The sequence below is a fragment of the Limanda limanda genome, chromosome 20 (genome assembly GCF_963576545.1).
Source record: "Limanda limanda chromosome 20, fLimLim1.1, whole genome shotgun sequence".
NCBI lineage: Eukaryota > Metazoa > Chordata > Actinopteri > Pleuronectiformes > Pleuronectidae > Limanda > Limanda limanda.
The window spans coordinates 19,214,694-19,286,782 of NC_083655.1; the positions used below are offsets into that span (position 1 = coordinate 19,214,694).

Sequence of the window (72,089 nt, forward strand, 5' to 3'; positions counted from 1 at the left end):
TGAGCCCTGTGGGGCCATTTGGTAATCCATCAATGACCTTAATGGTTCTGCGCATTGACCTTTTTGCTAAGTCAGTGGTTCCAACTCTCAGAGAGCCCAAGAGATGCCTGTTTTGGTTGTGAACCAAATGGAAAGAGTGAGGTGTTCTTCAATAGCGGAATAGGCAGTTAGATAACGGGTTATATGTGTTGTGGTTATTGGCTCTCTGAAATGTAGCTAAATTGCAGGTTGGATATTTTGTATGGTCGTTGATTATTTTTTAGTGTAGTGTGGGTGGGAAAACGGGTTGGGATGATGAAACAGTGATTTCTGTACAGTTCTGAGTGTGAAATGCTGAAATGACGATAGACGTAGTTAGAGGACATAAGCCTAAAATAATTAGTATATGTATGTTTTCCTATATGCCTGAATTGGCCAATATCCATATACCCTATAATGGACAACCTTTATTCATTCTCTATATAGTGCATGAGGATTAATTTACCTTTTGGACATAGCTACGGAGTGCTCTTAAGGACTTTGGTTTAAGCCCTGAGATGTTGTTTTTACCCTTCTCCCGACTGTCTTTGACAGCCTTGGTAGACAGTGATAGACAGATGGTTCATCCAATCACCTGTCAAGTATGTTTTGAAAGTGCCTGCCTTTTTCCCAAACCAAGCCTTCCCAGATGGTTCTGTAGACAAAAAAACATCTGCCGTGTCAGCTGAAGTTCCAAAACAAATCCTAGGGAAAATGGGAAAAAATCTATTCCGAATCATCTCGGTGGTTTCATGAGAATATTGCTGGTAGTTGTTGAGAGTCAGCAGCTTCCTCTGGTCCCAAGTGTTGGATAGAGAACCAACTCTCTTTCATAGCCACGCTTAATCCAAATTTTAAAGACACTGCATTTCACAAATTTAGCGGAAACGATACAAAGTCTCAGCAGTATTTTCAGCTGTATCAGCAGCTTCACTTTACAAATACTGACACAAACCTCCAAACTCCCACACAGAGCTATTTTTACCTCCATGTTAACGTAACCCTTCAGTGGCAAATTAGTGTCAGCTACTAATGACAGCATGGAGATGTCGTACTCGGTGGAATCGTGTGTGGCTACTTATATAGTTGGAGGCCAGTGGCAGACATTAATCAATAAGGCATTAATATTATAGCTTTGTGTGGTAGCCGTGCACATCATCCATCACTGTGACTTCTCTTTTCTCCAGCGCACAGTCTTATCTTCCCAGAGTGGGAGACTGAAAACCTTCTAAGGAAAATGTGCATGTGTGTGTGTGTGTGTGTGCAAGGTGCGCCTGGAGCGACAGGAGAAAACGACAAGAAAGTAGATAGAGTTAATTCCTTGGAGGTTTTGAATTGATGCTGACTGCAGGAAATGAAATGCATTTGAAACTCGTGCGCTGGTGAGGAGCTAGCTCGGGGCCGTCAGGCAGACGGGCACATGTGGACACACACACACATGCACACGCACACACACACAAACACACACCTACTGCAAAACACCTCACATTTAAGTACAGACACACACACACATACACAGACCCCACACAGATATCGTATATCTTCAAACTTGTACTTCTGTTTTTCCTTTCTCACTGAAGGCACAGTGAGATGAAACATTTTCCCAAAAAGCTTTCATCATCGTGTGAGTGTGTGTGCAGGGTAAGGAGGGGGGCTCTCTATTAAAAACTCAGAAAGGTCCTCTCTGGCACCCTGTTAGTGGAGTTGCATGGCCGACCCTTCTAGCAGCTTCACAGAGAGTTTGTGATCTCTGGAGAATCCCCTTCCTCGTGGTGCCGCCTTAATGATATGGGTCAGCTCCTGGCGGGGTATATGAGCACGGTGGTTAGGAGGACTCTACCCAGCCACGTAGCCATTCTGCTTCCTGTTTCGACTGGCATATACATGACCGGTGTACTTAAGTGGTGATATGCATTTTCAGTTATGTTTATATGGATGGAGATAACTTCTGTTACTGTTGCTTACAAAGAGAACTGATACAAATGCCTTGTCATCCAAAACATCAAACGCAGAGAGGACCCCCTTCACAGGAGTGGCCAGTTGGAGCAAGCCCGAGTCTGGGAGATGTTGATGGACAAATCACATTAATTTGACTGTATGGCCTGTGAATGGTATTGTCTTTTCCTAACTTAATATTATTGGACATTTTCATGAATTTTCCCAGTACATTGAATTGTGTAGGAGATATTTTTAATTTTGTAGGTTTACAATGCTATCCATGACTGGGTTTATTAGTTTTATTAATTTGATTCCAGTCGTTTAATTTTTTATTCCTACAAGTCTTTACAATATAATTGACTTCTACAGCTCTCACCAAAAAAATATTTAAACCATGTTAAACCTTCACATTGTCTATAGTTTTATCATTGTCAAATAGTTTTGGTAGCTTATGTTTGTGGATAAATACTCTATGTGCCCGTGTTATGGTCGGGTTTTAAAGGGATGTGCACATAATGCATTAATCATTATAATCTAATAACTTGAGATTGTATTAGTTAATAGTTTAGCAGTCAGAGAACCTAGCTGTGGGCTAAATGAGTCATCACACCACTGCATAGGCCGACTGGGCTTGTTATTTCTGTACCAGCTGTAGTTGGTCAATAAAAATCTGTAATTAGAAGTCAATAGATGTGGAAGCTCAGAGTCGGGTTGGTCCAGTCCACTCAACAATGGCAGTATTCCCATTTGCACATCTGGGTACACTAAATCCCTGCGACAAAAGACTGTGATAACAGTAATTGCAATTCCAAACACAATTATAGCCCTCATTTATCTCATTTTCCTGTGAGTTGTTTGTGCTCATTATGTTCACGGGCTCGCAGAGTAACAGGGAGCAGATGTAAATTGAAAGCCGGCGTGCAGCTATGTGCACGCTGTTGTCGCCGCAGATTCATGTTGATGGCTTCCCACCTGTGCGAGACTCCCCGAGGGTCAGGCACTAACAAGACTCCACATCATGGTCACCCATCCGAGGCACAAACCCCTAATGTGGGATGGAAATATTTTAGTTGCCTTTAAATAGGCTATTAGAGGCCTGCTGTTATAGATGGGAGGTGAGAGGAAAACTGGAAAGAGCGGAGACGGCGAAAAGTGGCGGAAAACAAAAGGGAGGGCCTCAGACAATATTTCAAATCGGTTCATACTTTGGCAGAAAACAGATTATAAGCTCTGACGGGATTCAACCTGGGTTCCTTCCATCAGTATGATAATAAAGTGTATTTGGAGGTTGCATCATCTGCTCGAAAGAACTGCAAACACAGCTGCAGACAGGGTGCGACTGTACAAATGCTTGTGAGAGAGACAGACAGGGGAGGGGCTCTGCTGGGGAATGTCAGCAGCGATATCAAGCATAGGGCAGTGTGTGGCTGGCAAACGGTGCAGGCTTCATGGAGTGGACACCCGTAGAAACCTCCAAGATGTTGGCACCATAGACCAGAGAGCACAGAACACTAATTGAACAGAGCTGGTACAAATAAATCCATAATCATTGATACAGGGTACATAATGTGAAGACAGATTACATTTCAAATAGATAAAATAATTCAAAACTTAATGGTTAGAACATAATTAATTGTTCAATAATAGAAATGCCGGCATTAAAGCATTAACTCTTTGATACACAAGCTATGCAAACCCCCTCTAAGGCACAACATGGGTCAAAAATGACCCGTATTGACTTACAATGTTATTTCATGCACGGCTGAGTGTTTCTTTGCTATATTTTGGAAATCGAATTATTACATCATTTATTATTCAAAGTATTCATTAAATATCTTGTTTTTGATTACCACAAATCATTATTTTCATTTTATCTTTCATAATTTATGAACTAAAATAGTTTTTGTATTTTTAAATCAGGTTTACACACATGGGTCAAAAATTACGGATGGAGTTTAAATTGTAAATATCTTTGCAGTACATTTATTTCATCATTCAGAATTTCAGGAATTCCTCAATTAACTTGTTTTTGATCATCACAAATTCTTATTTTCATTTGTCCTTTTCTACTTTTTTAATAAAAAACATTTTTGTATCACTACCCTTCCATGGGTCAAAAATGACCCGTATTCATTTCACATGTTATTTCATGCATGGCTGTGCTTCTTTGCTATATCTTTTAAAATCTATTCATTTAATCATTTAATATTTCAAAGTATTCATTAAAATATCTTGTTTTTGATTACCACAAATCATTATTTTCATTTTCTCTGTCTTAATTTTTGAACTGAATTACCTCATCACGTTTACACACATGGGTCAAAAATGATCCATGTATGCAAGTCTGAATTTGATAGGAACCTTTGATTTGTAAATGTTTGTAGTTAGGAACATGTTTACTGTGGACAACTTTTCACATGCCACACTTGTCAAAACTACATGTCAGAACTGAATCATGTTGACCTAGCTATCATTAGCTAGAATTTACCTAGCTTACATAAGCTAACATTAGCTAGCTAAAAGAGAATATGTTAACAGCTAGCTAATAATATTGGACATATTTATCTTTCCCACCAGTAGAGGGAAATAATGTTAAATATTATGTGCAGTTTTCTTTTCACAAGATATCAAATATTTTCTTAGGTAAAACAATTGTAAAATAAGACTTACATGAATCAGATGTGCAAAAGCAGCACGTTTAGTTCTGACAATTAGTTCTGACAAGTGTGGCATGTGAAAAGTTGTCCACAGTAAACATGTTCCTAACTACAAACATTTACAAATCAAAGGTTCCTATCAAATTCACACTTGCATACATGGGTCATTTTTGACCCATGTGTGTAAACTTGATGTAGTAATACAAAAACCATTTTAGTTCAAAAATTAAGACAGAGAAAATGAAAATAATGATTTGTGGTAATCAAAAACAAGATATTTTAATTAATACTTTGTTATATTAAATGATTAAATAAATAGATTTTAAAATATATAGCAAGAATGTGTAATGATCAAAAACAAGTTAATTGAGGAATTCCTGGAATTCTGAATGATGAAATAAATTTATTGCAAAGATATTTACAATTAAAACTCCATCGGGTCACTTTTGACTCATGTTGTGTATCAAAGGGTTAAACAGTTGACTAATAAGAATTTGACAAATTTATCTGTTAAATATTTCCAAACCAGTAGACGAGCTGTCCATTATGCTGAGGACCGAGGTAGACCTGGTCTGTGTATAAGGGTTAATTATTGTGATGCACACTTAACATACAAACAGTTTACTCTCACGAGAGTTCGATCGTCGCGGTCTGCTTGTCTGCTGGTAGCTGCACGACCATCACAGGAACACGCACAGCTAAAGCTGCATGTCATGCCAAAGTGCCTGACTGGCAACGATAGTGAAAAACTTTTTTTTTTTGGATGGTCCACCGGGTCACTGAAGCAGTGAGATTTCTCCCGGTTCTGCTGATGGCCGAACAGGTCAATGTGTGAGTGAAAGAGAGAGCGAGCACAACAACAAGGCAAAGAGCTCTGCCCACAGCTCTAAAAGAAAGTAACAGCACCAAACAACCAGTCAAAATCTTATTAAGAGAAGTGTAAAATAATTTCTAAATTCTGATTATTACGAAAGGACGATCATAAGAAGCTGTGGGTTACGAGTTCGAGCGGGTACCTCTATTTTCAGTAACCATGGTCAAGATACTGAACCCAAGCCTGCCCCTGACATCTGTGCCATTAGTTTGTGAGTAATGAATGATAGAGACAGTGCTGCACATAGATGCACAGTATGAACGTGTGTGTGTGTAAATGGCTGAATAGCAAAAACTGACTGTACTGTAAAGCACCTTGAGTGGTCATCAAGACCATGCTCCTCTACAGTCCAGGACATTCATTGGAGAAACTGGTGGTCTATTAGTTCCAGGAAAATAAATATTAAAACAAACATTTCTAATCAATATCAAACACATTTTACTGATGCTACAGGACACAGAATCGTATCATCTTGACAGGGATTTATATTGTACCATAAAAGGCAATGACAACAAAAGAGTGCTTCTTCCCTTCATTCGCAAGAGCTGTTGGAAATGTGTGTTGAAATTTCTCGGTAGATCTGTCGTTTCATTGTCCATTGAACTCTTTGGTGAGGTCCATCTCAACTGCGAGCTGACTCTGACCTTTTCCTGTGCTCTGTCTGTCTTCACTGAACACATTCGGCAATGTTGGGAAGGTATTTTCACATGTTACTGTTGATGCTGCAAACGTTTCTGTCACAGTTGGAGTATCTGACACATATTTTTTTTATAAATGTCTTGTTTGAATCTGCCATGGCACAGAAAACTCACAAAGGCTTAAAGTCTGTCACAGCTAAGACCAGCAGTGGTCTCAGTCTCAAAGCCAAGAAATGTTCACTCTCCAGGTGTCGGGTGCACAGGGCCTCTACCTGTTGACAACTTCTTTCACTAAATCTTGCTGACATTTCTTGCTGTCATTTCTCCCGCTACAGCATCTAGGGTGCGGAAATACAAACTAGACTGTTGTTTTCTCTCTTACTTTTTCTGACCAACTGTTGCATCCACCACATTGTCTCTGGAGTGACTAATTTCCCCTTCATTTTTATTGTGGCACTGCAGGACGTAAGGTAGTCTGTCTGTCTCTTTGGTGACTAACTCCCAAAGTGCGTCTCACATGTCAGTTTCTCCACACACACCAAGTCACTTTTGACCTGTATGACACCAGTGTGGAGGTAAGTGGTTTCTGCTCGTAGTTGAGTGTTCGGGGGGAGGGGGTTCCGATAACTTCAACATTTGATGTACTATAAAACCAGTGAAATGGAAGCTGAAGGCTGGGTAATGGCCCTAAAAAGCTCCATGGCCTCCATTTGCACCTATATAGAGGTGGCTTATATCTAAAGAATCTGGTGGGAAATGTTACTGAAAGATTTTCATGATCACTGTGGCCATGTGGCCTCTCCGCTGTTGGTGAAACAAATATTTCAACTACTTTCCAATGAAGAATACAGCCTAAGTAGTTTGGTTGATGCCCTTCTGTAAAGAGTTAGGACTGCATACGCTAGATTCACGTTTACTCTGGCTCTCAAACTTTATTTGTAATAGATACATTTGAGTTTGGCCAATTATGTTCAAACATTTATCTATTTTAAAATTCCAGAAATCTGTCTGTCTGTATGTGGCTCGCTAGCTGGAGAACCACTCATCTTATCGGATTCGTAATTGTGACATGTGTATTATTAAGGGTGCAAGGATGTGATAGTATTGAATAAATTTGAACAGGCACCCAGCTGTCTGTAGCCAAGGCAGCATAAGTGAGGTCGGGGTTCAGGTAAAAGCACTTTGACCACAACAGCATTCACCAAACTTTGAATAATCCATTGAACGGCTCTTTGTGCAGCAGTAGTGGCACAGCTTCAGCGTTCTGTGGAGTCCTGCAGCCAGTTTTTACTTTCGGCAGCGCAATTACTGGAGATCACTTTTGCTTTTTTCAGGAGAAAAAGCTGCATCCAGAATAACCACATGCCAAATAAACAGCCCATTTTGGACAGGCAGTGGTCACTGCACTGTTGTTTATTAAAAAACAGTTATTAAAACAGTTTATTAAAAGCAGTCCAGCAAAGCTGCTCAGAGGCCGACTCCAAACAGCTAACCTGCACAGGTTCTCATTTTAAATTACTAAGCAAGAGTTCCCACTCACTGAGGTTTAAATGATGACACATTTATTATTTAAATTTCAACTGAGGGTGCAAAATATAAGCCTGAGGGTGCAGTGCACGTGTTTGCACTTTCGCAGAACCTGACAACCGAAAAGGGATCTCACAAGCAAGTGCTTCATCAGATATTCTTGCTGGAACCCACACACATGTAGGCCAAAGGACAGAATTTGTTGCTGAGCAGAGGGAAGCACTGGCACATGTTGTCACAGCACTAAAAGGCAGGGGGTGGTCATGGTCTGACCCAGAGGCCAGACTAGCAAGGTCTCCTGGATGCCCTGTGTCCCCAGCTTAGACAGGCTGCAGATGGGACTGGCAGCTCTCCAGGTAAGCGTCATCTGTCACATCAGCACATGGCAGATGCAATGAACCACAGCTCAGCACTTGCCCCTTCCTCTCAAAACACATCACCCGTGGGTCGGTCACTGTGGTTGAGGGCTGACCTTTCCACCACGGGTCCAACCACGAGTATGACAGCTGTGCTGCAGGAGGCTGTGGTGCAGGTAATCCAGTTTGGTTTGGTTTTGTTTTTATTTTAAAGGATAAAGGGTTTTTGTACATAAAGGACTGATGAATTATACAATTCAAGCAACTTAGTTGGAGCTTTTGGTTTCCTTTTCTTTTCCTGCAGTTGATGAATTGTTGGCTCTTGGCTTGGCTTACACCACTTACATATTTTTAATTACCATCCCTTTTGGTACACTGTGTCTTTGTTGTATTTTTCTTATTGTTGTGAGGTGTAAATGTGTCTTTTGTTTTCCCTTGTAGGTTTTGGTCATGGAACCATTGTACATTTGTCTATGGACATATTTTACATCTTACATATCAGGAGAGAGGCCTGACAGCACAAAAACAGCGGAAGTGTTTAGAGCTGTTATGCTGTCACATTGCATTTTCAATATTAAACAGAAAGGTTGTTTAAAGATGTCACAACTCCAGCAACACTGTCAGTATCAAGAACAACTTTATTGTTATACTGTCAACGGTTCGGCTTGTGACCTTCATCACCGAGCACAGAAGCTTTATAGAGAAATTATGTTGCTTGTCTGGTGCAATTAAAAACAATGTCACATTTCATTTCTATTTTATAAACAAAAAGTGATTATGTCCAAAACAAAGCGGTGGCGATGTTGATTTACTCAGCATTTTGGATTTTTTAATTTTAAAAGCTTATTTCCAGATGGGGTTATTTGGCAAAGCATGGCAGTGCTAACTTTGGTTAAGCCTGGTGGGCTCTCACTGAGTGGATGGCAGGTGAATGGCAGAGAATTGGAAGACAGATACATAGATCAACAAACCAGAAGGGCAAACGATGATTAGGCAGGTAAGAGAAAGACGAATGGTTCCTCCAGGCAGACACAGCACTGAGACAGAGAAAAATAACTATAGCCGATACATATATAATATTTATAAATATTAATTAAAAACATCCTAAAGAGGTGACCAATAAGTTTCATTTCAGTCTTATTCTGAATGACTCCCACTATCTATATGTCAATTCAAGTAATTTTAATGTTGATATTTTGAGAAAATGTAATGCAATGTCAGCTACTATGTCATTATAGCATCCATAACTTGCATAACTTTAAGTATTATTAAAACCAGATTCATAAAACCTTGGATCTTCGACCCCTGAAACATAATCACTTCCTCTTTGAGTCCAGGTGACAACTGATCAAAAGTCTTAGAAAGTCCCCCAAGCAGTCTTGCAATATCACATTCAAGAGGCCTAAAACATTTTTGAGCCCAAAATGACCTTGACCTTTGACCACTGAAATTTAATCAGTTAATCAGTGAGTCCAAGTGATTTTTGCCAGATTTAGGAAAATTCCCTATATGGTCAGTCCTATTATGGCACATTCACAGTAACATAAGGTCACTGTTACTTTGATCTTTGACCTCCAGTCAGAAAACTTTGTGTGACCATTTGAACCAAATTTTAAGACATTCCCTCAAGCTCACTCCCTATCCCTGCCGATGTTTCAGAGACACTGCATTCACAAGGCAAACAATTTGCTTTGTGAGGTAATAGTGACTTGACCTTTGATCACCAAATTCTATTCAAGTCATCCTTACGTCTAACGTGAATGCTTGTGCTACACGTAATGCAATTCTCTTTGGGCATTCCTGATGTATTAAGTAAAAAAAGAATGCAAGGTTGTGTAACCTTGGCCTTTTGACCTCTTTGATTCTAAATGAATGTTTCTCCCAAGTTGAAGACATTCCCAAAAGCAGATCTTAGCTCAATAAAAACATGAACATCCTTTGTGAGGCCACCCTGACCTTGACCTTTGGTTTCCAAAGTCAAGGGATTTAATCCCAGAGTTCAGGGGATTGTTCTTGCCAAATGTGAAAGGATTCTTTGATGATGTTTCACAGATATCACCCTACATGGCAAAAAACTATCCTTTGTGAGGTTAGGGTTACCATCTTAATCAGATCAATCTTGAGTCAAAGTGAATATTTGTATACAATTTGAGGAAATTTCCTCTAGGCGTGCGTTAGATATTGTATGTGTAAATGTCAATGCCACCATCAGTAGCTACGTATTTAATTGGTACCTGCTGTGCCATGCTGAAGGACTGATGGAATAAGTCATCCAAAATGAAACTCTAATGTTTTGGCACTGGGTCATAAATGGAAACCCTGCAGTGTGCATCCCACTTGCTTGGATACAAGTGGAGTGGAGTTGTTCAGGGGTCAAATAAATAAAACAGGGGCCACATGCTACAGTACATGTTTGCAATCAGTGGGGACCCCAGGGACCCATGTCGCTCTGCTTTGACAGTGCTCTGCTGGCTGTGAGTACTGGCCGTGTTTATTTGCAACGCTGTTTGGAATTGCATGTATGTTAACTTATCAACAGCACTCTGAGATATTCTGACCACTTGGGACTGGGTGTATGGGACTGAGCCTGATACATGAAACAAAACCACTGCTGTGACCGCTGCAGGGATGGATATGTGCCATTAATATCCTGGAGGGCCTGTTCTATTTTATGTTTTCATTTAATTCCATCTCAAATTAATGAAAAACAAATAAAGGGATGCTTATGGTGTTGCTCTCCACATGCAGCTCACCTGAGTCTGAAGATATATTTCATGACTAGCCATTGCACAACATGGTGATTTTCTTCACAATAGATCAGAGCAGCTTGACACTTATTTAAAAACAGTCAAATGCTTCTAACTCTGCAACGTCCATGGCTTAATTTACCTACTAGAGGCTCTCTATTAACCCCCATTTGCAAATTGCCATGCTCTTTTTGCAGTGTGTACAGTTTTTCTATAATAGAACACAACATGTTCCAGATTTGCTGGAAGGTTATTTTACACACATAAGTATAAAACATGCAAGAGGTGTGTGCATTGGCCTTGCTGTTAAGATGCATTACCACAACTTCATTGTGGCCGGGGTGCTTTGTTGCATTTTATATCCTATGCCCCCCCGCTACGTGCCATGTTTCCTGTCTTTATCTCTACTTTCACTATCAATAAAGACAAAAGCAATTGCAGTAAAACTTGGCTACCGTACAAATGGAAATTACGTCTTTAAACTAGATTCATGCTCTGCGAGGCAATGTCTCCAAGTGTCCCTTAGGATTTACAAGTAACAGTAGCTTGCCTAAAATGACAGGGAAGTAGTACGACAGAAGCACAGAAGCTTCAGCTTTAGTCGTTGGTCAGTGTCTTCAATGGAAACTGTCGCTGAAATCACTTATGTCTTTGTCATCACTTATGCTTTAGCCCGACTATTAAATACATAGTCTTTAGTTACATGCAGAGAATGACAGAAAACAAACAGAAAGCCTTAAGGACGGTGCAGGCGGCAGGTCTGTGCATAATGTACAAGTGAGATGTAATTGATGGAGAAGCTCCACTCTTCAGGCTGTTATCATGTCATGCACTGAGTTTTTTTTGACAACCCACAACTAATGGAACTCTGACCTGCTTCAAAGGACCAGGATTGACTGATAGCAGAGTACATCAATGGTTCATTTAGAATGATTAACTCAAAAAGCAGGTTTAGTGTTCATTTGTTCTTTACCACGATAGCTCTGCCTGCATATGTCAAATTGAGCTTCCATCCATCCATTTATTACAGTCACCTGTACAGCTTATCCTTTGTGGGTTGCAGGGGGAGCTAGAGCCAATCCCAGCTGTCATTGGGTTTTCATTTTGCGGCTCCATTTCATTTTCTATGGGGAAAAAAACAAGGACCAGAAAAGTAATATTGATCTAACCTGCTGGGAATAGTCAGATAGCAGGTAAATTTGAGTGTAGGAACAGAAAACAACGAGAGAGAATTTTGGTAGTTCTTAACTGTGAAACCTAGCAGTTAGAATTTCTTCATAAAAATGGGTGTCAGTCGATCCGAACCCCCTACCAAACAATAATTAAAAGTTAATACTACAGCAGTTAAAATCAACAAATAAATAATTCAAATCCAATTGTTATCTACCATAGAATAAAATGAATAACCTTCAAACATATGGCTTTTTTTCAGACATGGTACATTTGCAGTACAATAATTACTGCAAACACAATGGACGTTAATTATTTATATGTCAGGTGAAAGATTTTCATGGTCTCCTTTTTCTTCCTGCTCAAGTACAAACATCCACACACTCAATTTTCCTCTCAATGTTTCGTACACAGTAGCCCACATATTTTCTCTCCGCTCCTTTTTTTGAAAAAGCGTCGAGTGAATCAGAAATAAAACCCTGGCTTGTATAAAGAAATGACTGCAGGGCAATATTTGATCAAGTCAGACAGCTCCATGCCTCGCTAATATTCAAAGGATTCTCTTGCTGCAGAAATGTGAATATGTAATGTATTCCCTGGTAACAAAACAGTACAACAGGGGATACACAAAGGGAGCTGAGAGGCAGTGCGGCGCAGGCAGCTACCACCCGCAAGCAAAAAGGAATAATACACCTTTGATGTTAGCATCATGGTTTGTCTGCAGCGTTATGAATAAGAAGGATCAAATCAGGTGTTATTTTGTTCAGTTCACAGACAGAGGACAATGTAGCCACAGGCCAATAGCCTCCTCAGCTCTTTTCTCTTATTCTTTTTAGCTGAGTTGTCAACTCACACTGCTACTGCACAGTCATACAATACTGCCTACTCCAGAGAGGATTTCAAGTGGTGATCAGCAAAGATTTTATTAAAACCAGAAACAATGGTTTATAATGATTTGACATAATGCAAATTCACAGAAGCACATGAACTCTGTCGTTTCTTAGAAGAATGTAGTGTGTTTAAATGATTAGCTTTGTCTTATGTTGACTCAAGACGACAGACTCAAGACAAATATGAGAGTTCCATCTGTGATATTTGACTTTCAAAGTCTGGATTTGTTTTTTCAGCAAGCCACTGTCTTTGGACATATTCTATATTTGCTTTTCTGTCAATCAAGTCAACAAATTTGCCGTAGGTCTAATTGATTTTCTTTCTCAAAAATATAACTGCGTTCTCAACAATACAGTCACGGTACAGATCCGAGGAAATAAAAATCATTAAGGCTAATTTAATATTGTATTGTATATTGTTGTGATTGTATAGTTTTAGAATTTGCTTGTTGAATTTTGAAGGGTGGGGTTTTATCTTGTTTTGGCACAAATAAAATCAAAAGCTTAGAATATTGTGATTTATTGACTTAGGTGAGTTTGGTTTTAACTTATTTTTTACACATAATTTCCAAACACATGACTTGAATTGCGTCATTTAAAGAACAACAAACAAACAATGAGCTGTCTTGTTCAAGTGAATAACAAGTCTGTCAGTATGTCACAGATATAATTAAGTAAAAAATATCTACATCGAAAACATTCTGTCCTCACGTTGTTAATTGCAAACCATTTCAACATGGTTTTATTTAGATGCATTTATAGTCAGATGTCTTTTCATCCGACTGCATAAGGATAAACATGACAAAGCAATGAAGTTGTTGTTCACTGCAGTTCTGTGCAATATATTTATTTTGAGTTCAGGCTGAAGCAAAATGTCACACAGCTTAAGAGGAGACAAAGAGTCAGGACTACATCCAACATGTTATGATTATAAAACCTTCAGGTGAATTCCATTGTGTTCCTTTATTTCCATATGCTCCCACATTTCTACTTTTTAGTCGTCAGTTTTAGTCAAAAGCAAACAGACCCTTTTTTAATTCAGGAGTCGTATCCACTTTGACAGCAAATGAATCTTAAAAAGGTCACCTGTTTGGAAGCTTATAGAACAGAAATCTTGAGAAAACAAAATACTCGCCTTAGAAACATAAAGTACTTGGACTTCAGTGATGACATTTGGGCCATGCACACAAACATCACAGGCAGCTTTATATAGTTGTATTTCATATGAAAACGTATGATAACGTGATCTGTTTCATTAATATATATTAGATAGGTCATTATCTACTCACCACTATGCCGTTGGAGGGCTGGGTGAAGTCTTGAAGTCCACAATACACTTTCGGAGTTTCAGGGGTAAACAGTGTTGCAGCCAAATTCCAACCAATTAAAGCTACTGGCGACCAGTTAATGTAAACGTAAAAAACACCAAAATGCGTCCATACTGCTCAAGTGATGTCATCCAAGTGTTTGTAAGCCCGACATTCATATTCAACTCGAAACAGTGTCATTTACACCATGTTTTTTATTATTAGAATGGGGAGAAACAGCCTGTTTTCACTGTTTCCCCAAATCAGAGATTGTATGTAGTTACCCACAAGGAGCATGACATGTCATGTGACCATTGTCTTTACATCCCAAATGTCTCGTCCTTGTCTGCCTGATCCATTGGGGTCAGTCACTACCCAGCCTGTAGCCTCAGTGGCTGCTCCAAGTTTCCGGCCTGGTGGGGATCTTTTCAATGTGCTGCGAATGTCACCTGTTGCTTAAGGGTCCACTGACAGGAATTTATGTACCAACGGCACTTCTTGCCGGGCAGCCTGCCTTAATCTGTCACAACAAGTTATAATCCAAACATGTCGGCCTTACTTACCACTTTTACCTCGTCAGGCAGTTGTCAAAACAACGAGGACATTCATTAGGATATAACTGCTGTTGTCTGGTTAAGTTACACAACCATTTTTATGAATATAAAGTGGAAACCAAAATGATCACGATAAGCGGTTGATTGCTATAAACAAATTGCGAAGCTTCGGTTTGATAGACCCGGAACTTGAGGGAAAGGTGAAATCGCGCACTCACACACATGCACACACACACATGCGCTACAGTTTAATATTGATTATTTTGTTGAAACTTTTCTAAAGTAAAAATGTATTCCTCATCACTATAAACAAATTATATTAACAGCATTTTATTGGGAACAGTGGATCACAATGTCCATGATCAATACAAGCGGTTTCCACTGTATACAAATATTTAGTAAGAGATTATTGGGATTATGTAGTCATGCAGCCTTGTTGATTCAACAACATGCCAGGGTGTAAACTGTAATCTGGCCTGCTCATGACTGGAGGGTAACATCCACCAGCTGGACAATAAATCCAGGAGACGAAAAAGTTAATCTGTATCTTTGTGTCAGTGTCAGTCATCCCTGGCTCTATCCCCCTCCCACTAATCACAGGCCTTGGTCTCAGACTCTGCCACCACTCCTCCGTGGCTGGCATGGGTGAGTGTAAGCCGGCACCTGTGGAGCATCATGTGCAGTCAGATAATGTGCGCTGGTCACGGCCCCAAAAGTCATAGGGACAAGTTCTGAAGGTCTCATTCATCTCAACCTGCTCTGAAAGTGCTCCAGTTGACTGTAATCTCCTCTAGAAGAATCCACATTGGAACAATTCTTGAGCATTCCGAGTCCACCTAATCTAGTTTCAACCATCTTTCCAATACAAAAAATTATTGTGGCACCCGTTCTCTGCAATATAAGTCATTTTAGAAGACTCTTCACAGGATTGGCTGCAGTCTGCTTTTATTGCCAATTCTAACCTATTTTGGAGTTGTTTTACTCTTTTCAAGAGGTTGGGGTTTCTGTATCCACCACATCAAATACATAGTAAATACATGCACAATACATGTGACTCACACATGGCCATAAATAAGTTTTTACCCTGGATGTAAAGGCTCTTGGGAGACTAAAAACATTACTGTTTCTGATCATGAATACATATATTCTGAATGTGAAATAGCATTAGCAATATCCGGCCCCATTCTCATTCCTTGAGCTGTAACACTTTGATGAACAAGGTCTCTCAACGCTGTTTTATAAGCCCACTCCCGTCCCTGTCTGCTAACTGTCTGTGCGTCTATATTGAATAACATGGCTTTGCTTCAAGTCAGGGCCAAGCCTACACAAAGAAAGCAGACTAGAATAAACCATGGTATTCATAGCTGTAAATTGCAATGCACGCGTCTAGGCGAGCAGAGCGGAAAGGAAATAAGTTATAAGGCTTCTCTTAGACAAAAGAATCCAAAAGCAAAATACCCTTAGTGTTAGAACTTCAATATTTTCTTTTCTCTGTAAATGCAAAACCAATTCTGCCATTTGGGGCTTCTCTGTTGAAACATATTATTCCTGATGCAAAGAGTCACTGCAGTCCTTGTTATCTTTTAGAGATACAGGGACTATTTTTACATAATTTTATCTTCTATTGCCTCGACTGTTGCAGCAGTCCCTTCCCTTGTCTCAATCAAAAAATCTATTGAAAGGCTCCAGACTGTACAGACCTCAGCTGCCAGGCTTTAAACAAAACCCAAGATAAGTGGCGACATTCCGCCCAGTTTAGCCTCCTTACTCTCCCAGTATCTTTGAGAATTCATTTTGAGATCTTACTATTGACTTTTAAAGCTTTTCATTGCCGTGCTCTCTGCCTGACCTCTTTAATGCATATAAATCTGTTTGTATCTTGAGATCCTGGGGAAGAGGCTTTTTTAGTTGTTCCTGAGGCGAGGCTGAAAACTGGAGGTGACAGACCATCTGCAGTGAGAGCCCTGAAGCTATTTGAAGAAGCTGCCTGATGGAAATCAGGTCAGCAGACTCCATAACCTCTTCTCCATCTTTTCTTCAAAACATACTTTAACCCTTATTGCCTGATTGCCTGAAATTAATTCAGGCAATAAGGGGTTAATTGCGTAACTTTCCCTTGATTTTTATTGACTGCCTCCATGCAACATGTAATTGGGGTCATTCATTAGTCGAGAAATTGTTTTAATCATCTGCGTTCCTGGAAATTGTGGAAATAACTTTTTTATGGAGATTTAGCAAATTGCTTTATAAATATAGATTATTATTTTCATTGTTATTCATCAATATTGGAAATAACCCGGACAGGCTGTATGTGAGTACGCAAATGTCTGAGTCAGTTGCTGCACATATCCTGCCAGTAACCTTTAACAACTCAAGATATATCGGAGTGAGCCCATGTGAGAACACAGCAGGAAATTATCCAGAGGATTCACCTCTAGCAAGTGGGTGCGTAGTAAAGAAAACGAAAACAACAAAAAGAAGACAAACATCTAAAAGAGGTACCATACACGTACAAGACACAGACAAAGATATCAATAAAAAAAATTATAAAAGAAATTTGAGAGTTTTTGGTGATAATGGTTGATGACATGTTGAATTCATATTTTATGTCCTGCATCCTATTGCTTCGTCACGCTGGAGTATCTCGTGCTGCTTTCTTTATCTGTAAAAAGGCAAACTTAGCTATACGGACAATTCCAGGAAGAAAGCCTGTTTTACCTCATATGCTCTTTAAATAAGTTATTGACTGGCATAATATCCCTTCACATTTATAGTTGAATTTTCCCCATGTTGGTAAGATAGTGGGTTGGTGCAGATATTTATGTGCAGGGTGTTGTTAACTAATCTAAGATCTGTGCCTACCGGCGACCAGAGTCAATCCTGTGTTTCCATCTACGGCTGCGGTCAGGCTCGGGGCAACAGAATAGACATAATCAAAGAACCTCCAATCTGACAAAGTGATACTAGATAAAAATGTTATAGCATCATTGACGTGCAGCAGCCAGTTCTTTTTAACACACACACTATTCTCGAGTGACCTTTATCTGCAGGAGACACTGGGCATGTTATAGCAGGAAAGGACAGGTGTATTTGATAACAAATTATTAACAACTGGAATTGATGTAGGGCTCCTGTATTGTGAATCATGGCTCACTGCTATGACTAAGTGCAACAACTGATGGGACACATCCATTGTTAATGAAATATGTTTCACCTGCACTTCCCTGCTCAGACAAGTTCAAATGTCTGCTGAGAAAATGCCTCTTCAGAATGAAAGACACGTCCACTGACAGAAGATATGGATTAGGATGGGATGGAAGGGCCTAAGTGGAGGCAGAAAACTATAAATACAGACCAAAAGGAATCAAAGCAAAACTGATGGCATCCTCATAAAAGAAGCTTTAAAGTGACTTTGGAATGGGATGTTTGCTTGGCCTGTGGTACACCTTCTTTCTGAAACTTTAAGTACAGTTCAGCAGAACCCTGAAGCCGTGCCACCGCTGCTACACTGAGAGTATTCAAAGTTCTGTGAAGGTCCACTCAGTACGCACCACAAGCTGGAGACACGATGAGTCCACGCCGCCGCTGCCACGGAGTGCTGGTCGTCTGTTTAGTCCAAGTTTATTCGTATCGAACATATTATCTGTCCAAATTCAACACTGCTCTTCCTTGGGCCCTTGGACAACACACATGACAAGTGTGACCAGATAAGATGAAATGGTTCTAGAGATACGCGAGCCACTTGCTGACAAATAAACACAACAACCTGTAGTTCAGCATGGCAGTATGTGGACTGGATAAACAAACCAATGTGGATATTATTGCTTGATTTGGTCCATTTTCAAGGTCGGCTGCGGACAATTCTCTTTGTCCTGAATCCTCATTTTGCGTTACGTGTCATCTCCGTTTGAATGATGTGAAATTCAGCAGAGACCGACAGTTAGAGTTTGAAATGTTGATTAAAATGTGCTAACAAACCAATTCAGCATGACAGTAATGTCCGGCTTGCAAATTGATCTAGTGCCTGCAGTAACCCACAGTGCAGCAATTCATCTTGCCTATGAAATAACCATCACAGCCATATTAGACCTAATGGAAACACAACACTGTCCATGTGCCATCAGCATGCTCTTGTTTCAAAATATAGGAAGCATGAAAAGAAGGAAGGATGGAAAGTGTGATTGAGTGAGTGCCTTATGGAAAGACAGAGAAATATAGAGGGAGTTAACTCAGACGCTGGCCTTCCAGTGCTCTTACATCATCTTTTAATGAGGGCCCTCATAATCTTCAATGGCTGCTGCACAAGATGGAACTGAGTGGCATTCAAAGGGAATACTGTTAACTCTTCCTGACACCAGTGCCAGCGGGGAGAACACTGGGAAGACTTGGACGAGATAGATTAAGAGATGAATGGATGCAAAAGTGCATGGCTGGATTAGCGGAGGATGAAGGGAACAAATGCTCGGCCGGTTGAAGCACTGGTGAGAAGCTGTATGTGAAGGAGTCTGAGCACAATCATTGTGGAAGGATTACTGAGTGACTCATATTTCTGCAGCCTCAAATGCTCGTCAGATGTTAATATTTGTTTCTTGTTATGGATGGAAATTAGTGCTAGACCGTAAATCTCCAATAACTTGATGCAGTCTCATCGAACATTCATCTATTGTTAACAATTGACATCAAGACTTTCCATCGGTTTCTTTAACATTTGAATATGAGCATATATCAAACAGTAGCCGTTGCTGTTTCTATTCAAAACGAACCCAAAGCATGACTTTATTTAATTGCTTATCGCTCTCTCCGTCTTTGTTTTTCCTCCTGCATCTGTCCAGAACCATGCAGGTTCTTCGCAGTGTTGTATGGAACTTTAAACCATCCACGATCTCAACGATTTACAACTCATCACACTCTGTAAAATGTCATCATTGGTCATTTGTGAGTAGAAAAAGATTCATGTTTGTTGAAGTCTGGGTTTGTCTCCAATTTTCTATTGACATTCAGTTTATTTTAACCAAGCCTGTGAATGCCCCCTGAATACAAGCTTCCCTTTGCTTCAAGCTAAGGATCTCAAACCATAACCAATTCATTTTGTGCCTGAATCTGACTTGACGTGAACCATAGCAGTGACTTACTAAAGTGATTCATTCCTTTCCGACCTCACTAATCCGTATCTGTGTGAGTAGACTACATGTTAGGAAAAACTAAAAAAAAAATATTTGGGTCTTTTCAGAAGGCATTGACAGATGATATGCACCATTTGTCTTTGCATTCCTACAATGATCTGTTGAGGAATTGGAATCGAAGTGTAGGTTGATATAAATGAACTGTAGACCGTGTCTCTAATCTTAATTAGTTGAATAAATTAGGCCAGACTATGGTTTCATTTTCTGACTTAATAGTGATGCCATGGTGATGTCATGCCATCAATCCATCATCTATATTGCTTATCCTTTAAGGGTCAGGGGACATCTGGAGCCAGTCACTTCTACCACATGATAGTCCCTTTAAGAAGCATAGATACCTTCATGACATCACTTATCATATGGCATCTATGTCATATGATAATTAATTACATAGTAATGTAACGTTAGTAATGTTATAATCAATATACACTTCAGGGTCTTTCACTTATGGGGAGATATTTTGGAAAATGTATCTTTTGGACCATATTTCTTTGTTGATCATCACCTTTGACCTTTCTGTTCTACCAAAACTCTCGTTAAGAGATACGCTACCAAGTTTGATGAAATACACACACACACACACACACACACACAAACATTTGAATAGTCTGAGCAACAATCATCCAAACTAATGAGAAATCTGATGTGAAATTGCTGAGCACATTTATTAATGTACCCAGAGCATGAATGTGTTCCATTCTGAGTCCTCGGCCTGCTTTCCTCTTGTTCCATCAGCATGTTAAACTTTCAAATTTGCACGCAAGGTATTTGTGCCCCAGCCTCAGGACACAATTTACATTTTTAACTCTACAAACCAGAGGTGTGGACTCGAGTCACATGACTTGGACTCGAGTCAGACTCGAGTCATGAATTTGATGACTTTTGACTCGACTTGACAAAATGTAAAGAGACTTGCAACTCGACTTGGACTTGGACATCAATGACTCGTGACTTCACTTGGACTTGAGCCTTTTGACTTGATAAGACTTGCTCCTTTCCCCAAAACCCAAAGATTAAAAAGTATGTTATTAAGGAACGCTCTGTATCTTTCATTGTGTATGTGTGCGTCAGGGGTGTAAAGTAACGAAAGGCAAGGCAATTCTCACCGCAGTGGTAGATGCTGCATAGAGTGGATGACGTTCCCTAACGTGCACATTCAACATATGAAAACTGATCGTAAAGTTCACTGTTCGCGAAAAATATGCGCGACAGGCACAACACTGCACAGGGATCCACTGCGGAGGGGCTGCAGAGCCGCGGGTTGCAGACCCCTGGCTGCGGCGAAACAGCGATTCGTTTACTGCTCCGCCGTTAAAGAGATGCGGACGTCAAAACATTAGTTCGGCTATAATATTAGATCCGCCTCGCATTTCCTCCTCCCGGTCGCCAGCCTGTTATGCCTCCGCGCCGCACCGGTGGGGTGCACCATACAGAGAATCACTGCGCTACACAGGGGCGGCCCTAGCATATTAGGGGCTCTACGCAAGAGCCCCCCCCCTCAACAAAAAAAAGTTGAAAAACGGAATTGCAACTTTCAGACGGTATTTTGCCCTGTAAGACTGCATTTCATTTCAAATAAACACAACAACGATCACAATGACATGGTGCAATCATTCGTTTTAGACAGCGTCTCTCCTCAGTAGAAGGAAAACATTACGTAACGTTTCAGCTTGACCTCAGATAATATGAACGTGTTTACCGTTCAAATTCATTATTTGTCATTAAGTTGCGTTTAGTTCAACGTTCTCATAAAAATGAACAAGTTCATGGACAACACTGCCTGAAACTCAATAGCCTACTGGCCTACCTGCCTCGGCCGCCTGCGGGTGACTCTTCAGCTGTGCTGGATTGCTGTTCACTGCAAAGTGAACCCGGATGAGTTCTACTCCCCTTGAAAATCAGCTGCTGCTCAAACTCAACAAGATGTTTGTAGACTAGTGCTCGAAAGGTGGACCAAAGTTTAACCAAAATTTTAAATATACAGTGGGACAGCGGCATTTTAACTTTTTATTTTAGCTGTCATGTGGTTCATGTCTTGACATGTCCTCCCAAAAGTTCTTAAATGTTGTGTTGACATGTTAAATGTTTAATGTTTGACATGTTTAATGTCATTGCACTTAAATTTGTAAAGATCTCCTTTAATTAAAAATAACTGTTTTTGGATTGGATTTATGAGCCGTTGTCCTTTTTTGCACTGCATAGGAGCGGCTCCCGCAAGTTTTAATAAATAAATAAAGATTTAAAAGCATACATGATCTGTATATATATTATTACTCTGTGATCAAAAGGACTTGAAAGGACTCGAAACTCAAACTGCAGGACTTGGACTTGACTTGAGACTTGTCAGTCTTGACTTTGGACTTGACTCGGGACTTGCCTGTCTTGACTTGGGACTTGACTCGGGACTTGAGGGCAAAGACTTGAGACTTACTTGGGACTTGCAAAAAAATGACTTGGTCCCACCTCTGCTACAAACACAATCAGCATTTTATTCACTCTGCCCAACATAGTATTGTGGGGTGTAATGATGGTTGCTGCCTCTAGGGGCTGCTAGCAGGACTTAGTGTAAGTAGACTTTGGGTCTTGTGGCTCGTGAAGATCAAACAGTGCCCCCCCCCAGATATTTTCTGGCCAATCTCTAGTATGGTTAACTAGGAGGCAAAGTGTAGGCCGGCGTCTTTCTATTCTCAGCATATCCTCAAGCAATCCAAGTCCACAGACCTGAACTCCATGGCAAACTGAAAATGAAAACTTCTCTTTATTTAGCAACTTAAAAATGACAGATTGCTTAAGCACTTTGGACAAATGAAAGATATATGAGGTTAATGTTTCCTAAAAGTGTAAGGATTTTAAAAACGTTTTTTTTTTTTAATCTTTAACAAATCCTGCTTAATTTCATCTCATTATGTATTTGGTTGCATCTCTATATTTACCCTGTCATCTCTGGGTTTGCACACCTATTAAACACAGACTAATCGCACAGCAGCAGCTATAACAACTAGATACTGAGGCCAGTGTCAAAATGCTTGCTATAATTGCCTCTATATGGCACCAGGAGGAGAGACCTGAAAAGCACAAACAAAAACAAAGGACCCACCCGCATCTTCGCAACATTATAAATGCTATAGAAATTGTGGTAAACGCCTTAAATGAAGAATCATACTTTTGTATAAAATACACTAAAGGTGTGTTGGAACTAAGCTAACCTCTCTCTCATCCAGGTTGAGCCTCTGGAGAAGATGTTTAAATCCCCAAAATGTGTGTGCACCTTCAGATGGGCTTGTGGACCCACACACGATGACAGTGGTGGAGTGAGGAGAATGGTCGAATATTATGGGGTTTCGTTTACTTGCATTGCTTGAGTGAGTGCTGTGAGGGATCCTGCAGCTAAACTCGAGTTAGTGCGATATGATAATTCAAAAACAGTATAACACCCACTGGTTTTGATCTTCAGTGCGAAAAGGTATCATCAGCAACCATTCCCAGGTCAAATGATTCTGCAGCACCAGCTCTGAGCAGCAGCGATGGTAACATGACAGCAGGTGGAAATTATAATTTTCCGCCTTTTCCAGCTGGACTGGTTGGGGTCCTACTATCAACAAGAGCTCTCATGGAAGCAGAGCAGGTTTGCCTTCTCTGTTGGCAACTCAAGCAGCACTTGAGTTGAGAATTTTATGAGAATTAAGAAACCCTGTCTCCTGATGTGTTTGTGATGTAAAATGTGATTCAACATGTATTAAAAGAAAAATTGTTTAAAATAAACATTTAGGTGATAAGTCTGTTTTGCAAAAGATACTTTTACTTTCAGTAATTCAGGTTTGAGACCATGGTTGTGAGAATGAACTGCAGGAGCTCAGCCCCCATAGACAATACTTGGAAATAAGGGGATTGTGTTGTCGTTGTCACAGTTGAAATCTAATGTTGCATGCCACACACTGGACCAAAGAGTCTCACAAATACACTAACCTGAAATGATCTGTTTACGAAAAGTCATGTCATCCCCATTGGGGAGTCAGCAGGAAGTGAGTGGGTTCAGCAAGAGCAGGACTTTAATGTACATGCTCTATCAGCACAGCCTGAGGAAGCCGGGCAAATATTTTGACACGTGAGCTGAACAAGCCATTTTAACTGGAATGAATAAGATGCCATTCCCGAAACACAGCATACAGTTCTAAATGGTGAATGGTCTGTATTTATATAGTGCCTTCGGGTCTTGATGTCCATTCAAAGATATTTACAGCACAGTTTATTGCCATACACCCATTCACACACACATTCATACAATTGGCAGCACTTTTTTCCAACAGCAAGCACTCAATCATAATTTTTTCTGGCCAGAAGATTTAAAATAAATATTTTTTTTGTATTTATGAAGTGTCTTGTTGACCAGATCAAATTGTCTTGCAGGCTCAATAGCATATGTAGGGTAAACAAATATAGGTCCCAGCACAGATCGCTGTTCAGACCGTCAACTGCGTATGTGCAACTGGATGTGCCTGTGACCCACAAGTCAAGTGGGGGTTGAAAGCTTCATGACTTCAGTAATAAGTGGATCTGCCACATCCTGACTGATGCTTAGCTGGGCATATCAGTTTCCATCAACAACTGACAGCGGAGTGAGTGAACTGGCTACAGTTTGAATTGAGAATGAACAAACAGACGATGGAGGACTGACACTCAACAAACATCTGACCGTCACAGAGGAGGCCATAAACAGTGTTGCCTTTCCCAGAGATGGAGCCTGTTGTGTATTTGCTGGCTGCAGCTGCTGTGGACTTTATGTTGCTTATACATTTTTTTATTTTGCGCTGCTTTAATCTACTGTGGCACACCACACTATGTACAGTTTATAACTTAATATTGCTCATATACTTTTGATTATCAAGTCTGAGTCAAATGCACAGTTGCAAAATGAATGGAGCGTAAATATCTTCTTGATTTTGATAACACATCATTATTAGCAGCATATATATTACTTTTTTTTTACTTCTGCCCATCCCCCCTTAAAGAATTTAATACAGTAACGTTCACTCAGTGCATTTTCACTGTCTGAGCACATTTTTAGTAATTTTTAATTTCTTTTATGCCCTGCCCTCATACTCACTGAATAAAATCGAGAGGTTAAAATAAGGCTTCCTTTTGACAAAAGAGGCAAATGATTAAAATACCTTGGTTGTATCAGCATGATATCTCAACAAATATTTCCATAAGAAAAATGTCTTAAACCCTTTGAGTATTAGCAAGGTCCAGCATTTTGCCTTTAATACATTATATCCTCTGGTATTGATCCTGTAAAACAACTTGAGCTCCTTGACCTCATTTCACAAACAGATGCTGTGACATTGTGCCGGCAAATTAAAATTCAAATCAATCTCCCCTGTGTAAAAAGAGCGGAGAGAAGGGGCAAGGGAGAAAGAAAGAAAGATAGAGAGAGAGAGGGGGAGAGAGAGGGAGGGAGAGGAGGATGGGAGGATGCAGGGAGACCTTAAATAAAAGGTGTCATCTTGCCTGGCGGAATTTTAATGAAGTGAATTCATAGTCTCTTCCAGCAGAGAGAGGAGCAAATAGGAGCTGCAATTTATCAGAAAACGAGAGTCAGAAGTCCCCAGTTGAAGCAAGAAGCCTCTCATCAATGCATTTAAAAACGACAGCAGTAGTTGTGAGAGGAAGTTTTCTCAAAGTTTAAATACAAAAATTGAAATGACACTGGGGTGTGGTGTAGAAGTCGTGTCACGGATCTATGTTGGCAAACTGGGTCCCTGTACCTGTGACTGCAATTAAAATATTCAAGTTTTGCAAATGTGGGATATGAAAATATTCTGTGTTTTTGCAGGCATATCCAAATGTTGGGTGAGTAGACCTTGCTATTTTGAACTATATGAGAGCATCACAAAACAATATATATATATATATATATATATATATAGTTTTGTATTGTTATATATATATACATAACAGTATGCCTGCAGATATTTTAATGCTCCAATTTTGAAAGCTTCACACGAAGATATTTCAGTAGTGTAGCTTAATTTAGCTGGACCAATTACTAAATCCCATTGATTGGTGCATGTGAAGCGTGATGTGTCTTATTCCTCTTAGTCATGTGCTGGCGCTGTTTCACTGGATGACATGTTACTATGTTACAAGGAAGTTTACTTTGCCACCCACACATCATCAAGCTACCAAAAAGACTCTGTAAATGTATTAATACCTGAGTGAAAATATTCCCCCAAAACTCAAAATCCCATCCAGTTTGAGTAAGATGAAACAAAATCCCTGTTTGTGGTTTCCATCAGAGTAAATATAATATTTTACCTGCGTATTTAAAGCAGATATTGCTTAGTGGAAGAATCCACACTGATAAATGTAATGGACCTTGAACAGAGCCTTGGATATCCCACAGCTGTTATTGTTAATTCAATAGATGTACAACATGCATTAAACCTGCTAGATGTGAGCAAACTCAATGCACTACAGGAGCAGTGATGCCAATACTCTGCTCCAGAGAATTCAGCAGGATGCTCTGTACTATTTCAACCCAGTCTCATCAGGAAACGTTCAGTGGGAACGTTGGTCCACTTGGACAAACGTTTCCATCTCACAATCTGGCCTATCAGATTGTGAGATGGAAACGTTTGGTCCGCCCATTGTTTTGCATTGACGTGTTTTCACGTCACGTGACTCCCGAGTTCCCGTCTCCGGAAAGGAAAACATGGCGGACAGTCCTTGTTTTTTCAGATAAAAACATGATTTTGTAACTTAGTCTGGGCATAAAAATACATTCTGACACCATTTCTAGCGAGAAATGTGGTCTTTGCTTCCACAGTCTTCAGCCAGTTTGTGCTTATGATATATATTTTAATAGTTATCACGAATGTTTTTATCGTTGCTATGGTGGTTGCTATGACGCTGCCATGCACACAACGTCGTAGCGTGCTGTTTAAATCACCGTCCCTGCGTGGTGTCGTTCAGTGATTGTGTATGTTATTCATGTTAAATAATATTAATATTTGAGGCTAGATTACACCTCTAATGCGAAGGATCTTGCGAGTCTGTTCAGAGGCGGACATGAGTGTGACACCGGACCGAGATCGCGAACGGACCGGAACTGACGTGTGGCTGGCGTAAAAAAAGGTTTTGTAAACATTCTGTCCATTTAACTTAGCGCTGTCATAAACACGGACCATTTGGAAGACAACGATGTCATCTTCCTTCTGTCAGGTAAGTAGTTTATTGTTTTTAAAGATCTATTACGATCTAGGTTTACAGTCTGAGTGCTGAGACAGCGGATGCGGAGTCCGTCGATAAACACAATGGATGCATTTCTTCAGCTAATATGCCATTGTTAGCCACATGCTTCAGCCCACGGTAGCATGTGATTACCTGGGAGGTGAAAACATGGTTTTTGAAACCAGTTCAAGACGCTTAGCTCATCATTAAGGGACGCTACAATATAAATATAAACATGAATTTGATTTATGAATGCTTTAGATTAATAAGGAGTGTATTTCTCGACCATTGCTCCTCAATAACAGATCAATTTGGTTTAATGTATAGTATGCAATATGACAATAATGTTTTCATGTTATGGAGTTGCGATTCATTTTATAAAACAATTGCTATGTTCTGTTTTTTAATCAAGGAGGATCCAAGTGAAGCTACAGGAGTTTCATTAACGTCAATAACTTGGACCGAACAGTTTGTTTTGCTTGATGAAGAGGAGGAAGGGCAGCCTGGAGAGAAAGAGAAGCCGGGTTGAGCCCACTTCCATCATCCACGTACCAAAAGGAAGATGAGGGGGAGAAATTATCCTACCATTAAAGAGGTACTTTTAAGTTACATACCAGAAACACCATTTTATATAATGTGCCAAATATAAATTTGTATTAAATCCCCAAAGTACGCTGGCTGAAATACAAGTTAATATCACACTGAAAGAGTTTTGATCAATCATGCTTCCCTGCTGTGGTTGTTCAACTGGGAAAACAACTTTTTCCAAAGGAAGGCAAGTAAATTTAAGGAATGCATCTGCAAAGTTTTCCTCTGTTATGTATAATGATGACCCCCATCAAACATTATGTTATTAATAATATTTACACCTTTTCATTTATACTGTTTATTTCTGTCTACATGTTTGAATTTGCCTTCATTAGTTTCAGAAAAGAGCGATGATGTATCGGTCAGTGGGCGGCAGCACGAGACTCCGCAAACTAGTCTCTAAGCAAAGTAGACGAAGGCATTGAGGTTGCGGCCTGCCATCATTATTATTTTGCTTAAGGGACTGAATACGTTTCATGCAGAAATATTAGCATTTCCCTTATATCTACCAAAACTGCTTGTTTCACAGACTGCAGTTTTGTTTTGATCCGATGTGGTGTGCAAATACTAACCGTATATCTGCAATGGGTTGTTGTGCATTAACATTTGTAACTCTAATTTTGTTTTGACAGACTGTGCAAAGAATGTTGAGAACATCACTAACCAGTGCAGTGTCCGTCTACATATTTCTACATATTTTCTCTCATATAAATGTCACTGTAACCTCTTGACAACTGAAACCATAACATGAGGTCAGTGTGGCCTTGACCTTTTGACTTTAAGACAAATACACAGTTAGACAACCCGAAAACATGCAGTAATGCCTCCGGCGACTCGCTATTGCAGAGGCATTAAAATGTTAGTGTAGTAGACTGGATTTTATTGGTGTTACATTGGACATCTTGTATTGGTATACAAAAAATATATTTGGTTTCACATTTTAGATGGCATAAGCAGAGACATCAACTCAGGAAATGGATTTCTGCAGAAAAGAAAGCCTTGTATGTGTGTATATATACATACAAACGCACTTTTAAAACGTTTTGTTTTTTATCATATATTCTCAGGTAGTACTGACGCATTTATGGAGATGGGACATGAGGGCCTTGTCTGCGTGCTCAAGAGAAGATTCCACAGAGTTCAAGCTGAGCAGGCTGCAGCAGGTTTGGAGGAATCCTCCTCTGAAGAGGAAACATGGCGAAGTACTTCTCCACTGATGAAGAAATGTGAGCGCTGTGATTAAATAAAATCTGCTGCCATGCTACTGTTGCTACTGGTGGGCCCTGCTATTAGCTTGGTGTTTGGTAGCTGTTAGCTTTAGCATATTTATTTTTTAGGGACCTGTCTGACGTTTATGTTTTTAAAAAAAAATCAGAGGGAACCATCTTCATAATTTAACACTATGTTTTGTTTGTGTTCTTCAGTTATTCTCAAGAGAAGCTGCCTCAGCTCCACGGTCCCTCCTGCAGCTTCCACTCCTGATGCTAACCCCCTGTTTACATCACACCATCCGGGCAGACCTGGAGTCACAGAACTTTGTCCAGAGCTGCCGTCTGAGAATTGTTGATCATATAATTTCCAGCAGATGCCTTAATGTAATGTTTGTGCACAATAAATGACATTGATCATAACATATTGGTATTTCCTTGCACTTTTACACCATGATATTGGCAGATAAGATGTTGATTACATTAAAGCAGTGAATGCTCTGCTTTAAGCAACATAAACACACAATGATCCAATGGATTTGAAGTAGAATGGGCACGTTACATTCTGTAGAGAGTACCTCAGTAACGGAAGTCAGAAAATTAATTTTTCTTTATCTGAGGTTCAGTGAGTTATAGTAACAGCAAAGCACACAGGTCTTGTTGCCTAAGTGGCAACCATATCATATTGTTTAAGATGTGTAACATCAAGCTTGTGTATCAGTGCTAAATACATCCAGTCATAAGTAAGTTCACCCTCTTGTTAACACTAAAAGTAGGTGACCCAGATGTTTCACAATGCAATCTGATAAGGTCGTATGAGAAACATTCTTAACATTAAAGAAATGAACACAGAGGATAGCAATAGATGTTTCACTTTAAATCAGTAGCTGGTAATCGGCAGACTGACTTATTCAAACACATTAATACTACAATGAATGAGGCAGGTGCTTCCTATCAGAAATCAACTATATCGTCACATTAGGTTTCTCTTGAGCTCATGGAAATGACCTTCACCTTCCACTTACTGTCACCTGAACCATACTGTTGTTTCTGTATCTACAGTCACTTAGGAAAACATATACTAGAGGGCAATGCATAAACAATAATACATCTTATTTATATAGAGCTTTTCAAGAAGTGCAAGTACTTCACTGAGGGACAGCTAATACAAGCAATATATATATCTTAAATCCCTGAGATGGGACAGCCTCTCACTTGGATGTAAACCAATTTTAGAACACATTTGCTTATACTGGAGATCTTTTAAATTAATGTCCCAGAAATGATTTCTGATAGCAAACCCCTGCCTCATTCATTGTAGTATTAATGTGTTTGAATAAGTCAGTCTGCCGATTACCAGCTACTGATTTAAAGTGAAACATCTATTGCTATCCTCTGTGTTCATTTCTTTAATGTTAAGAATGTTTCTCATACGACCTTATCAGATTGCATTGTGAAACATCTGGGTCACCTACTTTTAGTGTTAACAAGAGGGTGAACTTACTTATGACTGGATGTATTTAGCACTGATACACAAGCTTGATGTTACACATCTTAAACAATATGATATGGTTGCCACTTAGACAACAAGACCTGTGTGCTTTGCTGTTACTATAACTCACTGAACCTCAGATAAAGAAAAATTAATTTTCTGACTTCCGTTACTGAGGTACTCTCTACAGAATGTAACGTGCCCATTCTACTTCAAATCCATTGGATCATTGTGTGTTTATGTTGCTTAAAGCAGAGCATTCACTGCTTTAATGTAATCAACATCTTATCTGCCAATATCATGGTGTAAAAGTGCAAGGAAATACCAATATGTTATGATCAATGTCATTTATTGTGCACAAACATTACATTAAGGCATCTGCTGGAAATTATATGATCAACAATTCTCAGACGGCAGCTCTGGACAAAGTTCTGTGACTCCAGGTCTGCCCGGATGGTGTGATGTAAACAGGGGGTTAGCATCAGGAGTGGAAGCTGCAGGAGGAACCGTGGAGCTGAGGCAGCTTCTCTTGAGAATAACTGAAGAACACAAACAAAACATAGTGTTAAATTATGAAGATGGTTCCCTCTGATTTTTTTTTAAAAACATAAACGTCAGACAGGTCCCTAAAAAATAAATATGCTAAAGCTAACAGCTACCAAACACCAAGCTAATAGCAGGGCCCACCAGTAGCAACAGTAGCATGGCAGCAGATTTTATTTAATCACAGCGCTCACATTTCTTCATCAGTGGAGAAGTACTTCGCCATGTTTCCTCTTCAGAGGAGGATTCCTCCAAACCTGCTGCAGCCTGCTCAGCTTGAACTCTGTGGAATCTTCTCTTGAGCACGCAGACAAGGCCCTCATGTCCCATCTCCATAAATGCGTCAGTACTACCTGAGAATATATGATAAAAAACAAAACGTTTTAAAAGTGCGTTTGTATGTATATATACACACATACAAGGCTTTCTTTTCTGCAGAAATCCATTTTCTGAGTTGATGTCTCTGCTTATGCCATCTAAAATGTGAAACCAAATATATTTTTTGTATACCAATACAAGATGTCCAATGTAACACCAATAAAATCCAGTCTACTACACTAACATTTTAATGCCTCTGCAATAGCGAGTCGCCGGAGGCATTACTGCATGTTTTCGGGTTGTCTAACTGTATATTTGTCTTAAAGTCAAAAGGTCAAGGCCACACTGACCTCATGTTATGGTTTCAGTTGTCAAGAGGTTACAGTGACATTTATATGAGAGAAAATATGTAGAAATATGTAGACGGACACTGCACTGGTTAGTGATGTTCTCAACATTCTTTGCACAGTCTGTCAAAACAAAATTAGAGTTACAAACGTTAATGCACAACAACCCATTGCAGATATACGGTTAGTATTTGCACACCACATCGGATCAAAACAAAACTGCAGTCTGTGAAACAAGCAGTTTTGGTAGATATAAGGGAAATGCTAATATTTCTGCATGAAACGTATTCAGTCCCTTAAGCAAAATAATAATGATGGCAGGCCGCAACCTCAATGCCTTCGTCTACTTTGCTTAGAGACTAGTTTGCGGAGTCTCGTGCTGCCGCCCACTGACCGATACATCATCGCTCTTTTCTGAAACTAATGAAGGCAAATTCAAACATGTAGACAGAAATAAACAGTATAAATGAAAAGGTGTAAATATTATTAATAACATAATGTTTGATGGGGGTCATCATTATACATAACAGAGGAAAACTTTGCAGATGCATTCCTTAAATTTACTTGCCTTCCTTTGGAAAAAGTTGTTTTCCCAGTTGAACAACCACAGCAGGGAAGCATGATTGATCAAAACTCTTTCAGTGTGATATTAACTTGTATTTCAGCCAGCTTACTTTGGGGATTTAATACAAATTTATATTTGGCACATTATATAAAATGGTGTTTCTGGTATGTAACTTAAAAGTACCTCTTTAATGGTAGGATAATTTCTCCCCCTCATCTTCCTTGTGGTACGTGGATGATGGAAGTGGGCTCAACCCGGCTTCTCTTTCTCTCCAGGCTGCCCTTCCTCCTCTTCATCAAGCAAAACAAACTGTTCGGTCCAAGTTATTGACGTTAATGAAACTCCTGTAGCTTCACTTGGATCCTCCTTGATTAAAAAACAGAACATAGCAATTGTTTTATAAAATGAATCGCAACTCCATAACATGAAAACATTATTGTCATATTGCATACTATACATTAAACCAAATTGATCTGTTATTGAGGAGTAATGGTCGAGAAATACACTCCTTATTAATCTAAAGCATTCATAAATCAAATTCATGTTTATATTTATATTGTAGTGTCCCTTAATGATGAGCTAAGCGTCTTGAACTGGTTTCAAAAACCATGTTTTCACCTCCCAGGTAATCAAATGCTACCGTGGGCTGAAGCATGTGGCTAACAATGGCATATTAGCTGAAGAAATGCATCCATTGTGTTTATCGACGGACTCCGCATCCGCTGTCTCAGCACTCAGACTGTAAACCTAGATCGTAATAGATCTTTAAAAACAATAAACTACTTATCTGACAGAAGGAAGATGACATCGTTGTCTTCCAAATGGTCCGTGTTTATGACAGCGCTAAGTTAAATGGACAGAATGTTTACAAAACCTTTTTTTACGCCAGCCACACGTCAGTTCCGGTCCGTTCGCGATCTCGGTCCGGTGTCACACTCATGTCCGCCTCTGAACAGACTCGCAAGATCCTTCGCATTAGAGGTGTAATCTAGCCTCAAATATTAATATTATTTAACATGAATAACATACACAATCACTGAACGACACCACGCAGGGACGGTGATTTAAACAGCACGCTACGACGTTGTGTGCATGGCAGCGTCATAGCAACCACCATAGCAACGATAAAAACATTCGTGATAACTATTAAAATATATATCATAAGCACAAACTGGCTGAAGACTGTGGAAGCAAAGACCACATTTCTCGCTAGAAATGGTGTCAGAATGTATTTTTATGCCCAGACTAAGTTACAAAATCATGTTTTTATCTGAAAAAACAAGGACTGTCCGCCATGTTTTCCTTTCCGGAGACGGGAACTCGGGAGTCACGTGACGTGAAAACACGTCAATGCAAAACAATGGGCGGACCAAACGTTTCCATCTCACAATCTGATAGGCCAGATTGTGAGATGGAAACGTTTGTCCAAGTGGACCAACGTTCCCACTGAACGTTTCCTGATGAGACTGGGTTGACTATTTTGGGGGGTACTAACATGTAGACCTGCTTGAGACGTTTTTATCCGCTGGGATATATTTCTGGATGGTACAAGCGGAAAAAAGAGAGTACTAACCAGACCTGTATTTTCTAAAATGGAGCATTCAGTCCTCGCCCTGGAAGTCTTAGCTCAGAAATACAAAGCACTTGAAAACACCTTTATAAAATAATCAATCTTACCTCTGAATACCTTGCTGTAGTTGTTGTTTTTGACTGTGGCATGAGCTAGCTGTCCCCCTTGGTGCCTTTAGGGTACAAAACACACGTTAACAGCCACTCAGCCCCTTGAGGCAGTAATGATTTGATTACAGAGTATCTATTTTTAAAGACATGCTGATGTCATTTATGAAAATGACTAGACACAAAATGTCTTGGTCTACACTTTTTTAAAGTGATTGCACACTTACTGTTAACCTGATTCTCTCTTTTTTCTTTTTATTAAAAAAACAGAAAATGCGTCATAAAATCAGTATTGCACTCCTGTTGTCATACAGGCACTGTGTATTTGCATATTTGACAAGAGGTTTACAACTAAAATCATAACCTTGTTCACTGCAAACATTTTACCCTAAATCAATCCTAATGAAGACAAGTAGCTTAGTTGGATGAATTAACTTGAGGGAAATTAATTCTGGGACCAGTTAGTCAAATGTGTGTCTGTTCATACACGTGCACACACAAGTGACGAAGTTTGATCACAGAAAAATTGTAGGTGTAGATAGAACACAAGGTGAGATGTAAACATGTGAAGAGGATGAATAGAGAGAACAAGGTCAAGTGTCTTGAGTCAGACGGAGGATGCTGAAATGGAAAGTAAATCCAAATGAGTTTCAGTCAGAGCTGAGTAGATCCTCTGCCCCATGCTGACTCCATCACATCCTCTAACAAAAGCACCGTGATGCTGTTGTTGATGGTTACCCACTGAAAAGGTTTTCTAACATTGAGTTCACTTAGATGCTGCTAATGTTGAAAATTCGAGGTGGTTCCGTTTTTTTTAGATGATCTTATGCACATGCTGGATTGATGAACTACACTGGTTTTGTTACGAGGTTAATTCAGGAAACAATCATGTATGTCAGTATATTCAAGAAGCATTGTTATATTCTTATACAGTGCATCACATGTCTTGGGCAGGTAATGTGGGTTTGTTGTTTTCTGCTGCTTGTAATGGGGTTGATGGGATTAAAATGTGAAGGCCAGAAACCTAATTATTGACAGAAATGACTAAAAGGCTCCATTGATCTTGGTAATTATCATCTAAATAGGGTGATAATTCTTGGGTGTATCACCGCGCAACCCCAGGCACAACACACAGAGTAATTTCATACATTGTTAATTCAAAATAACGAAGAAACAGCATTACTGTTTAAAGAAAAGATGACGAAAAAACATGAAGATCAAGAATAGCTCGGAGGCATTATGCTGTAATGGTTGGACATTAAAACGCTTGTGACAGTGGGCAACAGTCTCTCAGGCTGGCATTATGGGGATATCCGATTATTTTTCACAGTATGTACAGGGATAGCCTAAATCCGTGGTGGTGAGCTGTCACGTTGTTTAAACTCATCACCATTGAGAGAATGACTGTGCGTGGAAACATGGGCCTTTCCACCCACCTCTCTCCGTCATGTCTCTCCTCTCAGCCCAACAGGTTGAGGCAGATGATTCCCACACCCCCCCGACTCTGGTTCTGCTTGAGATTTCTCCAAGTTAAAATAATCCTTTTCTCTCAACAGTGGTTTCGTTTTTTTTGTATTTAAATAGTGCTTTTCTAGTCTGATGATGACCAATCACAGCTCTTTAGAGTACAGTTTTACATTCACCCATTAACACACATATTCATACAGTGCATCTATAAGCAGCACTTTCTTGGTCTATGAAGGCTAATTCAGGGTTGACCATCTTGCCCAAGGACACTTCGGCATGCAGATGGGGAAGACTGGGGATCGAACTGACGACTTTCAGGTTGGAGGACGACCGCTTTACCCCTCAGCCACAGCCATCACGTTGTGGGAACTGTTGGGTTTCTCCATAATATTGTATTGTGTCTACATGTAAGGTCTCATCCTTACAATGCCAAGTACCCTTAGATAATTTATGTCCAGATTTTGCGAATGAAATAAAATTGAATTGAATTAAATACAGCTTGTCCTGAAGGTTTGATATAAAATGCACAAGAATAAACCACTAACTTGGGAAATAAGCTATGATATAACTTCATAAAAAAAATATGAACAACCATCCATTAAAATCCCAATACAGATTTTAAATGTATTCATAATTACAACCAATCAACAACCCGTTGATCAATTCAACTAATAAAGCATATAAGTAATCAATTATCCTTTAATTCAATTCAGAGCTGAGCAACAATCATTTCATATGCAAAATATGCACAAGTAATTATCATCAATCTTTGGTTTAGGAATTTGCTTTGATTTTAAAAAGGCGCAATCAATCAGAAGCGGGCTAAATATAACAGACCAAAATAACAGCAATCAATTAGAACACTAAGAATGCCGAAGCAAAAATTAATTCTTAAGGATAGGAGGTGCTTATAAATGTAACACAGAACCAAATACTTTCTAACCGTTTAATATGTAATCAAATAAATAATCGATCAGAATGTAAGAAACGGTAAGATGTCACATAAAACATTTCACTAAATGATATTGTTCAAATCACATTAAACAATGCGTGAGGAGGATAATTCATGTAATTAATAGATTATAAACTCTTATTAAATGTCAATCTAAAAGTCAGAGCAAGAGTAAAAGTCAAACCTAGAGAAAAAACTGAAGTCTCAAACCAGTAGTTTGCCCCAGCAATCCCTTAAACTTTCCTCAGACCTGTGCACACATCTCTAACTTCAGCTGCAAATTGTTCCACTGAGTTCACGTAGATAAGACAGCATATAACTTTGTCCGACTGCGACTCGGTGCTGAGCAAATGCCTTCTAAAAATAACAACTCTATAAGAGCAGGGACAGTGAACCAAGACGCTCACGTTGTGGGGCAGACAGCTAAACAATCCACTGAGACCCACTATGAAAATAGGTCATTAAAGAGCTGCAGATTCAGCCGGTAATTTTATTTTGGTTCATCTCTACCATTATAATGATGCTTTGTTATAGTTATAAAAGTGACTTGTGCCAATGTAGCCACTTTATCAAACAAGCAAGGATTTCATTATTGGAAATTTATCAGTACATTTTATATGCCGTTAATGGTAATTCGGCCTCAAAACACAGATCAAAAACCAACAAAAACAATGATCCAATAAGGGTTCAAACCTTTATCAACGTGCTTTCCAATATCCAACCATTCTGAAAAAACTTCACATTGTGCAGGCCGGTAAAGCCCATGAGGTGTTTCCCGCCCTTCCTATACATAATTTCTTTTTGTTTACACAGAAGTCGTCTCCCTGTAAATTTCAACTTTGCATCAAAATGGATGAAAAGCAACCAGGTCATTTAAATTCTCTTCTCATTATAGTCTGGGAGACACAGATAGAGAGGTCCAATTTACATTTAGATTGTTTCAGCAGAAGTAAATTAATCAACACTGCAATGCGGCCAACTCACTTGTACAGAATACCTATAAGAAAGACACATGCATTTATTTATATATACATAGGTATTGTACATATATATGAATTCACACTCATGACATTGAATAAGGTAACAGATGCATTGTTTTACAGATGAAGGGGGGTGCATGAGCAGAAATCCCAATGTACTGAACAAGCTTTTGACATCAAACTGTGAATACTTCACCAGGCAGAACACAATGTCAGTGAATACTAACGCTTTAAAGTCAGCACGAAATAAAAACGACATGTCCCCTGTTTAAATAAGCTGTTTGTTAATTTTCATTTTATCCTTTTATTTGTGAAAATGCCAAAAAAAAATCTAATTTAATTTTCTACTTTAAGTCTTCAGCAACAGAGAGCAGGCTGTTGTCATGACACCATGTTGCAGAGATCTGTCAATCTCTGCAACAATTCCCTCAAATCTTTTAGACTTTCACCAGAACGTGTCACATTGCACTGACATCTGTTTTACTGCTAATGTGGAGCCCCTCATATCGGGTGACCAGATTAATGTGGTGAATTTTTAAAGAATTTTTGATTATTCTGATAATTTTGGGTTGAAATAATACTTCTTTCCCTAATTGCTCCTCTTTCAGCAGAATACTTATATATACTTAATATTTACAGTATGTTACCGTGGTCCTCATCTTTGAGACCTCTAAAACTATGATCCAATGATTAATTCATTAAGGTGATGAACCCGCTGAGCTTGTCAAAGAACATTTGCACCTAAACCAACTTAATCAATATTCTGAGAATAATTGATTTTACTTCACAATTGATACTGCTTTTTTACCAATATGGAACAGGCTCTTTATTTTGGTGACTTTTTTTCCCCTTATATACACATGTATGTATATATATATGTTTATTTATTTGTTTATTACAATCTAATATTTAAACAATTTCGACAAACAAAAAATAGGTTCAGAGCCAAGTTGCCAGCTGAAACCACAAAGAGCTGGATTTGAAGATCGGACAGTGACATCAGTGGGAGTCTCACATTCCACCATTGGGAAGGTGAGATTCAGTACACTAACAATGAAGATGTAATGGGGTTATTGGTTTCATAATGTTTCAGGGATCTGCCGACAAATTGGTATCTATACTAACAGGTCATCATTGTAATGCACCATCTTGCTAATACTGTTTAATTTACTTGCTGCTTTCGTTACTTGCACTCGGGCATTGTACAACGCCCTCTGTTAATGAAACATTCATGATTACAATGGTTCTCCATAAAACTGCTTTAAACTCAGGCTTGTTCACTGGGTGAAAAATCAGTTCAAGAAAAATTACTAATTTAGAAGAAAAGGGAATCAGTGCCTGAACTGCTATTCTTGAATCCGCTTCACAATATATATGAAATCCTGCAGGTCCTAGCTCCCTGCTGCTATGATTATCCAATTTCATTGATTTATTCAGTTTTACATTTTACAACACAAACTGCCTCATGTATTGTTTAGTGGCCAATAAACGGGATACTGCCTCACTTGAAAGCAATAGCTGTTAGTATAACCACTGGGGCTGTTAACATTTGCCTGACAGGTATTTAAAACCACTGTTCTTAATGTAATGCAAAACTCAAGTATGCAACTTTTCATCATGAATATGAATGAATGATTGTATTCGGCATTAGGTCCCCTTGCTACTTGTTCATTCGCACTTCCAAATTGAGCTAATTAACTTGGGACTTGTAATTCTAAAGGTCCTAGTTTTTTTAGTTAACTGGTAAAAAATCAAGGCATTTAAATAATTGACTTGAATGAAATCATTAAGTGATAGCATTGCTGTTAATACAATAAATAAATAATAATAATAAATTGTATTTGTACATCGCCTTTCATAGATAAAATGCAGCTCAAAGTGCTTTACTCTGAAATCAAAGACATGAAATAAGATGCACTTAATTGCATTCAATGAAGCATGTCCCTAAGATCAGGGCAATTCAAAAGTATTTAATGGTCATCTGTGTCCCATCAATGGAAGCACCGTGTTGGTGTACGGGTCCGTGGAGAGAGTTTTCCTGTGTGACAGGGGAGTAAGCTTTGGCTCCAGCAGTGCCCACACATTCACTGTGAGCATGTGTCAATGTGAGCAAGGTCACCCTCGGACGACCTGAGACTGTTCAAGCTCACTGGATCAATGTGGTGCGATGAGTAAATTGGGAGGACAGAGTTCAAATTTCAGTTTAAGTGCTCTTCCACTCAAAGTACCAGCACTTTAAGATCAGATCAGAGCAGGGCAATGCTGGTGCTTTGATTTATCAAGCCAGGATTTGAACAACAGTTGACATGTAGGGTTTATTTACTGCCACAAAAATAGAGATATACAGTATACTGCCACTCACTATACACACTTTATTAACATTAAAACGAAACTCCATACTCATACTGGCAGAATTTGCATCTAAAATAGATTTCATATCATTTCATCAATCCTGTAACTCAGCGACACAGAAGAACATTGCTGGAATCAGCAGCTCCCCTTATATGTCCAATTGTCCATTGGGCCACCAGGTTTAAAATAAATCCTTATAATCAGTCATTCAAATTTAAATTAAGGTTTTCACGGATACAAGCGGAGACCCTTGCAGGTTTGGATCTGTGTTTTATCATAATGTCTCGTCTGAGTCTGGTCCCATTCTATTACCGTGGATCCCGTGTCTTTTTGACATTATGTCTAATAACCGACTGAACCAAAGAAAACCCGGCCGTGTAAGACCGCACTGATGAAAGTCCTGTGTCATGAGACAATAAACTGACTTTGATTCTGAAATCCTGAGTTGGTTAACTTTGCCATTTATTTCAATCAGCAAGAGCAGAATTACATGAAACCTGGATTTATTTTATGAACCTTTTTGGAGGATGGATGTCTTGCATCACAATCAGGCACAGGGCAGAATCTTGCTAATGCAACATTAGATAAGATGGAAAGTTTGGTTTTGACACTTCGTGAATAAGCGTTAACTTGTTAAAGCAATAAGAAGTGAAAGCGGGGCCGATGGGGTCTGTGTCTCCCAGCCGGGTTTGGGTCTAGCGTCTCTCGGCTCTTCACGGGCCAAGCTTTGTAATGATAGACGGGTCGGGTTCAGGTAGAACATTTCCAGCAGAAATATATAGGCAAATTTGAAACTCTTGTAAATCTGTATGTTAAAAATTTCGGGAGCCAAAAGCTGAACACACCAAGGCAGGCAGGTGCAGTGAGGATGATTTAATGTGAAATAATCCGGCTTACAGAGGATTCGGCTGGCAGACAGGCAGCCAGGTGCAGACAGGGAATCCAACTCCAAAGAAACGGAGGAACACAAGGGAGCCCCAGCAAGAGGAAACTCAGGTGAACAGAACAGCAACGTGAGGTAATACTGGAGAACCGACGGAGACCGCTGGAGCACAGAGACTAAATACACGAGGGAGACAGGAATATTAGGACACAGGTGAAACACACCCGGTCGGGGCAGACAATCACTAAAGTGGGACAAGACTAGACAAAGACAGACACACACAAACACCAACACAAGGAATGAAGATAGTCCGAAAATCTAACAATAATACAACTTTTCATAGGGAGAGGAGATATATTTTGAATAGGTTACATCCAACCAATTACATCATTAAATATATTAAACGTTTAAAACAAATAATGCTTTCATTATGCACCACAGCTTTTTTTTTTCTCTTCCTCGCGACTCAATTTGAACACACAGATGGACTCTGTAATAACTCCATATGGCGATCGCTAAGGGCTCGCCAGGCTGGCCCAGGAGTCTTTAAACTCCTTTGCAAATTTTGAATTTGGCAGAGAGAGAAATTTCCCTGACACCTCCAAAAAATCTGAAGGAGCAGAGAATTTCGCTGATTTCTGCTGCACCATATTTCCAGTGGAGTGGGTTCTCAGTCTCACAGAGTCTGTCTTACTCTGTCACACACACACAAGTCTGCATTCAAATGTGGAAATTTGAACCACATTCCCAGCGAATGCATGTTTCCAAAGATTGCCATTGGGTGAATATAAGATGTTAGGCCCACTGTGATAAATTACTGCAACCTGTAATTATAGGAGTGCCAGTCAAATGGTGTAAACACCTTAAAACACCATGGAGCAATGCTAAACACCGTTAACAGCATGAATCCATGGAGCAAGTTTTGTTGCTAACCACTTTGTTGGTTTGTTGGCAAAATACATTACAGGAGAATAAACTGTGGCCACAAAGGGATGAAACATGAACATATAGAGAAAAACATGTGGTAGAACAGGAGATGAATGCATAAACGAAGTGATGCAGTCTTTTTAAAGGAACGTTTTCTACATCATGATACACAGAAATTAGGTTGTTTCGAGAGGAAATAGATAAATAGGAAATAGCTTTTTTCATTTTATGAGGTTTGAGTAAGTGTGGCTGCGTCAAACGTGCGTCATAGGTGCATGTGAGCAACGCTGCTCTCAGAGAGAGGAGGACTGGCCTATTTTCTGTCCTCAGCAAATTAGTTCACAGCAGAACTTTTACTTTAACCACAGTTTCAATGTTTAACTGTTTAATATGTCACAAACATAAATATTTACAGGACTTCGAGTAATCTTTTCAAAGTAAAAGCCCTCCAGTGTTTCTGTTGACTCAATCCATTAATCTGCTGAAACAAGGTTTGTGTTGCCATAGTAGGACTAGAATAATGTTTCATAACCGTACAGTCCTGCTATTTAGTTGAGTACATAGGCTACTTTTATCACAGAGATACTGTAGTCATACCAGAAGCCTCACACAGCAGCTCCACAGACGTCACGACGCAGCACACACACACCCAGTGTAGCCCAGACGTTAGTGTGGTGCACACTCTCAGTGCACCTTTGAGTTCATAATTACTCTTAGCTTTCCTAAATAATAAGCATTCAGACTTGAGATGACAGTATCCTTTTCTCCCACTGTTGCACAATGTAACCCAAAGCACATCATTACGGACCTATTAAATTATGTATTGGCTGTATTTATTGCCTTGTCATCGCCATGGTAAATTATAGCTGAGTAACTGGGCTTGGTGTGAGGGGAGGATTAGTTTAGTTTTTTAAAGAAAGACTTTCCAAAACCACTAAACTCCCCTTTTGGATAAGACCACGTTGAAAGATATGATGTCAGAGCAGCAGGATTATTAAATTTCTAGTAGAAGCATATGTCAATATGTGAGGACACTTAACACAGAGCAATTTGCTCTTTGCAAGAAATCCTTTGCAGTGTCAGACAGAATATTTTTTTATATGGTCAGATCAGCTCATGTAGTATGTTAATACGTGCAGTAACGTAAAAGGCAGTAGATTAAAAACGAACATAGATTCTGGGTGTAAAGTGTTATGGCCAGCTTTTAGGGTTTGACTCGCAGACACAGGCAGCGGTGTGGGAATAAGTACTGGGTTTTATGGTAACAGGTGAGTAATGGTAAGTGTGGCTCTGTGGCTTGCGAGTTTGTGACTTGAGTGTGTGAGGAGGAGGGAGCATGCTGGTGACGGAGAAACAGAGAAGTGCTGTCACAGGGTCAATCTAACGACGAGTGACTGGAAAAGGTGGAGTCTGTACTGGGGCAAGAGGGAAGTTTATCGCAGATTATGCATAGCTCGCCAAGGGACTGGAAATGAGACCACACCCACATACACACCCATGCACACACCCACTTGCAAAGAGACTGACAAAAGAGGAAGAGACAGGGGGGTGCATTTGAATTGTCTATTTTGCTTAGGAAAGTATCTTACTGAGGGAAATGACCTAGTCCTATTTCAGTTGCTGCCATAATAAGAGCTGATCGATATCTCTAATTAATAAGGAAAGAAGCTGCAGTGCTTCCTATGTTATCTCCTTTAGCAGAGGAAACACTGGACCATCCTTCAGAAACTGCCGCCCACAATGCTCTGGGGCAGCAACAACTGTCTAGTCACGCGTCCCAGAGAACAACATGCATGTTTAACTTATAGTTCACAATATCACCGTGACAGACAAATATAAATATGTCATCCCCTGCATGTAGAATGCATACAAATAATCACCTCCACCTATAGCAGCTTTTCTCCATGTATATTTCTCTTTCTATTACCATCTTTTCTCAGGACATTCTGAGACTTTCTGTTTTAAACTGAAAACTTTAGTATAACTGTTGGCGCATAGCACAGAGTACCGTACAGTTTGTGCATATCTTCTATTATAAATAAAGTGTAAGTGGAGGTTGATTTTCTCTGCACCATGGTTCTCCTTTCCTTACTCCTTATGGCTTCATTTCTTGACCTTGCGACATTTTCCATTGGGGTTAAGGAGTAGTGGTTGGGAAAGAAGAGAAGAGAAGAATATTATTTTGACTTTCCGCCCGCAGCCAGGGAAGAACAAAGAGCAACGCAGGGAACACTCAAGTCAGGGCCAGAGCTGGGACATAAAATGCCCTAAAGCTGCCATTTCTAACGGCCAGCAGGGGATAACTGCACTGCTAGCAGTCAGTATGTGTTGAAGTCTATTAGAAAATGACCAGAGCTGTCACCTGATTTATTGCCTCAATGGACATTTTCCTAATGGATTTATTTGCTCAATTGGTACTTCCCATTCTTCTTCAAAACAGCAAGATGTACATTTCGTAAATTATGGTTCCATTTAGAAGAAAATGGACAATAAACCAGGGTGTGCTTGAGGGCATGGTGAGCGTGTGATTGACATATACAGCAGCCCACCAATCAATCAGAATAAAAGACTATAGGGCAGCACATCTTAGAGCTTTGACCATTCATTGCTCTCAGTTAATGAGAGTACCATATCATTTGCCTTAAAATGTCTTGTTCAGGTTTGTGTGTGATATCTTTTATATTTAGCAAGCTCACTGCTGTACTGCTATAACAGTCTGATTAACTACCTCTCTCTATATAAGTGATGCTCTTGGAACAGCACACTGGCATTAAAAAAAAAAAGATAATAATTTAGAACTAAATGAACAATGTCCTATGAAGTTTTAAACTATAAAATAAAATGCACAGCGATGTTAGGACAAGAGATTTAGTGGTATTGGAATAAGTTAAGGTATATAGGTTCAGCAAACAAGGAAGAGCATAGTTGATAAGATTTTAAAGTGTTATGACCATAACTAATAAAGTAAAATTGTGAGTTATATTCAGGGTTAAAAAAAAAATCCTTTCACAAATAACCGTTGCTAAAATTGGGTTTTCATGGACTCAGCAAAACATAACTTGGGAAAATATTATTTCCCATTGTGGTGAATTGAAAATAGCCTAGGAGCGCCATCTTATAAGATGTAATGCAGCTGTCGCTGAGACAATGAACATGTCAATAAATCTGTGAGCCTTGTCAGTCTCCCCCTGATTGGAACCAGCTCTCCACAGCATCTCCGATTGAGGCCAGAGAAAACAATCTCCATGTCTGGTGCAGGTCCTCCTGTATTGCTGCGATGAGATTGTATCTGTCCCCAATGAACCAGACTATGGCTGGATAGAAAACAAAACATCGTAATAGTGAGTAATGTATTGTGTTGTTGGCAATAGAGAAAAGGCCAAAGAAGCATAATTCTTATGAGATGGGCTCCTCACAGTTTTCTGAAAAATACTTTATTCCCTGAGTTTAGTTGTAAAAAATATGGGCAACTGTTTAACATTAAAAACAACAGAAAGGAAACTAAAACTAACCTAAGTGTATGTTAACAAAGCTACAACAATTACTTTAATACGTCTACTTAGCTCTGATCATAAGTCGACAGTTCTCAGTACGACTCTGACAATTTTATCCTACAGAAAGTTATAAAAGTCTGGAGACTGACAAGAAAACAAAAAATCCAAGAAGGCTTCGGCTCTCTCCTTTCACAAGTACACTTAGACCCGGAGTGTCCTTCGAGCTTGGTGGACCATGGCTGCTCTTTGTCGTCTGGCTGGGTTGTAAGGACTAACTCCGTAACGGATGGCAGTGTGAGGTCTTTTGATCTGCTCATAGAGAAATACAAACTTACTCTGACTGCAAACATGGAACTTTATCACTTCTACTATTGAGTTGCATCCCTCTGGTCCATCGCTCTTGGCTGTGGAGGGGGCCATTCGAAATCCTGACAACAGAAAACTTATCACCGGGCTTTATGGGGCCAAACAATAAATGCACAGTCCACACCGGGCGTCTCCTAGATTCTGACCTTGGATGAGACTATCCCAGATGGTAAGTGGGACAGTGTTTGTTGAAGCTCTTCACGTTTTTTATTTACAAACCAGGTTTTATACGCAGACTTCAAATTACTCCTGTGAAACATTAAGTTTAATCCCTCTCTTGTAAACACTGTTTATTAAACTACTGAAGCTTCATATTTTGAGTTTCTAACATGTCTTGGAATGCTCTCTTAAGTGTGTAAGGAAACTTGCATTACGACAAAATGGGCCCTGGATCCTATTTTCTGCATTAGGAAGCACAATCAGCAGCTCTGAACCTTAGCCCCCTCTCCGCTGAAGCTGCTTAAAGTGCTTCTTTTCACCGCGAGATGATGTGTTCTTCTTCAATGGATTACAGACACTGTCCCTACGGTTTCAAAAAGCATTCACAGTGTTATGGAGCTCATCCCCCAGCTGTAAGCCTCTGGCTAAAGATAAACCATTAAATTTGTTCTTTCAAATTTGGGTTCTATTTTGAAGTAGAGGGGGCCCAGGCCTTTCAGAGTCGTCCCTACTGACTGGCACGGGCTGAGATCTTGAGATATATTTCCATGTCTTGATTTTTAATATGGCATAATCTTATTATTTTGTTTGATTTCTCTTGCTACATTTATTTGTTTCGGTTTAAAGCATTTATTTTTTTCAGTTCATTTTCCCTCCATGTACAGAAAGTCAGAGGTATTGGGAAAACATCCAGTTTTTGGCATTTGAAGGGTAAATTATCACACTCGTTTGGTCACTTAATCGAAAGGTAAACATCCAGGTTTGTCCAGATTGAATTTGTGATAATCAAACAGGCTTTATACAATGATCCCGCTCTTGGTGCTGTTTGGATTCAACAGGAGATGGGTTTGCAACAAAAAACAGAAGAAAGAGGAAATTGTTTTTTTTGAAATGTGTAGGTTTTATGTCCCCTCGCTTTCATCAGATTTTATTTTTATCTTTATCTTCCAACAGGAATAAGAGACATCCAAGTCTTCCACAGAAACATGGAATAAATCAGGATTTTAAAAGATCCGTCAGCACTCCCCACACCTAAATTATGCATCAATACCAATTCATTTTTTAGCTATGGACATATTTCCGCATTTCTTTTATGATCTGAGGACCTCTTGGGCACACAGTCAGCAAACGGGACCTCCAAATTAACGTTCATGTGACAAATTCAGACTGATACAGGATGCCACAGCTGAATATAACATTGTTATGCAGTTCTTACAATGTATGGTGCACTGTATTAATTTGCTTAAAGGTGTTAAATGAAGGAGGAGCTCTTCTAGACTCATAATTACAAAGATTTGCTTGATTCAGCCTCATATATAACTTTAAAATGTGCTCAAAATAGTACAACCCTACAAGCACATACCATCATCGCAACTCTGGTCTGCTCATAAAATAATTATTTTCAGACAGGGAACTAAGGAAAAGAAAAATGTTTGGCCTGACTTTACAACGAAAGTTAAATGAATAAATACAGATATATGTTTTTGATATACCTCTTCTGCTTTCACAAGTGATGCATTACATCCAGTAGCTGGTGCCGGACAGAAGCGTTTGGCTCAAATGGATATGGATATGGTTATGGGCTTACATGACCTCCTACATTAGAGGATACCGCCACAATCCTTAGCCGGGCAACATTATATGGGACTGCAACATTTTTTTTCCTATGTTACGTTTCGGGAACTGTCCTTAAGGTACTTTAGCGAGATCTCGAGAAAGTTTTGCGAGATCTCGAGAAAGTTTTGCTAGATCTCGAGAACGGGCGTCCTTTTTTTTTTTTTTTCACCTATCATTTTTTCCCCCCGTGTCCCCTGGGGGGCTCCGTATTAAGGAACCTAATGGTGCGCCCTACAGAAGAATCCTGGCGTGGCATACATGTAGTTCCTCTGCTCTGTTTTGTTGGTCAGGGAAGGGGTGTGCAGCCAAATTTGAGGGTATATCCACTGTCAACTGCAAGCTTAGAGACTGGGTGAACCACTGCAGTATAGAACATTTTTAGGATTTCTATCAATTATCCATACTTTGACCCACATCCCTCTCAGGCACGGCCCTCAAGTCTGCACCCAACACTTCTGTGTCTCAATGCATGAGTCATGGGTTGACCCAGGCCACAGAGCCATTACATTTGCCAGTGAGTGTCCACATCACATACAATTCGATCATTCATGGAATGAAAATGCCTTAATTAACAAATATTACTGTGACTCCCGGCTCTAATAGGAAAATTGGTGCAGTCAATGGCACCAATCAAATTAGGGAAACTGGACATTGCTGTAAACTGTGTGCTTATGTTAATTTTTTGCCTTTTCACCCATTGTGTAAGGAAACTGCAAGAACAGGTTCACAAACCAATTATACCACTGCATGAAAAGAAGCGTTTGTGTCAATCTGTGTCGCAGAGAAGTGTTGGCACATCCTTCGGTTAACGACTTTCACACGTATCTGCAGGCAGCAAAGGAAACGCTCAGGGTTCCTGCAGTTGTCAAGCCTGTGAGCTGTTGAGATTTGACCCCCCCTGCTCCAACTCCTAGAGGACGCTTTCACATGCAAATGACAATGCTCTGAGCTTCACAAATGCAAATCAGTTTCCCTGAGAGCAGATAACACCAATGTGTAAGAGGCACCAACAAACTATCTGGCTGAGTAAACCAGGCTTAAAATAAATATTAAACCTGAAATTTTAAATTGTTCTTAAGTAAGTTAGTGTGCTATAATGAATTATATTGTATACCACGAACAAAGGTCAATGCAGTCAAAAGAAATGAAACAATGCACTTTATTTCAAATTTTTATTGTCATCCAATCCTAAATCTCAACAACTGTACAGAGTGGCATGATTACAGTCACTTTTTCAATTGTGCTGGTTAAATGCACAGAGGAAGTGTAAACCACACCTCTACCAGCAAATAAATGATGCTGGGTATGATCATCTGTGTCCTGTAAGCTCCAAACTTCTACTGGCTTTCCATAAAAATATCTGTCCTCCCAAAATACTGGCATCAAATCCACATGTCAATGGCAAACTAAGCTGTTCCATGAATTATAAATTCTACCTTTTCACCACTACTTTCAAAATTGCTATGAAACATTCATTGATTTAATGATTTATTTTTTCAGTGTAATATTTAATCCCCCATGGACTGCACAGTGACAAAACACAGCAGGCGGCTGTTTGGCTACAACATACATCTCCACTCAGTTTGATTATTATTTTAAATATAAAGGAGACACAATATAGAGCTTAAATTCCTTCATAATTTGAACTTCAATTGTCTAATTGTTGTTATTAAACTTTCTCAGTATTCCATTAAAACAGTCAACACTTTTATCCAAAGCGAATTACGATAAGTGCATTCAACTATAAGGTTACGAACACAGAACAGCGTGAATCTTGTGTGTAAATGTACTAAACACCACAAAAAATAAACCTGGCCTCAGTCAAATACTTATCCCATATGAATTAACCGCTGCTCACGTCACCCGCTCGCGTCATCAGCTGATGGACTCGTCCAATCAGAGCCTCGTAAACGCCGTGCAGCAGCGTCGAGTGTCCCGCAGACAGGAAGCGGGTCGTGTTTAGCTTGTCCCGTACGAGTGACTCTGTCTTCGGGGTAAATAACTTGCTGAAGTCGACACGACGCTGTTCCCTGGAGGAGAAGATGAGTGCGTGTGGAGGCAGAGCCGCGGGCCCGGTGTGGACGAGTCGAGGCGGAGAAGACGGGCGCACAGTCCCTGAGTTACGGTGAGCTAGAGACGCCATGCTAACCACTAAGCTAACTGGTACATCTGAAAGCATGTCCGCCACTCTTTGGGATAGCGAGAAAGTTGCTAAAATACGAATACAGCATCAAGTGCTGGAGCAGATCTAGTGCATGTGTAAATATGTATGAATTACTTAGATGTAACAGTTTGTTCTCGTTAAGTTTTTTCATCAACGTGACTTTTTTCTGTATGTTTTCACAGCCTCAGCCCCCCCCCCCCACACACACACAAACAAAGAGGCGTTAGGCTGAGTCGCTGAAAGTCCGGATTTAAAGTGCAGAAAATTAAGCCATTGAATGTAAGTAACTGTTTATGAATTGTTTTGGTGTTTTTTTGCTGTGGATCTTCCAACGGTGATGCAGCGCGGCTATTTCCGTTTATTAATAATAAAGTCATGTTACATGTGTTGTTTTCCAGCTGCCTGTCCATGACGTACAAAGGCACACTATGAGCCAGTATGATCCGACCAGACCTTACATCAGCATTGAGGAGTTGTCGGAGAAGAAAGAGGGTAAGGTTATATTCATTAAATAATTTTCCAGTTACATGTAAAGGTGTATGTTGTCATTGAACTGTGCTAATTTTACTGAATGTGTTTACAGCTGATTGAAGCGGGACAGATGACATGGATCCATCCTTCCACAGCCAGGAGTGCACCGACCTGTGTCCCACACTTCATATAAGACTGGAAGCTACACTGATCTCACAGCTACACACCACAGACGTCTACACACTGGAGAAGAGTCCCACAAAGAAGCCATGACCCAGAGGCTGCAGAGAAACATTTCAAGCCTCATCTGAGTTTTTGTACAATATTTTTGCTGTATGTAAATAAAGCTTTCACTCCACACATACCTTGTTCACATTTGTTCCCTGTACAATATGTTCACCTATAACATCAAGCATCACATGAATGTTTAGTTTTAATTAACTGCAGTGCTTTTGGTAAAGGCTTACTTATAAATAATAATAAATATTAATATATACATTTTTATTATAAATATTTTGTGGGAGGGGCTTACCCCACGTGCGGAATGCTGTGACCCCACGTGTGCACTGCAATGACCCATAAGGTGACCAATAGCAACACTTCTACTAGCCAATAACGAGTGACATTAGTTTCAAGGGTCTGTGGTTTCCTCCAATGGTGAGTAGAGAGGTTCTAGCCAGCGGCTGGACTCCGATTCATATGCTAATTAGATCACACGTAGCGATCGGTCCGCGAGGCTCAGCGAGCCCCCCCGCGGCGCTCTCCTTTGTTCTCCAAATCCCCCTTAAGGTCCGCAAACGCCGATAGACCCACCTTGTCTTCACTGGCGAACGCCGAGGTAACATCATGGAAACAGTTGGTTACAGCAGGGGATTAGGCCTGTCCGTAGAGGTTCACTGTGACAATAATACTGCTTTTCGTCTAGTGTACGTTACAGCACATCTGGTATAATATGGCTAAAATTGGAGTTGTATTTACTAATTTTTCAGATTATTTCTAGAGAAAGTTGGCATTCATCATAAACTCCGCTCTGCAGAATGATCCAGTATGAACATCATCCCCTGGGACACTGGACTGATAGATCTGCAATGCCAAACATTTTACAGAAAGCCAAATATCTTGCTGACAAGTAAGGTTAGTCCGATTTTCATAGCGCAGGTTGCTGCAATCTTGTATCTGCTTAACCGGCTCAGGGGGCCAATACTTCACTTGTTGTTAAGTTTCAAAGTAAAGTGAAAAATATATACCAACCATTGACAGGCAGCCTTGTGAACTATTATGCTTATATGAAGATAAGTATTTTGGCATTTCAGTGATAGTAGACAGTAGTCGTAAAGAATTATTCCAACACCTTCCGCTAAAAGCTCCATTAACAAAATGTGATGGAACAGAGTGTGTTCAAGTGGCAAAGTGATGTCTGGAACATCCTGGGACTGTGTTCGACCACCCAGGAACAGTGTGATAAACTCCCCTGTAGTGCAGGGTGAACGCTGATAGGTGCTACATCTAAGGTATCATTCATCACAACTAACTCCACAAAACGCTGGGAGAATATGTTAGCAGGGTCCATCCACACTGTCTCCTTCAGGCTAACTGGCAACATGGGTGAAGAACATACACAAATACATATCGGTGAGAGGCAGGGGAAGTGGAGACAAGCAAGTTGGGCTCTCAGAGGTGTGAAAACCAAAAATATCAATCAGCTCTTCTAAACATTGTACTACAGCATTACAAAACAGTTACTTTTGTATCAAGTGTCTCTATACAAAGATAAGTGTGTGAGAGAGAGAGAGAGAGAGAGAGAGAGATAGGTAAAGATGTGTATATCTATAAGCAATGCACATTTAATTATCTTAGTGACATACATCCATTCATCCATTATCTATCCCGTTTATCCTTTAAGGGTCACAGTGGGGCTGGAGCCAGTCCCAGGTGATAGGCAGGATACACCACCAGTGAATCACAGGGTCAACATCCAGAGACAAAGAACCATTCATTCTCACAATCACTCCTACAGACAATTAACCTTACCCTATTTGTAAGGTTGTTAACCCTGTTCATACTGGTCATTAACGATTTGTTCAGTGCTTAGTACAGGTCTGAACATGAAAATAAGTCCTGAATGCATCCTGATATCTTATTAGAATAGCAACATGCAGAGCCGCTACAGTTTAAACAAACTTTTATGATGGTAAGTGACACTACATTGATTTGTTTGTAGCCACCGCCACGGTATCAACAATGACAACCACGTAATGATTGATATTTAATCTTAAATTGGTCAAATATGTCCTCATCACTATGCACATTAATTTATTCAGTACCTCCTGACTCCTCTCTCTCTTTCTCTCTATTTCTCTCTCTCTCTTGCACTAATAAACTGAATCACTCACAGATATGATCATCAGACTCTGTCATTTATTTGCATTTACAGCAGGGACACATTTGAATGCCAGGTGTGAAGAGAGGAATTTAACTCTGTCCAATTTGTATTAGTTATATTTTATCAAGTTTGAACAGGGCCTCTGTGACACCGCAGATAGACAGGCTCTTCTACAAGAGCAGGGATTGGTTGTGTGTGGTTGTAGAAGAAAATATTTTATTACATGTTGAAATTCTTTGGCAGGCGCTAGTTGTACCTCTGTTGAAACATATTGGACGCCTCTGTGACTAACGATTACCCATAAAACCCATCGCTGGGAACCTGCAAATCACTTCAATCTTCAGAGAACTTTAATTCCAGTATGAGTGTAAATGTCATTTTCTAAATAAGGTCAAATATCCACTTGTTTAGCTTTTCTGAAAGTGTGAACTCTCAGATCTGTTCAACAGCTCATTCCGTCTGCTCTATTTGGATAACAAGCATGCTTCACTCAAGGTTACGCCCACAGCTGTGACCTGAAACTTCTGAGAAAGTTCCAACATTTTTGGCATATTTCATTATTCATTTGTGTTGCCATGGCAGTCCATTAAAATGCGATGGAGCTGGAGATGGTTAGCTTAGCTTAGCAGAGCGACTGGACACCAATTAACACATTCTGAAGTGTGGAAAGAAGTTGTGGTTAAAACTCCCCTGGTTGCCTGGCAACATCGCGGTGAGGACGAGACGTCAGGTATTTTAAGGAGCTCCCTGTGTAGAGACTGCAGCCACTGTCTGTTATGTGGAGACTTTCTGTTATCCAAATATTTTAAGAAATTGGATTCATGTTTACTCTATGAGATGTCAAGAATAATTCACCAATCAAATGTTTTTGTCTAGACCATCTTCACAAATCACAATTTGCGTCATAGGGTTTAACAAGGTGCAACATCCTCTGTCCTCAACCCCCAAGAAGGGTGAGGAAAAACGATAAAGCACAATGACTCCAGGGAAGAAGTCAAGTCAGTGACATGTATTGATGAGACATTAAAGTGATGAGGAGCGAGAGGAGGAAGGAAAGAGTAACAGTTCCTCGTGTCATGTGTACCTTGACACTCTAGGCCTATAGCAGCATAACTAAAAGACGGAAATAGACAGACTCTCACTATAAGATTTATCACTCAAATTACAATGAAAAGACCCAATATATCCAACTTCATATCCCAAGACAGATCTGTTAAAGACAGAAAAGCAACAAAACAGTAATGTAATGTTTGATGATATAATCAGTGGCTGTGTCCTGAAGGCAGCAGGCCCCTTGATAGGACACAGCTGTGATGGAACAGCTTTCAAAAGGACTGACTCTTACAGACCGGTGGGCTGAACCTGTTTCTCATCCTCTTCTGTCATGGCCTTAGAGTCGTGTGGCGAGAGCGTGAGCCAGAATGAACAGGATACATGCAACAAAGTGAATTCTTCCGTCACTACACACTAGACACCTTTGATATGATCTCTGAGATGCTACAGAAGAGACCAGAGAGCAGGTGTGGAAGAGACAAGAGTGAAAAAATAACAAGTAATGTCACTTAGCTTAGGCCTTTTCTTATTTTCCATGCCCACAGGTCCACATAGAGCCTGTGTTTCAATGTGACTTTTCCTCTTAGATGTTCCCAATCGCCTCAGGTTTTCTTAGCATTTTACCTGTTGAGTGACAGAAATTTGCGCGTGTGCCGTGTGATAAGGCGGGCTCCAAATCGGGCGCTGCCTTTCACCTTCCACAAAGAGACTGCTCGCCCTCAGCATTTTCTACAGAATACAGACATTCTGCGGCGGTAAATTAAACAGGAGCCATTTAAAATGCATGACGTTGTGGAGGGGAGAAGTGAACAAATGCAGCTATTAAGACATTTGTCACAGCGTTCTCCGGTCCACAGGGGGGCGAAGGAGGGAGGAGAGGAACTGTGCGACTGTTCTAGAAGAGGACGCCGACTGCTCTACGTGGGACTGGGACCGCCATTTAAGAATGATAGATAAGGGATTTCTGCACGATGCATCTGCTCAGCTGAAAGAAGAATTTATCAAAGTGTTTCTGGAAGCGAATGAAAACATTAGTTGAAAAGCCCTACTGTTAAACGACAAGTGCGCAGGGCCTTTGTTTTGACTTTAATGATTGACGGGTCACAGGAAAGCTTAGAGTGGAATGTCATTAGCAAATCCCAGAGAAGCTGGAGTGGAAGGAGAGTGAGGCACAAGGTGAGAGAAAGGTGCACGCACATCCACGCACACCCAAACATGTGTGCACACAAACACACACACACACACTTTCAAGTCTGACAGGAAATCTTTTGCTTCACTCACCGTGTGGTTTCTGAGTGCTGGCGGTGGAAACAGGCCGTGTTAAAGTGTACAGACAGCCACTGTGCGGCTCTGCCTGCCTGGGCGGGGGCGAGGGGGGGATGTGGAGCAGTTTTCCCTGAGTTAGTGTTTTCCATCAGAGCCAAATGTTTTCCTCAGGTCTGTCACTTAGATCAAAGCGGACCCAGGCCTTCAGTTTTCTTCGACCGACGTGTCTCATACGGCCTCGCTGCCGACTGCTTCTGTTCAGCGGGGAGCCTGGAGAGGCTGTAAAAATATTACATATATTGTGCGTGCATAAATATATGAGGCCTGTGGTCAAGTTACATCAAAGGCATGAAGAGAGAGAATGAGAGCCAGGTCTATATGAATGATAAGAGTAAGATACGACAAACACAGATGTAGCAAATTTAGAGGACATGTCCACCGCATGCCTGGTGGGATCAGGGCTGCGAGCCAATGGGAAGACACTGAGAGTGGAGGTGCGTGAATTACACAAATCATACATGAAGAACAGAAAGCATGAGCTTGGTTTCAGTGAATATTCTATGCCACATTTCCTGCAGTATCAGCATAAGATGCAGCAAATAAAAAAACTAGTATTTCATAGTTTTTTGATTACAGTAAAAAACGTTTTTACTGTAAAAAAATAGTGGATGTTTGGCAATATTAGCTAAGTAACACTTTGTCACCTTGTATTGTTTTCTATGGATTGTAGCAGTCAGTTCTACTGTAAAATAATTGTTAGGGACATTTTTTGGATTAGGTCTGTTTTGTTAATAAAAAAAAGAAACTAGAATGCATTGTCTTAATATGTCATCATAGAGTTGAGTCGGAGAATTATTACTCAATACATGTACTTGTTTTTACTACTGACTTCCCTTTTCTCAATTGTAGAATTCATAGGACCTTAGGTTGAGTTAGGTGGTTACATAACAACTAGAGGAATGTTCATAACATCTCTGGCTTTCTTAGAGACAGACAGAGAAGACACAACAATGTTTGTGTGCTGAGAGGGGACGAGGTTAAGGTACATAATTGGTCCACTGCATACCACTGTGATTTGGTGAGATTACAATAGTCCTTTTTGGTGACTTGTTCACTTCATCTGCTTTGTCTCACTGATGCATGCAGTGTCCAAGAATAAATACCTCCGCATAAGAAACCATCCGTCTCCGGAAAATCTTGCACAAATCAAAAAATAAGACTGTTTATTCAACAACAAAAATAAATAATAAAAATAAAACAACTTTACCAACACTGTTGTTGTCATCAATAAAGTAAATTGTTGCTTCAAGGTAATAGCATGTTGTCATTTTGGTTTAAATGTGGCTGACGTGCGAACAAAGGCTGATCAACAGGTATCAAGGTCTCATTTGGCGTATTGGCACATCTGAAATCGTGGTTATGTAGATCACAGAGAGCAATTTTGTGACTGCTTTGTGCTAAAATAAAAACAATCTGATTTCATAGTCTCCATATTTCTTTTTGTCAACAAATCCAACGAAAAGAGACGTGTATCCTTCTGTCAGCTTGATGAAAACTTCAACGACCAACAACATGACTTTCTTCCTTTTTGTCTTGTAAGGAAACCATAAAGCCATTTGTAATATTATCATCTACAGTAGAAACCTGTGGGCTGGGTGCTCTACTTTGGTGTAGCAAAGATATGTTACATCACCAAGGTCACAGACTTTCTATCTGATCACTGGCGTCATCGCTGACGTGTGGGTAGAGTAAATGATCTTGGAGTTGCTGCATAATCTAAGTTGATCACTATTTACCAAATATTTGTCCACATATCCTGTATTACAAATGCATGTTGAAATTAGGTCTTTTTTATATTTTCATTTGCATTGCAAGATTAGCCTAGCAGAAGCCTGTGATATTTGCATATGAAAACAAGCTGACACTGTATTTACTTTCTTCACAGATGAAATTGAAAAGGCCGCATCTATCAAAGCTCAACTTCAGAGGCACCAGACGTGGAAGGCTGAGAGGAAAAGAAACAAGAGAAAAGAGAGAAAGAGGGGGCGCACTGCAAACAGTGAAGTCTGCAAGATAAAATTAAGTCAAGGCAATATATTCTTGTTCTTTGTCTGGAGATGTTTCTTCTTGCATGCATTTTTTGTTATAGTACATATCTCCTATGTCAAGCAGATATTTTTGCCAATTTATGTATTTGTTGTGTCTGTGCTGTTCTAATCTGATCTCACTTAAACAATGACGGCCTAATTACCACAGAAATATATGTTCTTTGATAATTGCCTTGGATCCTGTTTGCTTAATTATTGACAACAAAAACTATAATTATAAGTATGTAATTATAATGATATTGTATAAACTCATTATTGAATAGAACACATTTTGTGCATTTATGAACTTTTGGAGATGATATTTATAATAGCCACCTTCCTGTTTTTCAAGCAATTTAAAGCTCATAATTCATAAATATCGGTCATTGTGAAGACCATATGCATGAGCTTTATTTCTATCCCTGCTATTATCCATAAATGGACACAGCAACCTTTTCATGTATCTTTTACACAGGGCTGTGAGTATTCATGGCCCATGTATGACTAATTCACCACATGCAACTGTAAACCATTATCACAGTGATATCTCAATCGTCATTATATCATCAGAAGGATGATCATTAATTAATCAGAAGGATTCATATTGAAACAGATGTTACAGAATGCATGGCAATTCAGGGTCAAAAGAAAATGATAAATACAATGAAACGAATGATAAAATGCATATGTCATGAATATTTTAAGGGTAGAATTATAAATGAGCCTCTTTTTCCAGATGATTTGACATTTTACAAAACGCTGTGTCACCCCCAAAATAATTACACATTTGGTGAAACTGGATAAGACTCTGCTGGTAAGTGATCATACTTTATAATAAAATCTTTTAAAAGTACATCAATGCCATAGGAAGTATAATACGGGTACTTTGGACAATCCAGGTACAGGCTCTTATTGATTGTGCAGGAACTATACTGACACTTACATGGCGCAGTATTGTTAAAAAAATACTTCCTACACCTAACAGGCATTCAACAGCAGTCCCAGCTGAGGTATCTGTGTCAGGTCTTGTCCCTAGGAAAAGGAAACATATTTTGCCGCTTCCTGGCATAACATACCTGGCTTTCCTCAGCATGCACTGCTCAACAACTGAGCTTTATTGACAATTCTATCCTGTTTTGGGAGCAACATAACATAGCAGGGGTCCACAGGCGTTCTGCCAATTTAACAAAGACAATCCAATGGATCATTCCCAGTCGCATCTCCCTCCTCAACTCTCAGAACAGCCTCACACAAGGATGCACATAAAAGGGACTGATGAGATGTTACATTGCGGCACCAAAAGTTGTGCTTGTCCAAACGAAACAAGGACAATCTCCCTGGAGTCAGTATTACAGGCCACACAGACATCTAGGACTGACTAAGCCCTCACCGTACTGGGTATGGACCCACTGCTGTTGATATGGCCCACTCCAGACAGTGAGAGACTGCTCCAGTGCCTCCTATTCTTTAAACTTCTAAATAGCATCAGGATGGAGAAAATGTACTCAAAGCACAGAGCTATTCTATCTAATCTGACTCCAGTTATGCGTCAGCCACAGACTGTGCCAGACAATGCTTTTAGTTCACTAAATTTGGCTTTATTGAATATAAATGTCTCAGGCTGGCAAGTCACTTTTAATTAATGATCTTATTATCTTAAGTTTATATATATTTTTTAACAGAAATGGTTGCATAAAAGCAATGGTTAAGCACTTCTTACTTAATCAGGTCCCCAAATCTTCTGTTGAATCATTGAGGCTTGACAAAATAGGAAAGAAGATGGAGTGGCCACATTATTAAATAATATCTACCAGTGCAAACAGATATGATCATCAAAAGTTAAGTTTAGTCAGTTACAGGCCCCCAAAATATTATAAAGCTAACATTTTTTATGACACTGCTCTAGTGTGGTGTTTGTTTTGATTGTACCTTTGTTTTCATAGAGGTGATTTGAATATTGATAACTGCAAAGGTGGTCGTGCAAAAAAACACGATATTTATGGACTTTATAATTTATAATTATGGACTTTCTCACCAAGTAACAGACATATCTTATATCTAGTTATTTCTGAAGATATTTCTGATTGTGTAGAGACTGATGTTGCATTTTCTGATCATCCGCTACTCTGTGTTAATTAAAATGGCCATCTTTACCTACACCAGCAGAAATAAGAGACAATCAGAAACCCCACACCAGCACGGTCTCCATTTCCGGTGAATGATCTTAGATGGTTTCATTCATGAATGTCGCTGATCCAGTTGCCCTGATGAGGATCAAAGTTGTTTCAAAAAAGCAAACACCACACTGGTAGAATCAAAACAAAAAGAGTGAAGCAAGGGAGAACACATTTGGTAAAAAAAACAACCTCCAGGCTTTTTATGGCATTTAAGAGAGAATTAAAAGTCTATAATGTAGAACTAAAAAAAAAATCCTGTTATCCACTATTAATGCAATCACTCAAATTCAGGCACAATCACCTCTACCTCTGTGTAGGACCTACCAAGATAATTTGGCACATTTTCTAGCTCACAGAGCCTCGACTGAAGTTGTTGTTTTCTTTGAAACGGGTACAGGAAATATTAATTTTTGTCTACGTTTTCAACAGATATAGACATACACATGTAGAAAGATGATTTTAACTGTCTATTTTGCAGTATGGCCGCTCTGACTTGATAATATGGGTGGCAAAACTGAAATTAAGACTTTCTGTGATGCACATTCACATTGGCAAAAGAAACTTGGATGTTAATACATCTATATCATACCAGGCCTACCTTTTAACAGAGTCTTTCAGGGACTTAATGCTTTCTTGGCACAAATTTAGTTTTCCGTTTCGGATTTCGATCACATCACAGAACTCAAACTGCACTTAAATAACTTTTATCTGGGCTGTGATACATACAAATTTCTGGTCAGTTAATGTAAATATGGGCTCACAAAAATAATCTCTTCTATTTAAAATCTACATGCTCCCCCTTGCTCAGATTATAGATTATACAGTCGCTAACATTTGCTGAATAAGTAAACACACAAAAAATGTCCCAGAAAAGAAGGATTCAAAAAAGAGTTTACCTTGATTCCAAATCATGCATGGAATCCTGCTGTAATTAAATTACAAAACCAGCCTAGTAACCAAAGCTTACAAAGAATTAAAGATGTTTTGTCTCAGAACACATGTTCTTTTTCACATGGCAAGACTAGGGTCAGGAACAATGGGACCTCACTAACATCCAGGAAGTGAAGCACATGACAGTGGTCCGTGAATCAATCCTCTGACTTCGATAGATTTAAAATAAATAAACAAGTGAAGGGTCTGAGACATGGATACATATCTGATTTGCCCCTTATGAAGAATCCATTCCCCTCTGATAATCTGGGAAAGGTTTGTTTATATCAGAGCTTAAATTATTCTTTTTTTATTGCTGCCTACCAATAATTTACATATGTAACTGGATTTTTATCTTAAGCAAAGTGTATTCTCCTCTTTATTTTCATTTTCCCTTAAAATCAATTTTAAGGTCCTCATATTGTTTTATTTTATAAATATGCCTCTGTAAACCAGCCTGCATTGCCTTGTTTGTTTTGTCTTTCAAAGATCTTATTTTTAATGTTGTCAATGTCAAGTTTGCTTATGTATTTGCATACCTTTATAAAGCCCTTAGAATTGCCTCGTGTCTGATGGGTGCTCTTCAAATAAATCTGCTTTAAGTGCCTCAGAAGGACTGATTTGTTTTTCTGCAGCTTAAGCCCCATTCGATCTGGAATTATTTCTCTCGGGGAGATGAGGTGATTTCCAGCGATTTTCAGTGATTTTAATCACGTTTTCACCCCCCGCCCAAGAAATAATTACAACCACAATTACCCACTGTTTTTCTATGATTGGTGATAATAATCCCTTTGGGAAGTGTAAATCAGAGTGAATAATATCAATACGTTTCATGTTTGTGTGTTCAGATTGGAGTTATGACTTAGACAAGAGGCGGAGATGAGGTGGAAACAAGCTCTCTCGCCATGCCCCCTCAACTTTCCTGTGTGTTGCTTCGGTAGCTTTTGGTTTTCTCCTTTGGCATTCTCCTGTGCAATGTTCATGTCGATTATGGACAATTTCCTGTAAATTCCCAGTGATCAAAATATCAACTGGAACAAAAGGTTAAGTCCTGCAGAGCACAGTGACTCTGTGGTGCTAAGTAGTCCCCTGAACCTCATGACACTACAGACTAGAAGAGAATGGAAGACCTTTATTTGGTCACCTGTCAGTTCTCAATGATATCACACCCCTTTGCGTTTTTTAGAGAAACAAACTGAGAAAACTTAAGCAGTAACTCAGCTCGCAGCCCCACACACCGAAAGAGAAACATATATTTTTACGTGAAAGTGTTTTATTAAGTGATTTAATTTTTGTCTTGATTTAATCATGATCATAAATGTCTTATAAAAGTTTTTATACATAATAATAACAATATTTCACGGTTAAGAGTCTCAACCTGAAAAAATACAGAATGCAAGATGAGAATGTTCTGTAAGGATTGTTAGGACTTGTGATCATAACTGGTGTGATGGTCACCAGTCCATTCCGCCCATTCACCAAATGTCAGGTAGGATTGGCTTAAAGGTTCAGAGTGTAGAATTTAGCGGCATCTAGTGGTGAAGTGTCATGTAGCAGTTGAGTACCGCTCACCTCCCCCTCCCCTTCCAAACATGACAGAGAACCTGTGGTAGCCTTGTCATAAAAACTCAAAAGGTCTTTAGTTTGTCCAGTTTGGACTACTGCAAAAAAAACATGGCGGCCTCCGTAGAGAGGACTGGCTCCCGATGTTGATTTAAATATAAAGGGCCCATTCGAGGGCAAAGAAAAAAAAAAGTTTCTACAATTCAGATGAGACACACTGGTGAAAACATCACTTGGATTATTTTGTATTCACTTTCTGCAAATAGATTCCTTTCACTTAAATCTTGCACACTTGACCCTTATGGTCCACCCCCACACTCAAAGGATAGAAGCTCATGGATGATGGGATGTCTGATACAAACACAGACCTGGTTCTTTGACTTAATTGTTGGTTTACAAGAAGAAGAGTAGTCAAGAAAGAAAACCTTGAAGACCATCTGTGCTAACAGCGATAAAGGCATTGCAAAGGTGCTTTAAAAGCTCAGACACCCTCCATAGTTTGAGAAAGATGGGAATAGATGGCTGCTGGTCACAAACCATTAAGTGTAGTTGCATTTAACTTATCACTGAGAGTTTCATCATTTACACAGGGCACAGCCTTTAAAGACATGTGCCTTTCGTTCATCTGAAGGAGCAGTGGGACAGCAAGGAGCTGAGTCTCTTATCTGTGGTGGCTCGAGTGAGCATTCAGGTTTCTGACGTGGACAGAGTGCGGCCAAATTGGGTTCCAGAAGGTGAGAGCAAAAGCTGGGTGGGATGATCCATGGAAGGAGACAGGCAGGTTTTAAGTCCAGGATCAGGTGAGTGCAGGAACAGCAGGAGTAATGGAAGACAAGGCTGAAAGTGGCTGGGAAGAACAGGTTCAGTGTGGGTGGCAGGTCTGAGACATTAAAAAAGCCAAGCAAAAGTTTGGTCAAGGCATTTTACCACTGTGGGTTCAACCTCGAAATGGCGAAGACAAAAGGGAAACACCGGGATTCTATCTTGAGGAGGAGTAGATGGGAATCAGAGTTGATGAAGAGCCGGTAAGTGAGTAGACAGTCGCAGGAGGAATAAAAAGGGAAATAAATGAAGGTACTGCAAACCCTAACGTTTAAAAAAACATCAGATCATTGAATTGTAATCATTGAAACCCTCCACCAGTCTGTCTGCTACGTCATTATTGTTTGTAGAGAACATTTGTGTCTGTCAGAATTCCATTGCACTTCCACCAAGATACATAACTATTGATTTTGCTCCTCTACATTCATCTGTGTCGGCTCTGGTTCTGGTAAAGCCCCTGAAAGACGAGAGCAGGACGTCATGCTGACTGCGGGAGGAAAGCTCTACGGCAAACAATAATCCACCGTGAAGTTAAATTCATTGGCATCTCTTCATATATGTTAATTCATATAATACAAACTCCCTGCATCCATTAGACATACATCACTGTAATTTCACATCCATCTCCAGGCTGCTGCTATCATTACTAATCTGAATCTCTAGCTGCAGTGGTTGAGTTGCATTGTGGGTAAGCGGGAGCAGGTTTTGAAAATGAGGTGTATTTGCTTTTTTTTTTACTGTTTGAGTACAACAATACTATAGGATTGCATGGCTAAATTTGTTAGGTTTACAATTAATGAATGTGATGGAAGTGAGTAAAGACAGCAATAATATATTAATGATAATAAAGTTCAATTATATAGCACTTTTTAACAAAGTTACAAAGTGCTTAGCCAAAAGAAAAAAACTGGAGGTTAAAAGAACAGCAATCAAAAGGAGGGAGATCTACATAAAGTTTTTCACAAAATAAAATACAGTACAATTCAAATATGTTCAATAACTTAGCCAAAAATACATATTTTAAGAAAAGACACTTTTAAAGGATGTTGCCTGTCTGATCTCAAAAGCTCTTCCACACTTTTGACGCTCTAGTACAGGGGTGTCAAAATCAAATACGCAGTGGGCCGAAATCAAAAAATTGCTTCAAGTCGAGGGCCACAATTTCAACGTTTATTGAAAACTTATTGAAAGAACCTTAGTGCACATATTGAACCTGGAACTAACAAGGCCTATAGGGTATTGCCGATAAAACAACATTAATTATGAAATAAATGAAATACAAATAATAAATAATACATAAATATAAAAGTAATAATATCAGTTTCATTAATTGCTTTCTGGCTTTATCTGCAGTATTTCCAGAGTAATTTCCAGTGAAAACATTTTCTACAGGCAAACAACAGACAAAAATAATTGACTTCAAAGAAAAATCAAATGTCCTGTAGTAGCAAGAGAAAAAAAAGTTTTTCCTGCAGCATCTGCGTCTCCCAAAGGCGCAGCTTGGTTTTAAGAGCCCTCACTGTAGCGTACATGTCAGTGATGACACGGCCCCCCCCTGAAGCTGCAGGTGGAGCGCATTCAGGTTGAGCTCGTGATGTCACAGAAACGTTTTATTGTTGTGCCTTTCCCTTTGCTTTCAATAAACTCACAGATCTCCTCACGCAACTGTAACAATCTTTCCAGCAACTTTCCCTGGTTCAGCCATCGCACCTGTGTGTCACCAAGTCACCATATTCTGGACCTAACTCCTCCAGAAAAGACTTGAACTGGCGGTGATTTAAACCTTTGGCTCTGATAAAGTTAACCGCTAATGTTATGATGCTCATCACATGTTCATTTTCAAGGCTTTGCCACACAACGACTCCTGGTGTATGATGCAGTGATAAGCTGTCAACTCACTTTTTCCTCACTTTTTTCCTCCTTCATCCTTTCTCGGATCCACCCTTTACATCCGCGAACGTATACTCTGCCTCCCACCTGTCTTTAAAGCTCCTGTATTCAAATGCCACCTTTTGTTTCGCCATTTTTGTGGAGCGGGATAGTTGAAAGTTTCACAAGTGGTATGTAATACTGTGAGGCGCGCGTTCGCGGGACCGTGATTGACATGCCGACACACGGGCAGTGCATTGTGGGATCTGTCATTCACCATTGACCCGCCCACTCGTCAGCCAATGAGAGCCTGTCATTGGTCTAGAACTGTCACGTGCCCCATCCCGACGTGTTCACTGACCCTCAGGAATTCTCAGTACTTATTTTGTATTGAGAACTTGCAAAACACTGCCGGCGGGCCAGCTCTAATAGTAAATAGATTTTATCATGCGGGCCACATATAATTCATTCGCGTGACACATGTGCTCTAGTAGTAAAGGCCCGGTCACTCTTAGTCACCAACTGTGATCTGGGAATAACCAGCAGAGCTCTATTCACAGAAGTAAGTGAAAGCCCAGGCTCATAAGGTATAATTGAGTCATTGATGTAGTTCAGAGGGAAGCCATTTGCTCTAAAAGTATTAATGCAAAAACAGTAACTGAATTAATGGTTACACATCTTTCTTTTTTCTTTTCCAATGTGATATTATTTTGGTGGCAGCTTTACTTATACTATAACTACAATGTTTTGATTGATCAGCATATATGCAGATCATCTCTCATTTTCAGTTTTGGAGGCAGACTACAATCAAGAGTTGGCCTAAACCTTCTTCTTAGATGAAGTTTGGAGTTAGAGCTGGCTCCAGCGCTGCTGTAAGTCTAGATTGTCGGGACACACATGCAGCTTCTTGTTCCTTCTCTCCCTCTTCATCAGGTCTCATCAATACATGTTCCTTCCAAGACCTTTTCTCATTGGTAGATCCAAGATCGTGATTGCAGCTTATCATGTAATATTATTACAACTAGATTGCTTCCTAAATTTCAGTCAGACTTTTGTTCTGTATGAATACTTTAAACATTGATATACCTCTCCATTTATGTTACACTGTCTTTTCACATGAATGTTGTAAATATGATGTTGTTACAAGTGGCATCGATTAGACTTCTGTCAGTCCTGAAAGAGGGATCCCTCTTTCTGAGGTTAGGGGAAGAAGATATTGTAATTTGTTAAACCGTATCTGACAAATTGTGATATGTCAATCTGGGCTATACAATTAAAATGTGATTGATCGATATATCAGCCAAGCAGTTAATACATTTTAAGATTACCCTGAGTTTATCATTATAAATTACTTTGATGATGATGTGCCTTGATAATGTTGAGCCTTGAGTGCCTTAACACTTGCGTGTTATCTATTGATAACAATGTTTTAACATGGACGACTTTGAAACCAGTGACTGGAGTTTGTATCCGGGTTTGGACATCAACAACACTTTGGTTAAGGCTAGTTATCACGATTGTTTAAGGTAATACCATGATTTCAAGCAAATGTTCAAATCACTGCTGAGCTGACTTTACTGTACTTATAATCAATGTCTTGTTTTCCTGAAAATGCATCACATGGGTATCGGAGAAATAACCAACAGTTTCCCTTTTACATTGTTTATATTATTAGCCTGCAACTTCACTTTCTTGGTTGACTCCCTGTCTTGTTTTCGGATGTGGCAACACGTTTGTGTTGATTGGAGGTGGTAAAGTCCTTTTCCTTTTCGGCGAGTGACCGTGGAACCACAGATATTGGGAGCATTAAGTCTTTTGAGGCGCATGCATTTGTGGAGGGAAAATAAGTTTCTCCTCCACAGCTAAATAAAAATGTAATTTCAAAAGCCATTTGTTGTGTTTGTGGTTGAAAGAAAATATAATGTGCAGCATCAGTTCTTCAGCATCCTATCCTCAAAATAGGATGGTGTCATCTTATAAACATGGAACTGCTTCTTTTAAGAAGGACACATGCTATTTCATATTAGTGGTGTTTACCTGTGTGATTTATTGTGTTGGTTATTGTGCTGATGGAAATCTGAAAATACAAGAGGCTGGAACACCAAATCTGTCTTAGTGTATTTTCTTCAGAAAGGATCAACATGGGGAGTCACAGGGATCTCAGAGTGAAGATGGAGAACAGTCAAATTCAAGAATCTTATATACGGGAACTAAGGCTGTTTGTCTGAGCCAGTTCAGACTGGTTCTGTAGGCGCAGTTTGAGACAGGAATCAAGACACAGGAAACTAATTTACATATGTTTCCTTTGGAGATAAAGCAGACGGAAATTAAGTTCTTAGACAGTCATTAAGTAATAAAAATGTCACAAAGGTTTCAGGTCATAAAAGTATTTAGACAGATTATATAGGCTTCAGGTCACAAACAGTTCAGCTCAAAAGTATTTAGACAGATCTGCAAAAACTTACTTTTTAACTACAAAATAGGCTTCAACCACACTCAAGTGTTACTGGATTTACTGTCATCCAGTGCCACATTTGGAAAATGCTGATGGGGGCCTGATGGATGTTTTATTGAACCTATAACAGATGCCCGGCCATGCTGTACATATTGCTTCTTATATGTTATCAGCTCAGAGCGGCCAAATTGCCGGCTTTCCTAATTTTTCCACATAATACATGGGGTTTACAGCAAAGTAGATAGAGACGATTATGTTTCAACACAGTTTCAATGTCTATTTGTCTAAAATTTCACTAACATACATATTTGCAAGACTTACTGTTCTAAAGTAAAAGCCCTCTAACGTTTCTGTTGACTGAAACCAATCACTTGTTTTAATAAGATTTTTACTGTTATTATTGGAGCTCAGCAGTCAGAACTCATCCACAACTGGGTCTTGTGAATAATCCTATATCATCTTTACATAGTTGCATGGTCTGCGGAGGGTCCAAGCAATACTGTTGCTACTGTTTTGTTCTAGCTGCATGGCTACCTTATATATATTGTGTTTGCATTGCAGTAATGAATCAACACCCTCCTTCATCGTCCTATTCTGTTTGTATATTACCCTCACACCCCCCCCCCCCCGTCAACTGACTGGGTTTTATTTGACCTTGTTGTGAAGGCTCAACAGCAGGAGACGACAACAGCAGTATTGTGTGATTTACTTTGGTTGTGTGTGTTTGTGGAGTTCACACATGCTTTTGATTCTTTTCTCTGTACTGTAACTGTAAATCATTTACCTTTATGGTGTTGTGATATTCCAGCCATAGCTGGAGGAGCACAGATTTCTGACGTGCTCAACAACAGCGCAGTTTTTCTCACAGGCAGAAACAGGCTATATAGACAGAATAAAAATGACAGAGTGAGCATACTTGCATTCGGTGGGTGATTTTGAATTTCCCAGAGTGAAGATAATCAGCGCTCATTCCTCCGATCCCCTCTTCCACACAGAGAGTTAGGGGATGGGAAATTGGGAGGCAACAGGTAGACACTTTAATTATTTGCCTCACTGTCAAAGACATTAACCGTGGCTGGGGAAACAATGCAGCTGCAGTACTGGAGCAGAATGGGAAGCAGCGATTTAGTCACACGCTCATTTGCAGTAGGAGGAAGCCAGGCTCAGCATCGTGTCACCCCGCATGGCAACTTCACAGAATTGATTAAAGCGAGAGGAGTTAGGAGTGAGACAGAGACGACTGCTGCAATGATCATTACCTCTCTTGTTCAATATGATAAACCTTATTCAACTGTACAGCTCCTGAAGCTAACAATTTACCCTGGGCACCAGATGTAAACATTTTTTGATTTTAAAGCAAAAATGATTCAGATTATTATATGTTATGTTATATTCATAGTTCTTATCATTATCAAAAAAATGCTATCATCAGTTGTTCAGCCTACCTCAGATCTGTGTAATTTTCAGCATATTGTTTTGGGCTTTGAATCTCACATTGCTGTTTGGTTTACTCTCATCAGAAGGCAGCTGTTTCCCCCCCCCCCTAAAAAACCACTTCACACTAACTGTTCTGCATTAAACAGCAGAGAAACACAGTTAGCCACCAGCTGACGTAAATGTTGGAGCTTTTAGCAGCTGAAGTTCACCCTCAGGAATCAGTTTAAACAGAACAGAGCTAAATAGAGGCAGAATATTTGACTTATATTCATCAGGTGGTCAGATTTGGCAAGACTTTCAAGGATACGCCAAAGATACTCTGAAGCTTAAATAAGCAAGAAGTCTTTCAATCAATCAATCAAATTTTATTTGTATAGCCCATATTTACAAATCACAATTCGTCTCATAGGGCTTTAACATGGTGTGACATCCTCTGTCCTTAACCCTCAGCAAGAGTAAGGAAAAACTACTAAAAAACCTTTTAACAGGTAAAAATACGTAGAAACCTCAGAGAGAGCCACATGTGAGGGATCCCTCTCCCAGGACAGACAGAAGTGCAATAGATGTCAAGTGTAGGAAAACATCATCGGGATTAAAGTTTTTTAGCAGCATTGATGAGGGTAAACATTTTGAAGGATAACTTCAATACTATATGTCAAGCAGTCCTGCTGCAATCATAGTCTCTGGTCAGCAGCCAGCAAGATCATGATCCAGCATCAAGATGGGATCCACTTTAGTCCACAGTCATTGTCTACTGCCGCCAGATAGGATCCATTATCAGCCGCCGCCTCGGTCGTGGTCCACCACCATCCAATGCCAACGCGACACAGGATCCGCCATTCCCACTATGATCAGCCGGCACGATACAGAATCCACCAAACTGGATCCACCATTGCGACCTCTGACGCGCGATCCACAATCATAATCCATGGTGCGGCTACAGCTGTGGCCCTGCATCTGCGGGCGATAAGGCACAGAAACTCCGGGGAAGGGGTAGTAGTTTGTTAACGGTCCGACAAACTGAACGACAAGATAAAGAACCCTTTTGTCAATGGTCAAAGGTACCTTGGTGAGTTTTCTTGATATTTATATATATATTGGACTGAAAAGAGTACCATGACTACAATAGGCACAACATAAACAATAGTTAAGGGATATGCTTTGAGGTGTTTGAACAACAGTTGAAGAATGTGGCCATTGTGGTCATGCGGCAATTTCCTGATGATGTTGTGTGGCTTACACTCACCTGTAATGTTCAATAGCTTTTGAGCCAGGTTGCCAGTCAGAGACATAGTCTCACAAATTATAATTTGAAGATACAACCAGTATCACCCAGTGGAGATGTTTCCAAGACCAACCCCTTAACCACCAGCACACATCAAATAGAACAGCAAAAAAAACAACACATACAGAAATATTCAATGCTGGAAGAATATTCTGCTGGGATTCTTTCAAGATCAATTAATTTCCCACCCAGTCCAAGTCACAATTAAAGAGTTCCCTGTCCAGGCTATTTCGCTTGATTGGCTGTATTTCAAAGTCAAACCAAGTTATACATCCTGTCAGCGTTGCAGCTGTGCCGGGCATTGCCGGATTCCGTGGTCTTGCCTCCTGGTCCCTGATGAGGAAGCAGACTCTGGAATAATTGCAGTGAAAGGAGGAAAGGAACCAGCATTGGAAAAAGACAGGCAAGCAAACAGTGGTTTTCGTGTTGCCAGGGATTGGAATACACTTGTTCATTCTGACCTCTTCCCAGGGCCGGCCCTAGCACATTTGGCGCTCTAGGCAAGCTTCACTCCTGGCGCCCCCCCCCCCCCCCCCAAAAAAAAAAAAAGGTTTTCCATGAAAACGGAATTGCAACTCTAAGACTGCATTTCTTTCAAACAAACGCAACAACGATCGCAACAATGAACAATTTTTTATTAAAGAACAAAATCACTGACATAATGTTACAATATAGAATCAAAACAAACAATAATGATAACAAACAATACAATAATATATGTAAATGTAAGAGTGTTAAATAATATAATATTAAAAAAATCTAATATTAAAAATAAACAAATAAATTGTATAATATAAAAAGTACAAATGAACGTTGTCTAAAGAACTATATACATTTCACTCCCTTCACGTCAAGTGTTACAGTGCAGTCCTTCTGGCTTTCCTCGCTGCAAAGTCATCAATTACATCATTGTATTGAATCTGACCACCAACTTCATGGTTAATGCTGATGACAGCCAGACCACTGAGGCGTTCTTGAGCCATGGTTGACCTCAGGTATGTTTTCAAAAGTTTTAATTTGGAAAAACTCCTCTGATTGAAGGGTTGCACTGCACGTTTCTCTTCTTCTTCCTTTCTTTTCTTCTTAAATTGCGCTCCGGATGGCTTTCCCTGAGCGAGGCATGCACGCTGTGGAGTTGCATTGACAAGCAGACCGTCCCGATCGATGTTCGTAACAACATCGTCAAGGGCGGCGGGCGCGCGGTGGCCCGTGCGGGCGCGCGGTGGCCCGTGCGGGCGCGCGGTGGCCCTCGCGGGCGCGCGGTGGCCCGTGCGGGCGTGCGGTGGCCCGTGCGGGCGTGCTCCCTCACTCAAGGGAGCGCGCCACCGCGGGCCGCGCTCCCTTGAGTGAGGAGCGCCCACCACACTCAAGGGCGGCGGGCGCGCGGTGGCAAAAAAAAAAAAGGGGTACGTGCGCCGGAGCGTCCACGTAACTGCAACGTAACTGCCTCTTGTCCAGTCGTGCGTTTGATCAGTAGATATTGGTTGGAGATATAAAAAAGCCTTTTTTTTTTTTGCTGGGCGCAGTTTTGGCGCCCCCTTCTGAGGGGCGCCCTAGGCAACCGCCTATGTCGCCTGTAGGAAAGACCGGCCCTGCCTCTTCCTCTGTGCGTATGTGCATATTTTGCATGTAAAATGAGCCATTTGTCCAACTAGTTATATGGTGTAAGAGGTGTGGTCAGTTAAGTCAGTCCAGCCACCTCCTTTTTATTTTAGTTGAGCGATTGTTAAAAGCCTTGAAGGAACAGCTTTATTCTCTCAGTGTTATCAGTATTCTTGAGTTCTGTTTACAGGTATTCATGCTGTTTTGTTATTTCTTTCTGTAAGAAAAAATATCTGCAATGCCTGTGTTGTCAGCTGCATTTGGCTCTGCAGACGTTACAGAGTGTCAAAAAGGTGGACCGTGTGGAGACAGAGATGTTCAGGAGAGTGACGTGAGAGAAGTGTTGGGACTACAGATATGATTAATGGGGATTTCAAACATATCAAGATTACGTTCAACCAAAACTGGGAATCCATTAGCTATTATCGTACGACAAATCAGCCTCTGGGGGCCATGACCGAGTCTCCTTCCATTCGTCGTACAATATTGACCGCTCTAGCACAAACAGCGATACTTTTTGTCGGTGTTTATTTGCACCAGACAATATTTTGGCTAATCTCAATTAACAGCTATCTACAAATGAATGCAGATAAATTAGAAAGCACATAACCAATGCATTTCAGTCAATGTGTTTCTCCTCTTTTTTTCTCCGATCGCTCTGCTTACCTAGAGGCATCCATACCCTGCTCAAACGTGATTGGTGAAACTAGACACCACAAGGTTTCCAGCCCCAAAATCTTGTCCCTCGCCTACAGTTACTGCATTCACATTAGAAATCTGTGACAGTGAGCTATAATTGGCTCAGGCTTCCTTCGTCACTCCCATAATGCAATGAATGTAAATCAGCGACCATTAGGAGAGAGGAGGAAGAGGAGCTTGGCTTCGGCTGAGCTGCATCGGATCATTGACAGCCAACCTTTGCTCTTACCCAGATGTGCTCAGTGATCAGTGTAAAACAGTAACAGAAGTTTTTATGTCCCACCGAAATAACTCAGACATCAACATTAAGTGAATTGGTCCAAGTAACCATCACAACAGCCTCCATTTGAACTGTGACAACCCTTATTACTCACTTATCTTCAGTGGACACAGGTGTTAGGATGGGCGGGGCAGATGAGGGAAAAAATAATGGGATATGGACTAAAAGTCAGCTAATTCTTAGTTTGTTGACCTCAATGGAAAATTTCATGAGGTCAATCAAATGTTAATTTTACAGCCCATATTAACAAATCACAAGAAAAGAGGGCTTAGGATAAGACAACAGCAGTGAATACATATCTATTTATTTACTCACACTCTCTCACACACACACACACACATAATCACAATATATCACATTAATTCTCCTCGTGAATTTTAAAACATATTAAATAAAAATATGATGAACTAAACAGAAACCAAAATGATGCTGAAGTGAGAAGGACACTTGATTCTCATGAGCAATAGCACATGGAAGAACTGCAATGACAAACCCAATGCTGTGCAATTCAATTTAGGTCAC

The 72,089-nt window shown here is 39.9% G+C and overlaps 2 long non-coding RNA genes across 2 annotated transcripts; one reads left to right on the plus strand and one right to left on the minus strand.

Annotated features, from left to right (window-relative positions):
- The first annotated feature begins 26,453 nt into the window (after positions 1–26,453).
- On the plus strand, positions 26,454–29,308 carry LOC133027008 (uncharacterized). Its single transcript, XR_009683247.1, has 4 exons — positions 26,454–27,080; positions 27,502–27,684; positions 28,745–28,903; positions 29,102–29,308. It is a non-coding gene; the product is annotated as an uncharacterized LOC133027008 (long non-coding RNA).
- Positions 29,309–30,883: 1,575 nt separating this feature from the next.
- On the minus strand, positions 30,884–32,683 carry LOC133027113 (uncharacterized). The gene is made up of 3 exons (XR_009683254.1): positions 32,334–32,683; positions 31,115–31,273; positions 30,884–30,916 (listed from the first exon to the last, which is right to left on the minus strand). It is a non-coding gene; the product is annotated as an uncharacterized LOC133027113 (long non-coding RNA).
- Between the last annotated feature and the right edge of the window lie 39,406 nt (positions 32,684–72,089).